Source organism: Phodopus roborovskii, unplaced genomic scaffold (assembly GCF_943737965.1).
Source record: "Phodopus roborovskii unplaced genomic scaffold, PHOROB, whole genome shotgun sequence".
NCBI classification, from domain to species: Eukaryota; Metazoa; Chordata; class Mammalia; order Rodentia; family Cricetidae; genus Phodopus; species Phodopus roborovskii.
This window is the reverse complement of record NW_026125074.1, coordinates 27,943-100,031: the sequence shown is the minus strand read 5'-3', so window position 1 is coordinate 100,031 and position 72,089 is coordinate 27,943. Positions and strand designations below refer to the sequence as shown.

The window sequence follows — 72,089 nt, the reverse complement described above, 5'->3', positions numbered from 1 at the left end:
CTGCAAGAACGACGCTCAACAACAGGGATTCTTCTGTAGTGTAGCTTTATTGTGTGGCTCTACCGCGAGATGAGGAAGGACCCCGAGGAGGAAAAAGGGCTCTGCTTATATATGCTCAGAGGAGTCGTGTCTGATTGGTGTAGCCCACGATACTCGTGACAAACACCCCATGACGTGTGTTACGCATGCGCATTGCTATCCTTCGGGTGGAAAACAACCGCGCCTTGCTGGCTCATGGACAGGAAACCAGCCCATCTTCGGAGTGGCACCGGTGGCTCTCTACAGGGATTGGTAAAGCCAGACATGGTGGCACACACCTTTAATAAGTCAGCACTCTGGAGCAGAGGCAGTCAGATCTGTGTGAGTTCATTGCCTACACCAGCCTGTTCTCTCTAGTGAGGATTAGATTAATGGGAGGAGCAGGGGAAGAAAGAAAGAAATAGAGGTAACATTATGGGAAGAAAACTGGGGGTTTAGATTAATGGGAGGAGCAGGGGAAGAAAGGAAGAAATAGAAGTAACACTATTGGGAAGAAAACTGATTTCTTTGAACTGTCCCACATAGCCCCATTCTGCAAGTTTAGTACTTCACAGAAGGGCTGTGTGCTTTTCTCTGCAAAGTATAACATGGACTGCTTTGAACCTTGTTTTCCTTTTGTGTATAAACTATACATCTTTGACTATCTTGAAGACATTTGGATAGCTATACAAAAAACTATCTGGCTTCTCTCCTCCCGTCTTCTCCTCTTCTATGCTTTTCTTTCAGTACTGGGGATTGAACCCAGGGCCTTGTTCACCCCAAGTATACATTCTACCACTAGGCAATACTCCCTTTTTTCTACTTTATTATGAGTCAGGATCTCTCTTGGGTCTCAGGTTGGCCTTGAACTCACTCTGTAGCATAGGCAATCCTTAAACTTATGATCCCTTTGCCTCTGAAGGGGTGGAATGCCACATCAACTTTTCCATGTAGAAGAATGGTCCCTTGTGGGCATTTGACAATGGCTACCTAAGAAGCAAACAATGGACCTTCCTAGGGCTTGCCTGTTTTGATGGGTGCATAAGCTCTCTTCTGGAACTGATTCTTCCCATAACTGGCCCAAGCCTCCTAGTTTCTGGGTCCTTTCTTCTATGGTTGGCTTTCCTCTACCTTGTTTTCTGAATCAGGATGGGTTTGGCACTTGCTGCCCTCTGATCCAGCTGTCTGCCTCAGTGCTGCTTTGTGAGGAATCTTTTCTGACTCTCATATGTTGTACTTACTTGAGAAATACTTCTGCTTTAGAAGATACCTGTTGAGGTCCACAAAAAATGGCTTCATCTAAAGGTCTAAAGTGTGGCTACTGTAGGATGTTTGGTCTTAGGCATAGATGTCTTATCTAAATAACATGAGATTTGGTCTAAGGTGGGGAGTTACTTTTAAGCCTCAAGACCAAATAATAAGAGATTTAGTCTAAGGCATTGTTATTAAATGTTTGGAGAATTAAGGAAGAAACTCTGTTCCTTGTATCATGCTAAAGAAGTCTTTCACCATTTTTCCTTTTGGTTTGGGTATATTAGAATGTTGAAGAATAAACTTGGTGCATTCAGTATTCACTGGATTGCCATCCTTACTCTATTCTGTATCTCCATTCATCTCCATTCTTTCCTTTGGCTCCCACAGATGGCTCCTCAATGTGAGGCACAAACAAACAGATTGGCGCAACAACATGGGTCTACTATAGACAGCAACTACAGGTACCCTCTATCCTTCCATTATGACTCAAGGAAGACCACCTTCCTCTTCTCCAAATACACTGTGTGTGTGTGTGTGTGTGTGTGTGTGTGTGTGTGTGTGTGTGTGTGTTAGGAGTAGTTTTTCCTGCCAGCCTGGACCCACTGCGGCGCCAGCCCCAAATAACACACAGAGACTCTGTATTAGATGTAATGTTGTTGGCCAGATACTTGTTTCTTATCAGCTAGCTCTGTCTTAAGTATTAACCCATTTCTATTAATCTAAGTATTTCCATGTGGTCTCACGTGGTCTTACTGGAGAGTAGGGCCAGCGCTGTTCTCTCCAATCTCTACATGCTGACTCCTCCCTACTACTTCCTCTTTCCTCCTTGTCTCCTAGTCCTTCCCCATCTTCCTTTCCTATTGGCCAATAGTGCTTTATTCATTAACCAATAAGAGAAACATATTTACAGAATGACATCTCCCATCATCTCCTCTTTTCTGTCTAAATGAAAAAGGGTTTTAACCTTAACATAGCAAAATATGTAACAAAATAATTATCAAATAAGAACCACAGTTAACAATATTTAGTCCTTTAACATTTAGCAAGATTTAAAGAAAATATTTCATCATCTATCCTATCTTTGTGAGTCTAAAGTCCTGTATGTAACTTATCTTTAATCCTAACAGGAAAACTATAACTATAACTATTTATCTTCAACTCCCTCAAAGACCACAGAAGGATAGTATATAAACTCTAGAAATGACAGAGACAACTCACTGCTTGGTCAGTCACTCTAAGTTCTTCTGTAATGTTCCATCTTCAGCCCATAGGCCAGAGTGTGTCTGGCAGACTCCTCAGCAAAGCAGGAAACTTTAAACTGTCCACCTGTATTTGCAGTTTGTCAGTCACTTTTCTCTGTATCCTGTAGACTGTCTGGCAGATTCTTCCATGAAGTAGGAACCCTGTAGCAATGTCCATCTTGTATCAGCAGTCACTTTCCTGTGGGTCCTACATGTCCAGTATATACAGCATAAAGTTGACCAGTCCAGACAAGAGCAGTTTCTTGTCCAAATGGCTAGTCTTACTATATTGCAAGCAAACTCCATATGTGTTTCTTTGATGTCCATCTTCCTTTCTGACACAGGTGGTGTTTCCAGGAGCAGTTGTGCCTCACTGTTAAGAAAAATCCTAAATCATTTTAAATGCTTTATTCTGTAGGTCTTTGAAAGGTTTGAAGAATGCCTATCCATCTCAAATACATCTCTATATATCTAGAAAACCTAATTACCGTAACTATAAGTTTTGATTATTATAGGTAAAACCTAACTTAAGTTTTAACTATTATAGGTAACTATAATCTGTACTAAATTATACATTATATTTCTAAATGAGCTATATAAACACAATACCTAAACAAGAAGAGAAATATACACATCACAAAATTGACCTTAAATTGTATCAATAAATTAAAATCTGTTCCAAAACAAAGTATCTATTTCTATACCACAATCCCCTTTTTACCTTTAAAGATATTGATTGTAATCATTAACCATTTATAACCAACCCCATTTAAATGAAAACAAACATTTATAAATGATCTTTGGGAATTTGGGTGTCATTCCTTCCAAACTGCTTCCTGCTGGTAGGGGGCGCTGTCATGTGGATCCTAAGAAGATGCAGAAATCCTGGCTGTAGTGGTCTGCAAGGCTGTATTGTCCCATGAACATTGCTTCAGGGGGTCTTACTTGATCAAGCCATGTTAGTCTGGAAGGAATCCACAGCTTTTCATTTTCTGTGGAAACAAAAATAGAAATCCTTTTCCCCAGTAATGTGTTCTTGAACTTAAATTTTGAAGTCAAAGCATTTTTAAAATATATAAATTGGATTGATCCAGCAGCATTTGTTTTAACAGTTATTATTTCCTCAGCAGTCAAAAGATACAAAGACAATATAATAACATACAGTATCCAGATTCTCTGCATCTTTATGTGGCTTTTTTATTACTCTGTTTCTTTTACTTCTATTTTTTCATTTTTTGAGACAGGGTTTCTCTCTGTAACTTTTATCTGTCCTGGAATTCACTCTGCATACCAGGTTTACTTTGCAATCACAGAGATCTGCTTGCCTCTGTCTCCGGAGTGCTGGGATTAAAGTTGTGTACCACCACACCCAGCTCCTCTCTGTCTTTTTAAAACCATTTTATTCTTTTTCTCCCCAAGCCTACGTATATTTTAAAACATACTGTAAACCTTTAGAGGTTTTTCTTAATCTGAATCTGTCTTTGTTGTAAATCTTTATCTTTTTCTGGCCACAAGTCTTTTATCTGGTAAACAGTAACATTGCTAAAATGAAAGTCATAGCTGTGTTAGCCATAGTCTATCCAAGATGGTGATGGGTACTTTTACCACCAGAACTGGGGGCTGTGCTTGGTGCCTTGGTTTATGCTGCCATCCAGTAGCATGTTGCCAGCTTTGAGATGTGGTCACTGTCACTGCCAGCTCTGATACACACCAATAAATTGTTAGCAGAGTTTCTTAAAAGCCGTGCGGTTTTTTGCCGCTTATGCTGAGTCAGGAAACCTCCCTTAAAGGAGCTGCACAAATTTCTGCTTGAATCTAGCAAAACAGACTTCAACTGAGAAAAATGCTGCTACCAAGAAGCCTTGTTTGTTTCTGTTTTTTTTTGTTGTTGTTGTTGTTTTTGTTTGTTTCTAAAACCCTTTTATAAGCTTCTGTTAAGTTTCAAATGGAAGTTCTTATTAGCCACGTTGCGGCGCCTTATGTTACGAGTAGGTTTTTCCTACCGGCCTGGGCCTGGACCCACCGTGGTGCCAGCCCCAAATAACACACAGAGACTCTGTATTAGATATAATGCTGTTGACCAGTTACTTGTTCCTTATCGACTAGTTTTGTTTTAAGTATTAATCCATTTCTATTAATCTAAGTATTTCCACGTGGTCTCATCTTACTGGAGATTAGGGCCAGTGTCTGCTCTCGCCAATCTCTACATGCTGACTTCTCCCTACTACTTCCTCTTTCCTCCTTGTCTCCTAGTCCCTCCTATCTTCCTTTCCTATTGGCCAACAGTGCTTTATTCATTAACTAATAAGAGAAACATATTTACAGAATGACATCTCCCATCGTGTGTGTGTGTGTGTGTGTGTGTGTGTGTGTGTGTGTGTGTGTGTGTGTGTGTAAAGGGTGGTGCTATCCAGAGCAGCACCCACAAGTCCTGAGGAACTATGCTGCCAGCATGTTCTTCAGACTGGCAAAGTCAGTGACCACAGGTGCTGGGAGCAGAGAAAGCCTGAGTGAATGTATGTGTTGACATGAGCCAGCCATGTCAAAGACCCCAGACTCTCATCAGACTCATGGAAGAACACAGCAAAGCCTTCCCTGGGGACAAGGCTCAGGGAGAAAGGGCAAAGCCTTTCCTTCTGGTCCATGTACAAATGTTGACAGTGTGTGAAGTAAAAGTCCACCATAACTCTCTCCTCTCTGAATGTTTCCAGAATCAAAACTGCACCTACCAGAGACTGCACCTACCAGACTAGCTAACCCTGCCTCCTCAATCAGCTGTGCGTAATAGCCCCGCACAGCTTGGTCAGCTGTATACTTTCTGTTCAATTCTATATAATAAACATTCTGAGCTTTTGCAATGCTGTGGTTTCTACAGCTAAGAGTCCAGACCACCCTACCCCAACTTTCTGTGTACCTGTGTTTGTCTGTTCTTCATTCCCTTGATGCCCCAATCAGGTCTGTCCCAGTTGAGTCCCTTGATATCCTATTTGGATTTCAGATTGGGCTTCTCTCTTATCTGCCTTAGTGGCACTTGAGCTGTGTGTGTGTGTGTGTGTGTGTGTGTGTGTGTGTGTGTGTGTGTGTGGTGTGTTAGAACTGACATCCATACTCTTTAGGAATCATCTCCTTTCTCTTGTATTGCTTTTTTGCACCCACCTCTAGTTATTTTAAAAGTTATTTTCTAAGTCAGAAAGTCTCTCAGGCTTACTAAGTGAACTGTACATCTATAAATGATTTACTATTAACATGTATTTTTTAATTCTAGAATTTCCATTTCAATTGCTTTTTAAAAATAATTTAATTTTATGTGCATTGATGTGCCAGATCCCTGGAATTGGAGTTACAAATAGTTGTAGGTTCTGGGAATTGAACCTGGGTCCTCTGGATCAACTGATTTTATTGTTCATAAACCTTTCCTGAAAGGCTCAGTCTTGCTTTTGAACACAGTGAATATAGGCTTTAAAGTCTGCTCATTATAATGCCAGCATTTGGAGCTGCAGTGGGGCTAGTTCTATTGAAAGTTTTTGCTGTGTTTTGTGTATGTTGTTTATCTCTTCAGGAGTGAAATATCACATTCACAAAACACCAAGATTTCCATGAGGAAAAAAAAAAAAAGCAAAAATTGTAGCAATAATTTGAGATCTCTGGTGTCTTTCTCCATAAAGGTGTCTTTTTCCAGACCTTTGGAATGATGAGTGTAACCAGAAAGTTTACTCTGACTTCAAGGACTGAGCTAGGTGATGTGGCTTAGAGCTGTGATGCCAAGACTTTAGGAGGCCAAGGCAAGCAGATCCTGGAAGAGGAGAAATGAGTCTAGGCTACATACCAAGGTGCTTCTCAAACCAAACCAAAGCCAAAACAAATCCATTTCAGAGACTGAGGTGATTTGGAGCTGATCCTTGACAGGGCTGTTTACCTTTCATTCACAGAGGACAAAGCTGCCACCCTTCTAAGTTTTCTCTCTCTCTCTCTCTCTCTCTCTCTCTCTCTCTCTCTCCCTCTCTCTCTCTCTCTCTCTGTCTCTGACACAGGAGTCTTGAGGTAGATTAAAAGTCAGAGAAAAATAAAGAAACATGGGGAAATGAAGAGCCCCCTCCCTCTGAGTCTGGTTGAAGTCTGTCAGCCCTGAGAATCAGGCATTGCAACTCCATTAGTAGATAGATCCCTCCTCTGCAGGATGGGGCACCAGAAGGCTGTAGAGAGGCTGCCTGATCCACTGGGGTGACTTAGGTAGCAGGCTCCAGGGAGAGACAGATAAAGCAAGGCTACCTAGCAAGCCGACCAGAGGCAGAGACAGAGCAGGCCACTCCAAGAGGACGCTACCGACTTGGGCGAGGAGAGTTCAGTGGGTAGAGTACCTGGAGGAGAGAAACGGACGGATATTGTGAGTGGACAGAGCCAGAAGCAGCAAATGATCCACACCATGAGTGACAAGGCTTTTGGGGGGATGGAGGGAGGTGATGTTTATTCTGGGTTTTGACACTGAGTGTGAGCGGGAGGGAAGCACGGTGAGACTACTGAACTGGACCTCTTGGGGTAGAAGGAAAGGTTTACTGGGGATCCAACTGCCAGGGCTCTTTCTCAGGAGTGATAGAGAGAAGCAATATGGCAGAAAAGCAAGTGAGTTTTATATGACAGTCCAGGGCTTTGAGCCCATGCAGGCTGTTTGGATGGGCTGGGAACTAGATGCCCTTGCCTGCAGTAGTCCATCTTTGGAGGAGGATTAAGGGACGTTCTGGGTGAACAGAAACCTCCTTCCAAGAGATCTGCTTTTCTGTTAAACTTAGCAGCTGTGCGTTTAACTTCTGTTTACTCGGCTAGTATCTGTCTGTTTAGGACTGTCACCAGTAGCACTGCCAATTTGGGGTGCTTCTTTTGAACCTAACAACCACTCTCCTGTTTTCATTTACCTTCTAAAAGTTCAGCCTTGTAGTATCTCAGCCAAAGAAAGATTTGTCAGCATTGGTTAGCAGAGATCCATCAGGGAGAAAGGAATCATAACATCCACACACTTCTATGGGCATAGAAGATATATCATATTGTCCAGTTGTCTTCGTTGAGCCAAACAGTAAGGAATTAATCTTCCAAACCTGGCTTTTCTGAAGGCAGAATTCATCTGCTTATTGGTTTTGGTAGCATGGAAGTCATCAGTGACCTTGATATGGCAAGGCTCTGGAACATGATGAAAGTCCTATTGGGACAGGGTAGAGGAGTGATTAGGGGGTGAAGTAGAAGAAAATCGTACTTCGAGAAACTCTGAACATTTGGCTATGAAAGAAAGCCAAGAAACAGGGCTGAGAATAAGAGTGGGGAGCAAAGAGTTCCTAGGGGGAAAGATTCCAGTGCATGTCTATACATTGTTGACTTTTTTTCTTTTCTTTATGAGACAGGGTTTCTCTATGTAGTCCTGGCTGTCCTGGAACTCACAATGTAGACCAGGCTGGCCTTGAACTTGAGATGCAGCTGCCTCTGCCTCCTTCAGCAAATCTTACTGGAGAATGCCACCATAGCCGGCTTGTTGAACATTTTTAGTCTCCATCATAGCTATGTTTCTCCTTAACTTCTTTTTTTCCTTTAACTTCTTAAATCTGCCTCACAGTTAGTATAAGTAGGAACCCATGAACTCACACAGCAGTCAGCCTCTTATCAAATCCCTAGATAAGTCCCTTTTTTCTCTTTTCACTCCTGTAGGATATCGGCCATAGAACAAGCCCCTACCTCTTACCTGGCCAGATGTTCCTGTTTGAATTTCCTATCCCCAGGGCTACTAGTGTCCAGCCCCTTCCACATCAAGCTGCCATATTTATTGTGTGCTAGGTACTGTTCTACAAGTTGGGAGTTCTAAAATGGAAATGTAAACATGTCCCCCTCCCTCTTAGCGATACCTACCCCATCACCATTTTCCTTTGACTGAAAGCTTAATTTTTTAAAAATTGTATTATTTTTATCTTTTGTGTATGAGTGTTTTGTCTAATGTATTTGTGCATCACAAGCATATCTGATGCTCACAAAGTCCAAAAGAGGACATCTGACCCTCTGCAACTGGAGTTACAGACCGTTAGGAGCCACTATGTGGGTGCTAGGAACTGAATCCCTGGTCTTCTGCAAGATCAGTAAGTGTTCTTAACCCTGGAGTCCTCTCCAGCCCCTAAATGTTTAATTAACCTTTACTCCTGCCTCACTCTTCATGCCCTTGAGCCTCCTTCCTGGCAGGCTGCTTTGTGAGCTAAGACTGGCTTGTTGGGTTAAAAAATAACTGGGTTGGGGAAGGTGGAGGCTCCGGTTGTCTAAGATTGCTCAGTCCAGGACAGCTGTCCTGATGTTAAAGTATCTTGAGCTAAGGGAAGGCTGTTTCCTGTTACTGAGAGGCCCTGGGGCATCATTTGACCTGGAATATCAGTTCTGGGAAGATAAAAGTGGTAGCAGACGTCTTGCCCTGGTAAGCCAGGGCTGGGCTGTGCCAAGTCCATTATTTCTGAGTTGGGAGAGGCTTCAGGTTTCTGCCTTTTTTTTCCCCTAAGAACAGTGAATGTGCCACATGGGCACCACAGTAGTCAGAGTCAACCTGAAAAACAACACAGGGGGCAGGGTGGGCGGTCTAACTCAACTAAGTCACAGGACTGTGGTGAGTGACTCAAAGTGTATGTGTCATATGACTATGCTTGTCTCTCCATAATCCATCCATCCATCTGTGGGTGAATGCCTGTCCCTGTTTGTGCCTCTTTGTTGTATGCTGGCAGAGAAAGGAGGGTACAGTCTGTACTTCATCCTGTATCTGTGTATTTATGAATGTCATCCTGTGCTGTGTGGCTTGGATGCATCTGCATGTCTCTGAATTCTGTCTGGGAATATCCCATGTGGGATTTCTGTACTTCTGTGTGTGTGTAATTGCCTCCTCATTTCCATGATTTCTTCCAGTCAAATGCATACCCTTCACTTTAGACACTTCCTGCACATCTCAACCTCATGTCATGAATAAGAATGGTTCCACCTTGGTCTCAGGATCATGTTTTAGGCTGAAATACATTTTAATTCTTTCATACTCTGGCTCAATTAACCTGTCTTCTGCCAGGTGTTGGTGGCACAAGCCTTTAATCCCAGGGCTCAGGAGGCAGAGGCAGGCAGATCTCAGTGAGTTTGAGGCCAGCCTGATCTACAGTGAGTTCCAGGACAGGCTCCAAAGCTACACAGGGAACCCCTTTCTCGAAAAAACAAAAACAAAAAAACCTGTCTTCCACCTCACTGAGACCTCGACCCACTTGTGGCCCAATAGGTCCCTCCTGCTCCCTTAATGTCCCAACCTGCTTCTCCTACTGTACCCCAAATGCGGGTAAGCCTCAAATGGATCACCTATAGCCATGGCTGGGGGAGTCCTTGACCTGATGCAAGCTGCTTTTCTTCCTTTATTTACAGCAATTCCTTTTTCCAGCCATAGCGCCCTTCCTCACCCCCAAAATCTTGCCTTGTACTAACTCACAGATAAAGCCTTGAGGTTAAAAGGTGTGAACTTCCTCTATTTCCTGTCCCTCCCACTTCCAAATCCATCTGTAGCTGCTGCACCTTTGTTTAGTGTTGTTTTTCTTTATATCCAAGGTAGATTCTACAGAAACAGTCCTCCCTATTCAGGAGGAGGTGGGCCATGGGGAATGGTGCCTGTAGCTCAATGGTAGAACTCTTCCCTACACTCAAGAGGCCTTGAGTTCAGTACCCAGCATTTACCCCAGAACACACGCGCACGTGTGCGGGTGCACACACACACACACACACACACACACACACACAAACACACACACAATGGACCTCAGCCAGCCCTCTCTTAATAAAGAGAATCTCATTCCAAAGCAGTTATTATAGTCAGAGGTGGAGAGGAAGAACAGGGATTGAACCCAGGCTCTGTGCAAAGCTAGACTAGCAGTCTGTCTTCTACTCTGCACATCATCAGCTCCGCAAACTAGTCATACAGCCAGGGTGCCCAAAGCTAGGGTCATCAGATGCCACTAGGCACTCCTTCATTTCTGTCTCTTTCCATATCCATGACATAGGATATGAATATTCCAGACTTTGTGTTTAGGAGGAAGAAAAGCAGTTGGAAATGTAGATAGCATCTTGGGGGCTCTGACATCTCTGTTGTTCTTTAGAGCAGGTCTCACTCTTCAGCTTCCTAGTCATGTTACAGAACGTGAAAGCCCACCTCTCATCCTGGCAGGCCACTTAGAAACAGAATGTTCTGCTGTTACTTTTAAAAAAATTCTATTTTATGTTTATGAATGTGTACTACCTACCTATATACCTACTGTCTTCAGAGGCCAAAAGAGGGTATTGGATGCTCTGGAACAGGAGTTAGATATTTTGGGAGCCACCATGTGGATGCTGAGAATTGAACCCTGGTTTTGAGCAAGAGCAGTAAGTGCTCTAAACTGCTGAGCCATCTCTCCAGCCTCTGCTATCACTCCTTAGAAACCACTACAGAAAATCCAGTCAGGTAACCTTGAGTCAGTGTCTGTCCCTGGGCCATTTAAATACCATGGGAAAAGAAATACCTGATAAAATGTGGTTTCCATGACCACTCCTGAATGTGGTTGGATGGGAACGGGAATAAAGGGTAATTGCAATGATGCAGGTCAAAAAGTAGGGACATTTAAGGAGGACACTAGCAAGGAAAAGGAGTTCTTTACCCTATGACCTTGTTTGTACTTTTTGGTGGAGAGTCAAAAACTTCAGAACAAGAGGTAGTTATGAAAGCTTCAAGGATACAGAGCTCACTTTCCTGACATATATAACAGTTTAAGAACGACACATGAACTGCTTGCTTAGGGCCAGGTGTATGGGGCCTGTGAGTTTACAGACAGCATTCCTCTCTTATCCCGAAATCCCAAACAGTGCAAAAGTCCCCTTACAATTTCATCCATAAAAGGAAATTCTCCAAGTTAAAAAAAAAAAAAAAAAGAACTCTTCTTTTCTTTTTTATTTGATATTTTTTTTAAAAAAAAGATTTATTTATGCTGGGCATAAATAATAGTGCATGCCTTTAATCCCAGCACTTGGGAGGCAGAAGCAGGTGGCAGCCTGACCTATAGAGTGAATTCCAGGACAGCCACAGCTACATAGTGAGACCAGCCCTGTCTCAAAACCCAAACAAAAAGATCTTTTATCTTTCTTTTTGTGTGTGTGTGTGTGTGAGTTTTTTGATTGCATGTGTGTGTGAACACCATGTGCGTGCTGTGTGCTGGATGTCCATGGAGGCTGGAGGAGAATTTTGGATTCTCTGGAGCTATATAGTTCCAGCTGGTTGTGAGCATGTAGATTCTGGGAATCTAACTCCTGAAAACACAGTTCGTGCTTTTAAAGGCTGAGCCTTACCTCCAGCTCTGTTGAGTTTGTTTTGTTTTTGTTGTTATTTTGTTTTTAGAGAGAGGATATTAGCATGTAGCACAGGCTAGCCTTGAACTTGCTGTAATTCTTCCATTTCAGCTTCCCAAATTCTGGCATTATAATTATGAACTACCTCACTCCATTAAACTCATACTTTTTTATTTTTATGTGTCCATTAAGCTTTTGGAATCATGGTAAGGCTGGATGTCATACAAGAGTCACACTCACCAGTCATCCAAAGAATATGCCAGATGTCTCTTTAAATGTCTACTAGTGGCTCCGGCGACCCAGCAGGTGCTCACCCAGCCAAATCTGTAGTAGATGATGGCTCTCTATGCACAGCAGGCAACAGCCCCCATGAAGATTCTAGTTTGTCTTACAGATGAGAGATCTGCATGGGCTGCAGATGTCACACCTAAACTCATGAATGGAGTCACCTCTCACCTCTCTCCTTTTAGCACATTTCTTAAAAACTTAATTAGCCAGTCACTCTAAAGGCAGAAGTAGGCGGATCTACGAGTTCGAGGCCAGATGGTCTGTAGAACGAGTTCCAGAACAGACAGGGCTACACAGAGAAACCCTGTCTAGGAAAAATAACAAAAACAAAACAAACACCTGAACAAACCAAGAAACAAGACAAAACAAACCAAAAAACATATTAAACATTTTCTTAAAACTGTATTTATTTATGTGTATGCATGGATGTACTCGCAGAATTCAGAGAACATCACACTGGACTCCACTTGAGTCCAAAGGATGATTTTGTCAGGATTATTGGCACTGCCTTAAATAAAGAAAAACCCACAAAACACAGATATATCTATTTTTGAGCTTTAGCACCCCCCCCCCCCCCCGCCATCTCTCTTTTTTGATTTTGTTTTTCCAGACAAGGTTCTCTGTGGCTTTGGAGCCTGTCCTGGAACTAGCTCTTGTAGACCAGGCTGGCGTCGGAATCACAGAGATCTGCCTGCCTCTGCCTTCCGAGTGCTAGGATTAAAGACGTGTGCTACCAACAACTCCCCCCCCCATTTCTTTTTGTACCTACACTTCAGATTTAAGTATACAATTTCTTAAGTTTTTTCTTTTTAATAAATCCAATTTTGCTTCATACTGACTCATGCTCAAAAAAAAAAAATCTCTAGCTAAAAAAACAGAAAAATAAAACCCAAAACAAAAACTAACAAACCCAAACTAAAACAAACAAAAACAATCCAACAAAATAGAGCACCACCAACAAAAACAACACAGTTTTTTACCTGAGTGGAGATAGCAATAGGGCGCAGTAGGCTACAGCTGTGTGCCCCCACCCCATCGCTGCTGACAGTGAGCTTTCCCGGCAGCTCCCCGCCACCACCAATAAACTTAACATTGCAGTCAGGGAGACAGAAACAGCATGCTGTTCTGTGGGCAAGGCAGTGTGAGAATGAGGGTAGAGCCGAAGGAGAGTGGGGGATTCTGGGTGTGTGAGTTTAGAACTAATTTTGTGCCTGAGTACCTTGAGGCTGTAGGATGATAATTTGGGGAAGAGGGTCAAAGGTGCCATTTAAAAGACAACCCCCCCCCCCGGAATCCCTGAGTGAAAGTACAGGAAGCTGCTGGGGCTCCTGGTGACTGACTTGGCTGTGTGGATTCTGTTTGCTCAGATCGCAGATCAAAGGAGTGCATAGGGAAGCTCAGAACCGCAAGTGCCAACAAGTAAGCCACCCTGGGCTAACTAGCCTCACAATCCAGCCCCAGCCTGGGCAGAACCTTGTCTGTGGAAATAAAGGAGGCGCTGGCCATCCTCCAAGTGGCTGAATCAGCCAGTGGGACACGTAGTGATTCTGGGGGCCAAGACAAAGTAAAGGCCAACAGGATGACCAGCCTACCACCTGCTTACACAGGAACAGGATGCAAGCTGTATACAAAGCCGCTTCTTATTAAAAGAGGAGTGTTCCCTCACCCAGAGCCAACCACTTCTAGACCTTTTAAAATGTACACTACTCATTTTCTCATTATGTTAAGAAATATAGCCAGTCGTCAGTGGTGGTGCTTGCCTTTAATCCTAGCACTCAGGAAGCAGAGGCAGGCAGATCTCTGAGTTAAAGGCCAGCCTAGAACTTCAGGAGAGGTCTAGGGCAGCCAGGGAGGGCTACACAGAGAAACCCTGTCTCAAGAAGCAAAAAATGAAAGAAAGGAAGGAAGGAAGGTTTGACTTTTAAAAAATCATATTTTTAAATTATGTATAGGTATGTGTGGTAGTTTGAATGAAAATGGCTACCATAGGCTCACAGGGAGTGGCATTATTTGAAAGAATTAGGCTATGTGGCCTTGTTGGAGGAAGTGTGTCCCCGGGGGTAGCCTTCAGGGTTTCAGAAGCTCAGGTAGGCCCCGTGGCTCTCTGTCTCTTCCTGGTGCCTGCCGGTCTAGATGTCTAACTCTCAGCTACCTGTCCAGCAGCCAATTCTGCCTGCATGCAGCATGCCATCATGCTTCTCAACGTGAAGATAATGGACTAAGCCTCTGAAACTGAAAGTCAGGCCTAATTAAACATTTTCCTTTATAAGTGTTGCCATGGTCATGATGTCTCTTCACAGCAACAAAACCCAAGACTGTGACGAGTATCTGTGCATATGTGTGCAGATGTATGTGAGTGTGGGTATGTGCGTATGAACGTCAGAGGCATCAAATCCTGTGTGTGTGTATGTGTGGTTTTTTTTTCCTTTTTTTTTTTTTTTTTTTTTTTTTGGTGACAGGGTTTCTCTATATTGCTTTGGAGCTGTTGTCCTGGAACTCTCTCGCTGTAGATCAGGCTGGCCTCGAACTCACAGAGATCCACCTGAGCACTGGGATTAAAGGTGTGCCTACTTTCAGAGGAGCTCTTAGAGGCCTGAAAAGTGAAACTCTCTAGAGTTCAGTGTGTTCCAGCATTCTTGGCAGCAAGAAGGAACCCATGCTCCCCTCCCTCCCATGTGTCTCTGTCAGCATACAATATCATGTGTCATCTCCTCCCCTTCTGTGTACTCACAGGCCTTACCCCCTGCCTTCGGCCTCAGGGCCTGTTCCCAAGTTCCTTGGTATCCCTACCCCCTCCGACTGCTCAACTTACAGAGTCTGAAAAACAGAAGAGCTCAGTTTACAATTGTGAACCGGTGCAGGACGTGAGATTCTGGCCAGTTTATGGTTCATCTGCTCTTGGGTCTGGTGTCCATGTCACTTGGCCAACAGGTCAAGGCCAACTTATAGTTTGAAATCACAAGGTATAAAGCATGGTTGTCAGAGATGAGGAGACACAGCCACACCTTCTAAGACACTCAATCAGCCATGGCACCACCTGGTAGACTTGCATAGTTCCTGTCCAGCCATTGTGTCCTCAGCTTCCCTACCAATCCCATTCCTTGTCTTCTGAAAAAGGCTTCTTGCTATCCTGTTTTCCTCCCAAGGGTCTCACTACTAAGACAGTGAAAACAGAATCTCCAGGCACTGCTTTGGATATTCTGGAAGAAGGAAGAGTGTGGATTGGTGCTATAGATCAATGATAGAGCCCATGCCAAGCTTGGGCTCTGCATTCAGCATCCTTAGCAGTGAGATGCCCAAGGCTTCAACTCCAGTGTGCCCCTGTCAACACATTCACATATGTCACATGTCCACCACCAAAGAACAACAGAAAGTCCCAACTAGATCTTACAACTGAACTGGTTTTTTGTAAGCTCAGAGTTCTTCACTGTGAGACTTGGATAGGGCTTTCCAATTTTTCCTCTCTCCTTCCTAGTCCATAAGGTGGGGCCTGAGTACTCCCTACCAATTTATAGACCAGGCAGACATTCCACAGGCTTTGTCTCTTTCTTGCCAGATGAGCTGCAGCTGTGTACAGATGCTTAGTGGTCTTCCACTGCCCAAAGGGGGCGTAGCCATGTAGCCTAGTCAACCACAGTCATTCCATTCCTATTGCCAGTGATGGCCTTGGCTCAACAAAGAGCATGTGAGTTTGCCTTGAGCTGTGGATCAGCAGAAATGTGTGTGTGTGTGTGTGTGTGTGTGTGTGTGTCTTCTGGAATGAGTTTTGCCTTGATAAAGACTGATCTGGGAGGAGAAACTCCCCGCTTTTACTCTGGGATCAGAGACACAGTACAACCTCTAAAGAGAGCAGGCTTGTCCTTTGAGAGTTACAGGAAAGCATATTTTGTTCCAAGTTAAAACAGATGGCTTTTATCCATGAACATTTCAAAAAAGATGAGGGTCCTTTGTCAGGGATCACAGCCCTGGGCTGGGAAAAGAACATTAAAAAGGAGGAGAAAGTTGTGTTCTGCCATGAGCCAGTAGAATCATGTGATGGCTTTTCTCTAGACTTGGCCCCATGTTGGGAGAAGCTGGTCTAGATCACAGTGAGAGCAGCCAACTTTGTGTCCTTTTCCCTTACTGTTGAGACAATCTGGGGGTTCACAGCAGTGGCTTTAGTGTGGCTGCCCTGCCCTCTGCTGGCTGGAGAAGAATGTTAGTTCCATCTCATTTGTGTCATGCAAATCAGGTGGAGGAGGGGTTCTGAATTAGTAGCCCAGGTCAGCCTCAAGTTCGGAGGCTTCCTGCCTCAGCTTTTCCAGTACTGTGCTTCCAAGTGCGTGCAGTTTCCATCCTGCTCGTTTGAGTATGTGTTAGTGTTGTGCCAGGTTCACAGAGCCCCAGGCCAACCCAAGGAGCCGGACAATTCCGATGCAAATGCAAAGGTTTCTCTTTATTGTTCAAGCTGGCCACTCCATGGCTGGGGGAATGAGATGCCAACCAGCCATAAAGGGAAGCTTTTAAAGGGGAAGACCATAAGGTTGAAGGCCACAAATTCCAGAGTTTCCATGGTGACTTAAGGTCATACAAAGTACAGAGTAAAATAGTAACTATATATTTTAAGCAAGATACATTTGAGAAAGATAAGATAGGGCAGCATGGGGATGCAGAGTTACCGGGTCACAGGGTCTGTCACTTATCCCCTGGGCTGAGGGAATCTTTATAGCCATCAGGGGACCTTTATGACCAGCAATTAGCAGACATAGGAATGTTGACACAATGGTGGCCAGTCACCTCCCCTTCTCTGAGAGGGGGCTCAGGTGCCAGCCATGGCAGTCCTGATTTAAGGAGTTAAATTTTCCTTTACCAGTGGAGTTTCCTTTCTCTGTATAGATTTAGGGCCCAAGTTTTTAAACTTTTATTAATTTTAATTTTTGGTCCATCATTAGCACTCTCTCTCTCTCTCTCTCTCTCTCTCTCTCTCTCTCTCTCTCTCTCTCTCTCTCTTTCTCTGGTCTTTGAGGGCATTTCCAGAAAGGATTTGCTGAAGGGCAGCAAAGATTCTCCCTGAGTGTATCTGCCATTAGAAGGCCCAGATAGCAAGAGGATATCTGAAGGAAAATATTGTTTACCTTCACTTCCTGCTTTGTATGAAGCTGCCACTGTCCAACTGTGTCATAACAGTCCTGGAAAGGCTTCAGGCCAGTGGTGAACACGTCTCTTCTCTTTGATGCTCATTGGTCCTAGGTTACCTATTTTAGAGATGTCTGCAACATTTCTGGAAGTGCCCTGGGGAGATCCTTTACCACAACCTCTTGGTGGGATTCAGGGTCCCCTTTCAGGGACCTAGAGGACTGTGAGACCCATGGTCATACATAGCCTATGATAGAAAAAGACTAGGCTGGATGCCCAGACCAGGTAAGAACCCTGGGGAGATAGGCAGGAGAGGCTTGACCATCCACAGAAGATTGCAGATAGACTCTTGATGGGATAGCTGGATGTAGAATGCTCCCAGAGATGTAGACAAGGAATTTAAAATGGGAATGTATAACTTCTGAATGGATGGTGAGTGAGTGTGTAAATGCTTTTCATGGTCTCATAGCCTTGTGGCTAAGCTATCTGACTGGGTCCTAGCCTGTGGATCTGGAGAGCCAGTCTGACTCCATCTTAGGCCTAAAAGCCAAAGTAAAGACAAACTAGGCTCTGTGTTGGTCAGGGTTCTCTAGAGTCACAGAACTTAAAGAATCTCTCTCTCTCTCTCTCTCTCTCTCTCTCTCTGTCTCTCTCTCTCTCTCTCTCTCTCTCAGTAATGTGTATATGGAAATTTATTGGAATGGCTTACAGGCTGCAGTTCATCAATGGCTAGTTCTGAGTGGAAAGTCCAAGGATTTAGTAGCTGCTCAGTCCATTGAGAGCTGGTCTGCTGGGATCTTGAAGAAGGAATGGATGTACTGAAGGAGGTGAGGACAAGCAGGCAAACACCCCCTTCCTTCTTTCATTGTCCTTATATAGGCTTCCAGCAAAAGGTGTGGCTCAGATTAAAGGTATGTGCCTTCCAGCCTCAAGGTCTGGATCTCAAATGTGCCCTCCATTTCTAGATTATACTTCATCCCAGATATAGTTAAGTTGACAACCAAGAACAGCCATCACAGGTTCATTCCTGTTTATCAAGAATTGGGCTGTGCCCATCTGCAGCCTTAACTACAAATGGTTCTGTACCTCATGTTCCAGGAAATGGCAACCATGCCTTTGTTTCAGGTTGTTATGACCAACTCATCAAGCTTTTGTTCTACTTCTGTGCTCCACCCCATTTTCCTGCCAACCTCTCTGTCTTAGTTAGGGTTTCTATTGCTGTGAAGAGACACCATGATCACAGTAACTCATAAATAAAAACATTTAATTGAAGAGGCTTATCGTTTCAGAGGTTTAGTGCATTATCATCATGGTGGGAGGCACACAGGCAGACATGGTGCTGGAGAAGGAGCTGAGAGCTCTATATCTTGATCTGTAGGCAGCAGGAAGTAAAATGTTCACTGAGCTTGCCTTGAGCAAAAGAAACCTCAAAGGCTTCCCCCACAGTGACAAATTTCCTCCAATAAGGCCACACCTCTTAATACTGCTATTCCCTTTGGGGGCCATTTTATCTCCCTTTCTTCCTTCCTCCCTCCCTTCCTCCATCCCTGCCTTCCTCTCTTCCTTCCTTCTTTTATTTATGTGAGATGGGGGTATCTCTGTGAATCAGCTCTGCCTGTCCTGGAACTCGCTTTGTAGACAAGGCTGGCCTCAAACCCAGAGATTCACCTGCCTTTATGTCTTCCTCCCAAGTGCTAGGATTAAAGGCGTATACCATCACCACCAGGCAAATAGTGTGTGTGTGTGTGTGTGTGTGTGTGTGTGTGTGTGTGTGTTTTCTAGACAGGATTTCTTTGTGTAGCCCTGGTTGTTCTTGAACTCACAGAGATCCACCTGCCTCTGCTTCCCGAGTGCTGGGATTAAGGGTGTGTGCCACTACTGCCAGGCTGCCGTTTTCTTTGAAACCACTGCCACAATCCACTCCCTGGCATCCAAAGGCTTGTAGCCATAATCATAATGCAAAATTGCATCCAGTTCTACTTCAAAAGTCCCCATAGTCTGTAACAGCATCAAACTTATTTAAGAGTCTAAAGTTCAAAGTCTCTTCTGAGAGTCATGCAGTCCCTTAAAAGTAAAAACAAAACAAAACAAAAACAGATCATATACTTCCAAAATATAATGGCACAGAATATATATTACCATTCCAAACATAGGGAAGGGAGTAGAGTGAGGAAATAGTGGGCGAAAGCAAGACTGAAAACCAGCTGGGCAAACTCTAAACACTGTATCATTATGTCTGATGTCAGAACGTTCTTCACAGCTCCAACTCTGTTCAGCTTTGTTAACTGCAACATACTTCTCTCTCTTATCATCATGAGCTCCAACTCTGTTCAGCTTTGTTAACTGCAACATACTTCTCTCTCTTATCATCATGGTGGGTGGAATGCCAGCAGAAATGTTCCTGGAGAAACTGCTGGGAGTTCTAAATCTTGATCTGTAGGTGACAGAAAGTGAACTGTGTCACTGGATGTGGCTTGAGCATATATGAGACCTCAAAGCCCTCCTCCACAGTGACACACTTCCTCCAACAAGGCCACATCTCTTATTGGTGCCACTCCCTTTGGGAGGCATTTTCTTTCAGACTGCCACACTTCCACACCTACTCCTGGACTATAATAGATTTATCTTCCCCGGGTCCAATGCAGACCCCTTGAACTCCACCTTAGGAAGAGGCAGCCCATGTACACCGTTAATTCATTTGATGATGATGATTTTCTCCTCCCATCTTTGGAATTAACAGTTCTGCTGAGGTTGTTTCTCCTGAACCAGCACTTACCTTCTATAATAGGAGGTAACCAAACACAGAGTGGTGGTGATAGTGTACTTGGGGCCCTACAGCAAGAACTCATAATGGCGAGAGGCAGTGGGCCAGGTAGGTACTTGCTTGTGGAAGAAGCTGATTTTGTCCCCATCACCCTACACACTGCACAGAGTCCTTCACCATCCTACACACTGCACAGGGTCCTCCAGCCCCACTTCTTATCACTTGGTTTGCACAGTCCTGATGTGAGACCTCAAGAGTTCTGCAAAGACTATTAAGTCTCATGACACCAAGGAAGCACCATATTAGCTTCTCCAGAGGATGATATCTTGCCCATGATGCTCTTGGATTCCTGCAAGCTGCCATTGCCAGTGCCATACAGGGTATTTTTTGCAAGATCCTATCCCTCCAAAGATGTCTGCCCTACTCAATGCTCTTCAACCCCTCGCCAGTAAGACTCTGGTCTGTTATGTAATATTTTGATCTCATTCTGACAATAAAGTTTGCTTTGATTTGAGCAGAGGGCAGAGCTAGCCATCAGCTGACCAAAATTAACCATGGAGGTCTTGAAGGACTGAGGGCAGATATGAGACAGGAAGTAGTAAGGCAGGGCTGAGAGAGGGTCTCAACCCTCTGGACTGAGGAATTGAAGAGAGAGGAGGTCACTGGTGGCTTCTCCATCACTTCTCTGATCATTCAGACTCTTACTCTGATATCTGGCTCCTGATTTTTTTATTGGTAAAGAATAATTAGATAAATACTTCACTGGTCAGCTTCATTTCATGGAGGAGCCCATCCTAAAATGTCCATTAAAGGAAATGTCAGGCTTCCCTCATCCATGAAGATGGCAGCTATGTTATCTGATTATATATTAGCCTGAAGAGAGAAATCCTCTCCATGATTTCAGAAAAATTGTGAAATACTGTCTCCTCACGGCCAGAATTAAAGGTTGAGCTTCTCCCTAATTCAGATATATATAACACAATAAATAAATGACCCAGAGACAGATATTGGAGTTCAAACTTCAAGCTGAATATCAGAAAAGCAAAGTAGCAGGCCACTAGCTCTCACCACTACCTCAGGTTGGATGGGCAGATCCTGCTGCTTCTTCTCAATGTGGCTGGAGAATCCTGAGACTGAATGTCTTCCTATCCTCCATGGGCCGGAGAATGAATGCCTGATAGACTACTGGAGACCCTGCTCTGTCTTTTATATCCCTCTAGTGCTAGGATTAAAGATGTGTGATCCCAAGTGCTGAGATCATCTTTGTATGAGCTGTTTCTCTTTAGGTATGGATCAATTTTGTATAGATCTTGGTGGCCTTGGACTCAGAGAGATCATTCTACCTCTCAATCATGTGTGCTAGGGATTAAAGTTGTGTACCACCTCCTCTTCTTTTCTGGTTGCTGGGATTAAAGGTGTGTGCCTGGCTTCTAAGGTTTGTGGCTGACTTTGCTTTTTGAATCCTCAGGCAAGTTTTAATAAATCATAAAGAGTGTATCACCACAAATATGGAACTTTTTACTCATGGTAGCTGAGCCTACATCAGGGGAAATGACCTCATACATCTAGAGAGACTTAATGCAGCAATACACAGAAAAAGAAACTGCCTTGGTGGTGCACACCTTTAATTTTAGCACTTGAGAGGCAGAGGCTGGTGGATCTTGGAGTTTGAGGTCAGCCTGGTCTACAGAGGGAGTTCCAGGACAGCCAGGGCTACACAGAGAAACCAACAAACTCAGCAGTGGCTCCTAATGGTGCATACTTTGCCTACTTCAAAGGCATTTACATCTCCCCAGGAGACAGTTGCATACTGGTATTCTTGGCCCCTTGTTTAGATGTTCTCCCAGGAAGTGATATCCAGCAACACTTATATCACTTAGATTCAAGAAATAAGAGAACTCCTATACTTTTACCAGCCCTTCTAGGAGTGGTCTTGGCAGGGTCCATGTCTACCTGTGCCTCTGCAATAGGCATCCAACAAGTTCAAGACAGCTAGCTCCCTACCATACTAATCAGTCAAAACCAGCATAAGAGAATGCCAAAGACTTATTTAGAAGGATCAAGGCTAGACGTACAAAGGAATGCCAACAGAGCACAGTTGGACAACATGGGGCCCTGTCTGGCTCCATTTATGGGAACCCATGATAACTTTAAGACTTCTATCAGGGCCATGCATCTTGAACACCCTGCTAGCATTCATCAAACTAGACAGAAAACAATAAACCCACAGATGATATTCCAGGAGTACCAACTCTTTTTTTTTTTTTTTCAAGAGAGATGTGTAAGAGGAGGGAATGAAGTAGAATAAGATAGAAAACACCGGTTATTAGATACTGATTTGTTGAGACATTAGGAAACCACTTAAAGCATGGCTTGTACACCTTTTTCCAAGCATGACTTCATTTTCTCCCTGGAGCAGAATGACCTAGAAAAATAGTTCATTGCCCTTAGCAACTGGAAAGCAAAGCTTATACCAGTTAACTGTGACAGGCCTTTGAAAAACCAAAAGCTGTCATTGGTGGTGGTGCATGCCGTTAGTCCCAGTGCTCTGGAGGCAGAGGCAGGTGGATCTCTCTGAGTTCGAGGCCAGCTTGATCTACAGAGTGAATTCCAGTATAGCCTGGAGAAACCTGTCTTGAAAAACAAACAAACAAACAAAAAACAAAACAAAACAAAAACTCCAAAACCCTCAAAAAACCAAAACCCAAAAACCAACCAACCAACCAACCAACCAACCAACCAAACCAGAAAAACAAAACCCTCAAACCAACCTACCAACCAACCAAAACCCAAAAGCCCCCAAGCTAACTCCTCTTGCTTGATTGCTTCCCTGCTCACTTGCCCCACCTTGTGGCTTTACAGTATAAAATAAAAATGAAAACTGGGTTTGGTCCACTGTTGAGCGCATTCATTTCTTGTCTTCCACTCTCACTGGTGTCAGAGCATTTATTCCAGAGAGACTCCTGAAATGTTATCACAGAGATTTTCTTTTCTTCTTTTTTTAAAACATAATTTCTTTATTGATTCTTTGGGAATTTCACATCATACACCCTAAATCTGCTCACTTTACAGTCCCCCCATGTCCCCCCTCACTCCTGCAGCATCCCAAAAATAAAATTTGATAAAACCAAAACAAAACAAAGCAAACAAAGAAAAACAATAACAAACAAACAAAAAACCCAACTCAAAAAAAAAAAAAACAACAAAAAAAAAAAAAAAACTCTTCCCTTCTCTCTTTCTCATCTCTCCAACACCTCTTCGTTCATCCTGGTGGAACTGGGAGTGGCGTGGCATTTGGTATACCTTTTGTCCAATCACCTTTACTTGCAAATGTTTATTGCAATGAGTCATTGGTCTGGTTCAAGGCCTCTTGTTTCTGGTATACTATCATCACTGGATTCTCACTGAAACTCCTCTGGGATATCCTGGACAGCCCCAGTAATGAAGATCTTGCAGGTATCGTTCCAAGGACCAGTCCATTCATGAGCGCCAGCAGGTCCTAGGTGGGGTAGATGCTAGGGTGGTCCAACCCAAATCCTGGCTGAGGGCCTAGGTGGTACCTGAGCTGGTAAGTCTGGGTTACTGGGGCTGCCTGCTTCAGGCGAGGGGGCAGAGCTAGCTCCCCTATGCTAATGCCATCAGGGTCAGTTCTCACAGGCCTCTTAGAGGGGTGTGGCCATTTCTTCCAAGTCCACTCCATGCAGAGTGAAGAAGCAGGGCCAGCTTTCCCAGTGCCAGCATGGGGCGGGGCCGGCTCAGCATGACCATCTGATTTCATCATGCATGGTTGCTATACCCCCAAACCTCCCCAGGTGACACAGGCCACAGACATCAACACAGAAACCAGCTGCACCTGGACCATAGACCCAGACATGGCCCTCAGCAGCAGCTCAACCCCACACGACATCCTGTATCCAGGTAGAAGCCCTAATCACTCAGATTGGGATGAGTCTTGCAGCGGCTTGGCACCCCGGACACCAAGCCCACAGCTTGTGGCCTCAACCCTGGGCTTCTGTGTACCCTTTGGTGGCAACATGCATCTTGGACTTCAACACAGACCCCCAGCCTGGGTACGACCACTGACCCAAACATGGTCCTCGGCAGCAGCCAGGGTAGACGCCACCCTGCCTCAGATTGGTACTGCCCTAACAGCAGTATGGCCCTCCCACACCAACATGGCCTCAGACCTTGAACATCCACATGGCCTTTGATGGTAACAAGAGCCTGGGACACCAACTCGGCCCCACGTGGTGGCCCAGACTCCTGGAATCAGCATAGCCCTTGGTGGCAACAAGAGCAATGGACATAAACACAGATCCTGGTTGCTGGAGGGTCACAGATCCAGAGATGGCCCCCCAACCGCGGCCCTGACCTGGACGTCGTGGCCCCCAGCTGGCAAGCAGGCCCACCACATCAGCCTGTTCCTCATGACCTTCATTTTTTTCCGTTCTGTTTCTTTCTTCAGCGCACCTTCTCTTTGTCACCCATTTACCACTGAAAGACCCCCAGAGACCCCAAGAGTTTGGAGCCTGTCAGGGGGAAGGCCCTTGCCCCCAAGAGACGAGACCAGACCACTGGATGCAAGTGCAAGAGGTTGTTTATTGTTTACACAGGTACCTGTGGACGCTTCAGTCTTTTGGGGGGACTGAGCGTGCTGAGGTTAAAACTCAGGCAGTTTATATAGGGTTGGGGTGGCAAGAAGCAGGCTTACAGAAGCAGAAGCATGGTTACAGGGATTTCATTGTTTCATCTAAATGTAGCAGTTGTAGTTAACCAAGGACAGTTGGTTATTCGGGTTGGGCACAAAGAATACAAAGAATTCAGTTATGACTATCTCAGCATACTGGACACTGTCCTGCTGACCTTGCTTTGGTCCAAGCTGCAGACCACAGATATCTGGTTGGCGTTGGATGAGAGCAGCACCTGGTTCCCTCCTGTACTTTTCTCATAGTTTGACCTTGGCAAATTAGCAAGAGCAATTTAAACAGGCAATAAGCATAGTGGGGGTCTTTCATTCCCCCCTTTTTCTATAAAATGAATAAAACCCTTTATTCATGGTTTTTCAGTTTTCATTTGTTTTAATTGCTGGTACTGCTGGGTCAAAACTAGGGCCTGAACAACTGACAAGTGTGTGTGTATTTTTGAACAGCACCAGTCTATTTAAAATGCATCCAGGCAGCAATCCTGTCTACTTTCAGGGCGGTGGGAGTTGTCAGGAGCACAGTGTAGGGGCCCTTCCAGTGGGGCTCTAAGTTCTTAGTCTGATGTCTCCGAACCCAGACGGAATCGCCAATCTGGAAAGAGTGGAGCTGACAAGAGGTTCTTTGTTCCTCCCGGGATGCGGCCGCCAGAGGTTTCCAGACCTCTTCTTGGACTATCTGTAAGGCTCATAGATGCACCTGTATGGAAGGGGTGTTTGCAGAATCAGAAATGTCAGCATCAAAGAATGATACAGCTGGCGGTGGACTGTCATATAGGATTTCAAAGGGAGTTAGGCCATGAGGGCCTGGAGTGTTTCTGGCCCAATAGAGGGCCAGAAGTAGGAGTTGTACCCAGTCCTTAAAGCCAGTTTCAAGCGTTAATTTGGATAAAGCCTCCTTAATGGTTTTATTTATTTTTTTCTACCTGTCCTGAACTCTGGGGTCTGTAAGCACAATGTAGTATCCAATTTATCCCCAGCAACCTGGCCACCAACTGACTTACCTGGGAGATGAAGGCAGGCCCATTGTCTGATCCTATTACCTGTGGCATCCCATATCTGGGAAAGATTTCTTCCAATAGTTTCTTGGTGACCATTTTTGCAGTCTCATGTTTGGTAGGAAACGCTTTTATCCATCCTGAAAAGGTGTCTATAAAAACCAGTAAATATTTATAACCATATATTCTAGGTTTGACTTCAGTAAAGTCTATTTCTCAATGGACATCAGGCCTATGGCCACAAAGCCGGGTCCCAGAATTCAGTTTGGTTTTTCCTTGGTTTATCTGGGCACAGGCCAGACAGTTAGCAGTTACTTGTTCCAGTAATAAATTCCGATTGGGAAGGTAAGTTCCAATTTCTTGTCTATCTAGCAAAGTTTTCATATTTTTGGCGCTTAGATGAGTCAGTTTATGGAGGTGGTCTATTAACATTTTTGCCATTTTTATAGGCAGTATAGTCTTTCCTTGGTAGACCCAGCATTGCCGATTGGGGTCATAATCTGCACCTAGTTTCTGAACAATGTCCAAATCCGTTTCATCATAGTCCCAATCTGGAGTCTTAGCTGTTTCCTTTTCAGTCAATATGCTAATAGTCAATAGTTGGGGGCTTAAGGCTGCTTGTTTGGCTGCTTCATCAGCCAGGCGATTTCCTTTTGCCTCCAGGCTTTCCCCCTTTTGATGTCCAGGGCAATGCATTATGCTCAATTTTTTAGGAAGGAACAGGGCCTTTAATAATGTCAAGATTTTATTTTTATTTCTTTGCCTTCTGATGTTAAAAGGCCCCTTCTCCGATAAATTTCTCCATGGACATGGGCAGTGGCAAAGGCATACCGGCTATCAGTGTACACATTAAGCTTCTTACCTGCTGCTATCTGGAGAGCCTGAGTCAGAGCAAAGGGTTCAGCTCGCTGAGCAGAGGTGCCTCCGGGGAGTGCAGTGGCCCATATGACCTCTGAGGCATTCGTCACTGCAGCCCCTGCCCGTCTCTCACCATTTAGCAAGTAGCTGCTGCTGTCTGTGAACCAGGTGTAGTCTGCATCTTTCAAGGGCTGATTGGTCAGATCAGGCCACATTTCATGCATCTCTGCAAGGATCTGCTGACAGTCATGGGAGGCTGGTTCCTCCAGCAGTGGTAACAAGGTGGCTGGGTTCAGGGTTATTATTAGGGGTGGCTGTTGTATGGCCAGCCCATGCCCCCTGTTTCTGCCCAGGCCAGGGGGTGTTGTTTTAACCATAAGTTCATTCCTTCCTGCTGTTCAGGAGGCTTTTTAAAAAGTCTATATTTATTTTCCAATTGTAAAGTTAATATTTGAAGTGGAGCCCCCTTGTGGGCCAGAGACTTTAGCTCCTGATCCTTCAAAATGGATCTGGGCTTTTAATTTAGTCAGTAGATCTCGACCCAGTAATGGATATGAACAGTCCGGTACATGCAAAAAGGAATGTGAGATTTTACCTGATGCGAGATGAACTTTTTTTCTCCGTGGTCCATTGGTATTGTTTTTCTCCGGTGGCTCCTTGTACCCAAGCTGTTTTGGTACTCAATGGCCCGTTCGTTTCAGTGAGAACTGAATGTTGGGCTCCAGTGTCCACCAAGAAGGTGACTGGCTGACCCCGACTCTTAAGGTTAGCCTGGGCTCAGGGGGGGCTCCTGGCCCCGACTGCCCTAGTCTTCATCTAGGGCTAGAAGCTGAGTTGGTCTTGGGAGTCCGTCTCCACGCCTGAGTTTTAGGTCTCTTAGGGCAATCTTTGACCCAATGGCCTTTTTCTTTGCAGTAGGCACACTGGTCTCAATCTACCCTGGGCCTTCTTCCTTTTTTCTTTCTTTCCTGACTTCCTGCACTATGATTATTCTGAGCTACAGTGGCCAGGATTTTGCTTAATTCTCTCCGGTTCCTATGATTCCTCTCTCTCTCTCTTTTTTTTTTTTTTTTTTTTATCTCAGGTGTTTCTCTTTTTTAAAGATCTTTTTTGCTTCCTTTACGAGATCCTGCAGGCTATAATCTTATAAATTATCTAGTCTCTGCAACTTAGTCCTAATATCTGAGCCGACTGCCAAATGAAAGCCATAGAAACATTGCCCCTTTGCTCGTTACTATCAGAATCAAAGGGTGTATACATACGGTAGGCTTCCTTAGCCTCTCCAAAATGCAGTCGGAGTTTCCTCCAGTCCCTGGGTTATCTGTCTTACCTGAGCCAAATTCCTGGGACAGCGTCCCAGGCCCGCGGAGACCCGCTGTGAGTAACTGGCGATAAAGACGTAGGTGTTAAAGTCCCAGCAGGGGACGATTTAGGGGAAAAAATTTCTCAATTTTATTTGGCAACTGAGTTGCCAAATAAGACGTTTTTCCCAGGAAGATGCGTTGTTCCCCCCCCCCCCCCCCAAGGTTAGGAGGACCTGCAAAAGCCATATTCAAGTAGGTTAGAGAGCTACAGGGTTTTTGGAGAAGGAGGGGTTGTTAGATTTTTCAATTATAAAGGTTGGACGCCAAGAAAGACCAGTATTGAAATTGAAATTGGCCTCCTAATCCAGCAGCCTGGTGCAGGGGAAAGGCTCAGCAGGTTCCTTCGGTGGCTGGCTCCCTTTGATCTCGGAGTCAGCTGGCTACCAGGGAGTCCGACACAGTTTTTTTTTTCCTTTAACCAACTGATTGTGAGCTCGACTCTGTACATCATCAATGATCTAAAATAAACTTAAGGGGGTGGTTAAAGATTGTTTCATATTTTCTTTGAAATAAAGAATCAGACAGATAAACAGAACAGACAAAACACATAGACAGCCGGCATAAAGACACGCTGCGCGTTTTCGGCCGTAAAACCGAAACCAGATACTGAGTTGGAGGCACAGAGGGTCTTAAGCCCCCTGGCCCCCCAAAACCACGAATCCCTGGGACTCGTTGTGGGCCCCGAAAAATCGGGCACCCCAGATCCCTGAGACGTCTCCCCAGGGTGGCGGGTGGGAAGTCCGAGCTCGTCAGCTCCTTCTCAAGCCGCCTACAGACTCGACTAGCCTAGCCGGACACCGATCGCTGCGCAACAAGCAACAAGTAAAAGACATGAACAAGACAACAAAGAACAGAAATTAAGCACTGGCCAGCTTACCTCCCGGTGGGTGTCAGTGTCAGTCTCTAGGGGGAAGGGTCTCCAATCTCGGTGGGACCTCCAATGAAAGACCCCCAGAGACTTTCATTGTTTCATCTAAATGTAGCAGTTGTAGTTAACCAAGGACAGTTGGTTATTCGGGTTGGGCACAAAGAATACAAAGAATTCAGTTATGACTATCTCAGCATACTGGACACTGTCCTGCTGACCTTGCTTTGGTCCAAGCTGCAGACCACAGATATCTGGTTGGCGTTGGATGAGAGCAGCACCTGGTTCCCTCCTGTACTTTTCTCATAGTTTGACCTTGGCAAATTAGCAAGAGCAATTTAAACAGGCAATAAGCATAGTGGGGGTCTTTCACCACCACATAATGGAATTTATCTGCCCGGTGCCATAAGGCTGGTGGATGTCTTCAGCCAGCCTGGGCCTGCCAGGGTGGCCTGTGATTGTCTAGCACTCACCTGAGCAGAACTGCATGTGTGTGTATGGGGATTTTATTTTCCAAAAGATCTTTCTAAGGTTAAATAAATCAAAACTTAAGAAAATATGCTTATTTACTTAGAATTACTTCTTTTACATAGTACCGGGAATTGAACCCAGGTCTAGTGGGAAATTCAGAAGAGTCGTTGTATCCGTGTTGTATCCGGCGTTTACTCCAGAGTGATGGCGCACCTAGACTTTGAAGCCATCTTTTGTAAACAAACAGTGATCAATATCTGAGATTTATGAAGTTGGGTTTTTTTTTTTTTTTTTTTTCTGTAAGAATTTCAGAGCCTTTGCATGATTTAACTCACAAGACATTTCCTGGCAAATTTGGAAGTCTTCTAAAGGCTGAGAATTCCTTAGGTAATGAGTTCCTTCCGATAGCCCCTAGATCAGTTTTTGGTATTCAAAACTGACTTGCTGAAAATGAATTTTGTGTAACAATCAATAAAATCACTTCCACAAGGCTGCTTGGGGTTCATTCCACAGTCTGTTCCTTAATGCTACAAAGCCTGATTACATCACGGAGTGTCTCTCTTCGATCTTCCCATGAGAAACAGTCTACCAACACCTAGGACCTATCACAAGCAGGCAAGCCCTACCTCTCAGCTACATCCGCTGCCCTCTTTGCACCCTTTATTCTTTAGATGGGTTTTCACTGAGTTATCCTTGAATTCCTGCAGCCTGAAAAGGCCTTGAGTTTGTGATCTTCCGACCTCATTTCCAGAGCAGCTGGCTTAAAGGCCTGCTCCACCAGTAACTAACTATTGGGACTATTTCTCATAGGGATTTCTGCAGTATGTTCTCAGTACTTGGTTCAAGAAGCTCCAAATATTTCATAACCTTCCCGTCAATATTCTAAAACTCATAGATAATACACAGATAGTGGGAAAATTAGTATAATGCCTAATGTTACATCAGAAAAATAAAAGGATCCAAAGACAGATATTGAGGGTCAAGCTGAAGATCAGGGAAGCAAAGTAGGGGGCAACTAGGTCTTACCACAAGCTCAGACTGAATGGGCGGATCCTGCTGCCTATGCTCAGTGTGGCTGGAGAATGAATGCCTGATACTGACTCCTTCCTCCTGTCTTACATACGTCTCAAGAGTCCTGGGATTACAGGTGTGAGCTATAATTCTCTTTTAGAATGATTCAATCTTGTGTAGATCTGGGTGGCTTTGGACTCACAGAGATCTGTCTACCTCTTAATCCTGAGTCCTAGGATTAAAGATGTGTGCCTGGCTTCTATGGCTTGTGGCTGACTTTGCTTTTTGAATCCTCAGGCAAGCTTTAATAAATCATAAATAATACATCACTATATAATGTATAGGAAACATTTACAAATATTTTTTTATGGAACACAGTGATTTTTTTAGATTGGGTCTCACTGTACAGCCCTGTCTAGCTTGAAAAGTCAGACCTTGAACTCATAGAGATCCACCTGCCTTTTTACACTATGCCACACACCCAAGGTACAGTGATACTCATTTCCATCTTAAAACCCTTGGTAAACCAGGTAGTGGTACAAGACTTTCATCCCAGCACTCCTGAGGCCAAGTGGATCTTCCAGTTTCAGGCCAGTCTGGTTTACAGAGTGAGTTCCAGGACAGCCAAGGCTGTCCCTAAAATAAAACCCTAAAATAAACCCTAAAATAAAAACTAAAAATAAATAAATGAGTAGCCCAAACTAAAGAAATAAAATACTTGATGTCAGAAAGCTAGAAAGGGGCCCTAAGGAACAAAACTCGAGGCTTTTAAGAAATAGGGATGGGAGGGTAATAAAACACATACGATATGGAAGTAAAAGGGAATACTGGGGGTGGGGAAGGGTTTGAGATGTGATGAGGGGGCTGGGAGATGGGGGGTGGGGGGTTGAGAATGTCATAAGGAAAGTATGGAAATGTCTTAAGGAAACTTGCCACTTTGCAGGACAATTAAAAAGCAGTAGGGGTTGGGGATTTAGCTAAGTGGTAGAGTGTTTACCTAGCAAGTAAAAGGCCCTGGTTTGTTCCTTAGCTTCAGAAAAAAAAAAAAAAAAAAAAAAAAAAAGACCAAAACAGAACTCATTCATTACTATAAAGATATAATGAATGCAGGAGTTGTTTACATCTATATGAATAAGCCTGAATTTATAAAAAGAATTATAATTGCAATTATAAAAACTGATTCCATTAAAAATAAAATAAAAATTATGGAAGACAATAAATAAAATATTTATTTTCATAGGTAAAACAAAGAAGTAATTCTAACTGAAGTAAAATAGTATGACAGAGCCGGTTAGATGGCTCAGCAGGTAAAGGCATTTGCCACAAGTTTAAAAATGTTCGATTTTCGATACACATAGCAGGAGAAAATCAACTCCTCTAAAGTTATCCTCTGTCCTTCACATGTATACACACAGACATACACAGTGCATATGCTCACACAATAGATAAAATGTAGTGAAAATAATTTTAAGCTTTTGGGTCTGTTTTGTTTTGTTTTTTGTTTTTTTGTTTTTTGTTTTTTTTTTTGTTTTTCGAGATAGGGTTTCTCTATGCAGCCCCTGGCTGTTCTGGAACCCACTATGTAGCTCAAGCAGCACCGATAGGGTGGGACCGGAGGGCGGAGTTCCGAGTTCCGGGATAGCCAACCTATATAAACAGACACCGTGCTTGCGTTAGTGTGCAATAGGAAGCCCTGAGGACACCCGGCGCGAGCCAGTCAGTTCTCCGCCTCCACCTTGTGGGTCCCGAGATCGAACTCAGTTGGCCTGGATCGGCGGCAGTCGCCTTTACTTTCTGAGCCGTCTTGTCACCTCCAGACGGACTTTTGACAAGTGCACTAGTCTCGATCCCTCACGCACTGCGTAACCTTTGCGCTTCACTCGCTGCCCTTAGACCTTCGCCGGGCGGAAGTGACGCAAGGCGGCCGCCGGAGGTGTCGCGAAGCGGTGTGCGACCCGGTCTGTACTGAGAGGGGCCTGGACCCGGAGCGACACCGCTATGTCGATCGAAATCGAGTCTTCCGAGTGAGTACTGCTGTGGCTTGACCCGGCGTGGCGTGGCGTAGGGTGGAGGGGGCTCGGGAGGACGTCCGAGGAGGCTGCGGCCTCGGTTGGCTTGTCTCCTCGGTGTGCCCGCGGGGGAGCAGCCCTGGGGCGGGCGGCCCGGAGCCCCGCGGCCCGCTTGTGGGGCTGGAGAGGCACTCGGAGCCGACCTGACTGCTCTGCCCTAACCCACCCCTCACTCAGTGCAGTCGGCGTGTAACCAGTCCCCCAGCCTGCCCGGAAGGCAGCTTCTCGTCTTAGTCCGCAAAGGCTCGGCTGCTTCCATTTGCTCAGTCCCAATGTGGCGCCGAGTTCTGGTTTGCAGCTTGTAGATGGAGAGCGGCTGTGTGGACAGAGAGACAGAGTTTGAGGTTTGGGTCAGAAGAGTGATGCTTAGTAACACGGGGACGGCGAGGAGCCAGGCAGGCGTGGAGTTACTGATTGCATGCTGAGTCTTTCGTGAACTTGGCCAGGACTCCATCCTTTGCCTCTTCTTGCTAACAAGTAAAATGTAAATTAGCAGACGTTTGCGTTCGGAGTGCAAGGGAGGTAGATCTGTCCTTAGATCTGCAGAACGGGGAGGTTTTTATTAAATTTCCCGAAACTGAGACCTGCTGTGTATTGTTTAAGACTGGAAACCTGGCATGAAGTGTGCTCATCTATAATCGTAGCACTAAAGAGGAAGGTAGGAAGGTCTTGTCATTTTTTTTTTAAAGGAACCAAGATTTTATATAGCAATTTAAATGATCCTTTTCTTCCTCCCTTCCTTCCTTTCTTTCCATCTGCCTATCTATGTTTTTATTTATTTGGCTTATTTGTCATTTTTTAATGGGTCAGGATTTTCTACAGCAATGTAGATCTTATTTACGTATTTATTTGGCTTGTCATTTTTTAAATGGACCAAGATTTTCTATAGCAATGTAGATGATTCAATCTATTTATTTAACAATTGAATTTATTAATGATTAAATTTACTTAATGACTATTTATTTACTTATTTATTTGACTTGTCATTGTTTTAAATTGACCAAGATTTACCGGAGCAATGTAGATAATCTTATTTATTTAATAATGCAATCAATTTATTTAATGATTCAATCTATTTAATGATTTATTTATTTGGCTTTTCATTTTTTTTTAAAAAAGGATCAAGATTTCCTACAGCAATGTAGATGATTTTTATCTATGTCTGTTTGTTTATCTATCTGGCTTGTAAATTTTTTTATTTGGATTAAAGCTGTATGCCCCCACCATCTGGCCAGATGCTTTAAAAAAATATCATTGACTATTGTAGGTTTAAAGTTTCTCACACAAATGTCCAGTAATCCAGTGATCCGAGTAGTAATGACTACCAACTTTCTGAGTAGGAGACATTGGGCAAATGATTTCTCCTCTCTGATCCATGGTTTTCCTATCTTTGGATGGAAGTCCTTTGGAACCTTGATTCTGTGACTTTTGCAAAGTTTTACTTTCATAATTAAATGGAAAGTGGGCAGTCGAAGGATTGAGTTGCCTAGTTAACCCAAAAGGTTTACTTTGGCCTCTGGTGACTGGAGATCTCTAAACTGATGTCTTTCTTTATTTCTTTCAGTGTGATTCGTCTTATCATGCAGTACTTGAAGGAGAACAGTTTACATCGGGCATTGGCCACCTTACAGGAGGAGACTACTGTTTCTCTCAATACTGTGGACAGCATTGAAAGTTTCGTGGCTGATATTAATAGTGGCCATTGGGATACTGTGTTACAGGCTATACAGTCTCTGAAATTGCCAGACAAAACCCTTATTGATCTCTATGAACAGGTAATGTTCCTGAGGTTTTATGGTTTGGTCCCTTAACTGGGAAGTATCAGTGAGCTTTCCTTCAAATGCTCAAGGGACATATAAATGACTGTAAAACGGAAAAAATACACATCTTCAAGACTCAACCGTGTATTTTTTTTTCTTCCATCTTGGAAGAGTCAGTATTTTTTCAAATTTAAATTATTTCTTGGTATGGTTTTGAGGCTGGAACCCAGGGAAACTGAATTACTTTTTAGGTGGTCATAAAATAAGTATTCTAAAGTTCTAAAGTTGAGTGTGGTGGTTTGAGACCAGGTGGTCAACATAGTAAATTCCAGGCCAGCCTAGGATATTTAGTAAGACCAGAGAGAGAAAAGTATTTCCAATATCAAATAATACAATGGGATTCAGTTAGGGCATTGACCACTTGGAATTAGCACACACCTGAATTAGCACACACCACTAACTTTGACAGATTTCCCTCCCTTTAGATACTAGCTGCACTGTGTTGGGGTTGCTGGTGGCAGGGTGAGGGTGAGTGGGGAAGGGGTGTGTGTGACATTTTTAGACCACTTAGGCTTTTCTTCTCTTTCTTTTTTGTTTTGCTTTGTTTTTTCAAGACAGGATTTTTCTGTGTAGCCCTGGCTCTCCTAGAACTGGTTTTGTAGACAAGATTGACCTCAAACTCAGATCCACCTGCCTCTGCTTCTAGAGCACTGGGATTACAGGTGTGCCCCATTACCACCTGACTTTAGGTCAATTAACTTTTTGGCCAACTGATTAAATTCGGGGACTCATGTGACATACTCAAATTTAATAATTTATTAGAATGATCCATAGAACTTAGAAAAGCTCTGTATTTATGTGACTAAAGTCTTATTATTAAGGACACAGATCAGAACTAGCCAAAGGAAAAGACAGAAAGAACAAAGTCTGAGAGACCTGCATGTAGAACTTTGGTTTTTGTCTTAGTGGAATTGGGTTGTGTCACCCACCAGCCAGAGGGTTCTGTTGTGGCTTTATTATATAACCCTGCTGAACATTACAATTTCCTGTCTTCATTTTCTACCTCCCCATTGACTCTTTGCCCCAGAGGTGGGGCTGGCTAAAAACCTTAATCTGTTAATATTGGCTTTTATGGTAACCATTCTCTGTCCCAAGGCATCATTTTAGCACAAACTTGGGTGTTATTCAGAGGGCTCTGGAGCAACAGATGGCTTTGTCTTTGTCACTAGTAGAATTCTAAGGGTGGTTTTTTTTTTGGTTTTTTTTCTTTTTTTTGTTTTTTTTTTTTACTTTGAGACAAGGTTTCTCTGTATTGCTTTGGAGCCTGCCCTGGAACTCACTCTGTAGATCAGGCTGGCCTTGAACTCACAGAGATCTGCCTGCTTCTGCTTCCTGAATTCTGCGATTAAAGGAATTCTCAGGGTTTTATAAACTATGAAACAAGACCCCAGGACAAATAGCAAACTATTTATTATAAAACAACACATTGAAAAACAAACCAGGTCATTTACTTTCAAGCAGAGGCAGCCAGATCTCTGAGTTCAAGGCCAACCTGGTCTGAAGAGTGAATTCTCCGGACAGCCAGGGCTACACAGAGAACCCTGTCTCAAAAAAAAAAAAAAAAAAAAAAAAACCCAAAACAAAACATCAGAAAAGCCAGGTGTGATGTTTCAAACCTTTAATCTTGAGGGGGAGGCAAGGGTGGCCTGGTCTACATGAGTACTAGGCTAGCCAGGGCTACATAGTAGTGAGACACTGTCTCAAAACAAACTAAGCAATATCAAAGAAGAGGAAAGAAAGGTGGAATTTGAAGGATTGAAGTTATTACTTATAGTTTTTTGAGACAGATGGGCTGTGTACTATGCTATTGTGACACCTATTTATAATTTAGTTATCCACTTGAAATTGCTAGTGAAGAAGATAAATGGTGTTTCCTAGTATAGGAAATACTTTTGACAGGCCTTGTCTGTATCAAACTTTTCTTTCTGAAAAATACTTATAAGAAAGTAGGCATGATAGCACCCAGCTTTAATTCCAATACTTAGGAAGTAAGAGGCAGTTGGGTCTCTGTGAGTTCTAGGGAAACCTGGTGTATATAGTGAGTTCCAGGACAGCCAGGGCTATATAGAGAAACCCTGTCTGGGGGGAAAAAAGAAAGGAAATTACTGATAGAGGATGTGCTGAAAAATGTATATTCTTTCCATTGTCCAGGTTGTTTTGGAATTGATAGAACTTCGTGAATTGGGTGCTGCCAGGTCACTTCTGAGACAGACAGACCCCATGATTATGTTGAAGCAAACACAACCAGAGCGTTATATTCATCTGGAAAACCTCTTAGCCAGGTCCTACTTTGATCCTCGTGAGGTAAGGATATCTTAGTGAAAAGACATCTATGTTAATTGTGAAGATTAATTAATGAGCCCTTGTAAAATTTTAAAATTTTTGTTTGTGTATATGTGTTTGGGCAGGTGTACATGTGTGGAGGTCAGAGGACCACTTATAGGAGTTGGTTCTTGTCTTCTCCCATGGTATTCAAATTTATTTCATGATGCTTGGTGTCAAATACCTTTTCCCCACATAGTGATCTTATCCACTGATGCGATTATACATATACTCACACAAACACAGTTTCTTTCCCACATGAACTTTCACTAGAGGCTGTCAAAAAGCAAGGAAAGAACTCGGTAATAGAAAGTTAGATTTCTGAAGAATGAGTCTTTGGCCCTGCAAATACGTCAGGAACTAGACTCCTTCCTCTGTCTTTGTGGCTTACCTGTCCTCTTCAGATTGACTGATAGCAACCAGCTTTCACCCATACTTCAGAAGTGCAGTATGTAGAATTGGAAAGTTATTTTAAAATACTAAATTGTCTTAATTCATCACCTGTTATTTAGATATTTTATTTTCATGTTTTCCTCTTTGAATGTTTGTATCCTTTGCTTTTGAAAAAAAATTTTATTATATTTAGGTGTGTGTGTGTGTGTCTGTGTGTACATGTGTACTGTGTACAGTGTGCATGTGTGCTTGTTTGCAGGAGCCTGAGCAAGCCAGAGGCATTGAATATTATGGGAGCCCACAAATGACTCAGTTCCATCTGAGTCTATTCTGACTCAGAGTTCAAGCCTGCTTGTTTCAGTCTCCTTGAAAGCTGTGAGAAAGTTCTGCTGGAGCCCATGGGAAAGAGCATATTATCTAGCAAGCTTCTGATGGCAGCCAAAAGGCACATGGAGATAGGGAGCTGGTTAATTGACTATGCTGCTCTTTGTTTTGCTTTGCCTCCAGTCTGTATATAAGCAGGGTCTATATTAAACTCTGGGCTGTCTGGTCAATGCTGAAAGGCATTGACCGGGCAGTCCTGAATCTATCCTGTGTTTCTGTCTGTTTCTTTTATCTGCCTTTTCTCAACCACCTCTACTCAGGTAACCCAGCTGGCTTGTTAGAACAGACTCTGCTAGACTATTCTCCTGAAGCTGGAATTATAGGCAGTTGTGAACTGCCCAGTGTCAGTATTGGTAATCAACCTGGTTTTCTGGAAGAGTAGTACATGCTCTTAGCTGCTGAGCTTTAAATATATATACATTAATGCTTTGCTTCTCCTTGGAGATGATGACACCTCTTTTTTCTTTTTCTTTTTTGTTTGTTTTCCCTAGGCATACCCCGATGGAAGTAGCAAAGAGAAAAGGAGAGCAGCAATTGCCCAGGCATTAGCTGGGGAGGTCAGTGTGGTGCCTCCATCTCGCCTCATGGCATTGCTGGGACAGGTAAGTGAACTCCTATAGGACTGAAATCACCCTGAGTTCCTGCTACTGGATCCTGTGTTAAGGCATATTTCTGAGTTAAGGAAATTACACAGACTGGGAATAGAGCTTTCCTACAAGGCTAATCGCTCAGCAGCTGTGCAGAACCACCTTTCCTCTTTTCCTGGAGCAGCAATGTAGGCTAGCCATCCAGGAATGTGGGATGTGCTGCTGGGGAACTTGGATTTTAATGTTCATGCTTCATAGAATCCATATTCTTACCAGTTCTATGGTCATGTCTGTGAGTTCAAGGCCTGCCTGATCTACAGAGTTCCAGGACAGGCTCCAAAGCTACACAGAGAAACTTAAAAAAACAAAAGATAGCTTTGTAATTCTTAATACATACAAGCATGTGTATGTATGGTATGTCATAGTATGATGTGATATTAGATGAAAACTAGAAATATAGTATAATTACTAATAGAACAAGTAAGCACATCATGTGAGAGGAAAATGATTTGAAGAGATTATTGTAAAACTTTATTAATGGCTGGTTTTGAGTTTTAGAACTCTGGGAAATTCCTGCTTTCCAAATTTTTGTTTTTAACAAAGAAAAATAGATGTGAGATAGTTTTTGCCTGTTTAAGTCTCCCATGAAAAGTCCATGTTCTTGGACACTGAACCATAGCTTGTGTGACTGGGAAGTGTAGTTTCCTCTGGAACTCATTCTCTCAGGCATGGTTTTGCCTGAGCAGCAGTTATTGGCTCTTCACTTACTCAATGGATTGCCATGCTCTCTTTTTTCACAGGCATTGAAGTGGCAGCAGCACCAAGGATTGCTTCCTCCTGGTATGACCATAGATTTGTTTCGAGGCAAAGCAGCTGTCAAAGATGTGGAGGAAGAAAAGTTTCCTACTCAGCTGAGCAGGCATATTAAGGTAGGGGCTGACAGCTTTTTAACAGTTGTGATTAGTTGAATGCTCATCATGCAGAGCCAGGCCCCATGGGCAGAAGCTGGGTACCAGGGAGGAGAGCTCTGGGCAGTACTCAGGGTTCTCTTGGTGTCCACTGAGTACTGCTGTAGCCCGGCAGTGGCACAGGTCAGTTGTATACACAAGTAGATACATATTTGACAACCAGCACATAATCTTATATTTGGAAAAATGTTCGCTCTTTGGTTAAATCTGAGACTATATGAACTTTATATATGCATGTCCTGTTAAACATTTGTGCTTAGTCTGCTGTTGGTCAGGCAAAGGGCCAGTCATGGATTGTAAAGTTGACTTGTAATGATTAGACCTAGAACCTCAGCAGACCACTGAGTTACATCTCTGGACTTTGATTATATTTGGAGACTGTTTTAGGAAAAGGCACAATCAAATAGTTCAGTTCCCAGAATTAGGGGTATGTTTAGTATATTAGCTTCTCTGTAACTTTGTGCTCTGAATTAATGGATTTTAAAATGCTGCATATTCACAGGCTTAAATAAAGAGATGGCTCAGTGGATAAAATGTTTGCTGTGCAAAGATGAGGACCTGAACTTGGGTTCCCAGAGCCCACATAAAATTGAGCATGTCAGCATGTATGTGTAAGCCCAGTGCTGGGGCAGCAGGGGACAGATATTAGGGGGCTTACTAGCAAGCCATTGTAGCAGAATATGGGGAGCTTCATGTCTAGTGAGAGGCTCTGTCTTGAAGAATAAGGTAGAGAGAGGTAGAATCTGATACCTTGACCTCTAACCTCCATATGAGCATGCACCTGCATGAACATGCTTATACATTTGTATACTATATTGCAAATATGCACACATACAAACATTGCATATTCCTTAACTTGGACTTTGGTTCAGTATTTTGTATGTCTTTACTGCACTGTTTGTTTTAACTTCCACGTGATAATATTTTTGAGTCATACCATTGGGCTACAATTTTTCTGAATGAACATTTTTTTTTTTTTTTTTGCGTTGAAAATAGACCCAGACAGCAGGGTAATGGTTGTGCACACCTTTAATCCCAGCAATTGGGAGCAGACACAGTCAGGATCTCTGAGTTTGAGGCCAGCTTGGGCTACAGAATGAGTACCAGGATAGCCACAGCTACACAGAGAAACCCTGTCTTGAAACACCAAAACCAAATAAAAAAATTTTCCAGCAGTGTGTGGTGATGTATGCTTGTAGTTCCAGCACTTAGGGTTATTGAAGTAGGATGGTCTCAACTGTGTGTGCTACATTGAGTTTTTGGTGAACTTAGGCCACATGATGAAATCATCTTTGAAAGGACAAAAATTTTTTGGTTCCCCCCTACCCCCCCTTTTTGTTTTTTGCAAATAATTTCATTGAAAAGGCAACAACATTTTGATATAAAATTGGTTAGAGAAAGTATACACCAGGGTCCAGGTGTAGAAATGCCTTCCAATACTCCACAGTATTGGCCATCTCTGCCAGGGCAGGGTTTCTCAAAAGGCTAAAATGGGCTGGGCGTTGGTGGAACACGCCTTTAATCCCAGCACTCAGGAGGCGGAGGCAGGTGGATCTCTGTGGGTTTGAGGCCAGCCTGATCTACAGAGCTAGTTCCAGGACAGGATCCAAAACAATACAGAGTAACAAATCCTGTCTCAAAAAAAATCAAAAAGGAGGGGGAGGCTAAAATGGGAATTGTTTGTAGGCCATTAGGTAACAATGTATGTGTCCTTTGTTTCACTTGATACAGTTTGGTCAGAAATCCCATGTGGAGTGTGCTCGGTTCTCTCCAGATGGTCAGTATCTGGTCACTGGATCTGTTGATGGATTTATTGAAGTGTGGAACTTCACTACGGGAAAAATCAGGAAGGTAAAGTATTTCAAATGCATTAACTTACTAAGGAAGAATTGCTAATTTTCAGTTAATTATGTCTTATTTCTGAGTTAGATGATTGAAGAAGGACCTTTATGAAAGATGTATTTTTATAGTTTAAAAGCTCATTTAAATTACTGAATTTTCATTAAATGTGGGAAAACCTTTATTATCTATACTTTTCATGAATTTTTATAAAAATTAAACACTTTTTGAGTAACATGTCTGTCTAATATTTAGAAGGTGTCATGAGGTCTTCAAGTGTAGTATTCTTAGTCTCATCCTTGAGCCAGTCTCTTCCTTGGTTGAGCCTGGGTTACCCATTTTTGAGTGTTCTAGCAGTTACTTATGTGTTCTTTTAATAATGTTACACAGATGGCAGCATACATGTCATATACTTTATTATGCCCCTCGATTTTGCTGAATTACATTGCATGCAATGAATCATGTGACTGATGTAATGAATCCCTTTTAGATGGTTGCCAGTCTCACCTAATTGTAATACTAATTGTATTTCTAAAGTTCTGTGAAGTTTATGACCACACTCCCCACATGTGTATGCACATGTGAATTTGCAGGTACTAATGTACGTTTGTATGGTGACCAGAGGGAACCTTGGGTGTTGTCAGTCAGGTGTTGTCCACCTTGTTCTGTGACTTAGGATCTTTTACTGGAGTGAAACTCCTCAAATAGGCTAGCTTGGATGGTCAGTGAGATCCAGACTTACCTCTGTTTTCCTCGCTCTAGGATTACAAAAGTACACCATGCATTTTTTTTTTTTTTTTTTTTTTTTTTATTTTGTGTGTTTTGGGGATCGTGCTTGTAAGACAATAACTTCCCAGCTTTTTTTTTTTTTTTTTTTTTTTTTATTTAAGAAGCTTTCTCTTTTAAGGAAATCAAAATATGCTTTGCAGGGGCTGGAGAAATGGATCAGTGGTTAAAATACTTGCTGTGCAAATAGGAGAACTGGAGTTCAGGGCCCTAGAACTCCTGCTTTTAGTCAGTTTCTAGGGCTCTGGGTAGGGCCACTGGGACAGTGGTTTGGTTTTGTGTTAATTTAGTAACTGTTAATCATCACTTACTTTAGGATCTAAAGTACCAGGCCCAGGATAACTTCATGATGATGGATGATGCTGTCCTCTGCATGTGTTTCAGCAGAGATACAGAAATGTTAGCAACTGGTGCCCAAGATGGAAAGATTAAGGTATGGATCAGTGCCGAGAATGTGTACATTTAGACATTTTTAATTTTAATTTTTTTTTTTAACATATTGATCCCAGTTACCTCTCTCCCTTCCTCTTTTCCACCCTCACATGCACTCCAACCACCCTCCCTTCCCATCCCCCTCCCAACTCCACATGTAGGGTGATGCCCTCCAGGAGGGGTCATATAAATCTGTCAAGTCATTTGGAGTAGGGACTAGGACTTCTCTCCTGTCTCTAGGTTAAGGGAGTATTCCTCCATGGGGGATGTGCCCGCAAAGTCCTTTTGTGCACCAGGAATACATCCTGGTTCCACTGTATGAAGTCCCTTAGACTGCCCAGGCCTTCTAGCTGAGACCTATGTTCAGGGGATTTTCAAATTTTTTAATGGTATGGTACACTGACACTCACTATCAAAATACTCCTATATATTTAACATTAGTTTGCTGCTAATTCCTTTTTCTTTTTCAATTTTACTAATGATTCTGTCTGGGATTATTAACATGTTTATAGTCTATTAACATGTTTAGGGTCACATAGTTGGTAAATTAGATACAGCACTTATATTCAAATCTGTTCATGTCTGTTTTGGTTGTAGCTTACTGTAATGTATTATAGGTTATCTATTCCTCCCTCCCTCCCTATCTATCTATTCTTATATATACACTTAAATGTATATTTAAAGGTGCTGGTATACAGCCCCATTATCTGTGGTTTCTTTTTAGTTGCTGATAATGCCCCTGGGACTAGATAAAATGTGGAAAATAGTCACTGCTTAGACTTGGATACTGGTTTTTTGTTTTGGTCTTGGGGATTGAACTCAGGGCCTAGACAAACACTCTTACCACTGTGTTGTGTTTTGTTTGAAAGATTTATTTATCTTGGTTTATTTTAAGATTTCTTTATCTTACATGTATGAGTGTTTTTCCTGCATATACACATCAGAAGAGGTCATCAGATTCCTTCCACTGGGACTGGACTAACAGGGAGTTCAGAGTTGCCATGTGGGTTTTGGGAATTGCACCTGAGTCTTCTATAAAAGCAAGTGCTCTTAACTACTAAGCAGTTCAGCACTGAGTCTTGAATCTTTATTTTAATAGCTTCTAAGAGAAGAGTTTTAAGTTTCAAAGGGCTCCATATCATTGTACTACTGCAGTAGACATGCCAGACTAAACTGTTAGCATGCACCTTGGTGTTGTCTTGCTATATTAGTACTGTGTTGTGGACTGTACCTGCTAACACCTTATTCACATTTTTATTTCCTTAATACAGGTGTGGAAGATTCAGAGTGGACAGTGTTTAAGAAGATTTGAAAGGGCACATAGTAAAGGTGTCACCTGTCTAAGCTTTTCTAAGGATAGCAGTCAGATCCTTAGTGCGTCTTTTGACCAAACAATAAGGTAATGGGAATCCCGAACTGTCCTCATGACGATTTGATAAATAAGACCAGGCTGGAGAGATGGCTCAGCCATTAAAGGCTAGGCTCACAACCAAAAATAAAAAATAGGCCCCAGAGGGAGAAGTTTCTAGTGAGTCTTTATGCTATTTCAGGATGGGGTGATAGGGAGAACAAGAATATGTGAGGCCTCATTTCCTCAGGTTCAGCTGGCACAGCACTGTTCTATGCATCCACTCTTTATCCAGAAGAGATTTGGAAGGGTGAAATAACAGGGTTTTGTGTTTCTCAATGTGTGGTCTGTGAAGCTGGGTGTGGAGGTGGAAACTTGGACTCACAGCCCTTGGAAGGCAGAGACAGATACACTGTGAATTCTAGGCCAGCTTGCACTCCCTAGTAAAACTCTTGCCTTAAAGAACAAAAAATGTGGTCTGGAGCCACTTGTGTCATAATTACTTTAAGAGGACGACCTTTTTACAGAGTCCTGGGATGTAGCTGAGACCCATTAGTTAATCCCCTAGTTACTAGTCTGGGTAGAAGCCTGTGGTTACTGATATTTCTTGCAGTCTCTTGCTGAGTAGTTTGTATTTATCCTGTTTCTTTATGTATATTTCTTCATTTAATTTTGTAATACTTTGGCAATTCATGTAAAATGCATTCAATGATTTGCTTCCAAAGTAACATTGAGTATTCTTTTCATTTTATTTGATAGAATTCATGGTTTAAAATCTGGAAAAACACTGAAAGAATTTCGAGGTCATTCCTCCTTTGTTAATGAGGCAACATTTACACAAGATGGACATTACATTATCAGTGCATCTTCTGATGGCACTGTGAAGGTAAAGTATCACCATTGACTCATTCTGGGATGTCTGTTTCATAGTTGCTTTTTAAGAAGGCAGCATTGGTGAGGATGGTGATGGTACAGCTTGGGAACCAGAGACAAAAGTATGCTGTGTGTGTTCCCTGTTTGTTTGTCTATATGACACACTCATATAACCTCAGACTCATACAACCCAAGCTTTGTCATGTATAGAAAGAGTTCTTCTAAATGTAGTGACCCTGAGCCACATCTTTGGTCCCTGGGTAATTTTCCTCCCTTCTTTCCTAGACTGTCTTAGAATATTATACTTTCTCAAACTAGGGGTCCTTTTATCTCAGCCTCCTGATGGTTGAAATGATAGGTATGTACCATCATGCCTGGTATTTTTTGTTTGGCTTGAGACAGGATCTTGCTATACAGTAACCCAGGCTGACCTTGAACTCTCCACTCCTTGAGGCTGTGATTAGAGATATGTGCCACTGTGCTGGCTTCTAGTTGTTTATGAAGATAGCATGATCCTGCATCATAAATGGTTTTTATTTTATTATGCCAGTGAAATGATGAAGAGTGAGTACATGTGGCAGTGTTGGTCATTTCATTTTCTTAAAACCTAATTGTTAATTTTTAATCTTTAACACTTTAGAGATTCTCATAATCTAAATGTTATGCTTCACATTTTTGTATGGTAGATCTGGAATATGAAGACCACGGAATGTTCAAATACCTTTAAGTCCTTGGGCAGTACTGCAGGAACAGATATTACTGTCAATAGCGTGATTCTGCTTCCTAAAAACCCAGAGCACTTTGTTGTGTGCAACCGATCAAACACAGTGGTCATCATGAACATGCAGGGGCAGGTGAGTACTCAGAAGGTGCTTCTGGCCTATACTGTGACCAAACAAAGGTTTACTGGGTCTAAACTGTACACTGTGTGTATTTATCGACACACATACAGAAAGAAGTGTTTGATGCGTCTTCATCCTTCATCTAATCTGTCTTTTGTTCTTTTGAGACAGGATCTTCTTATGTAGCCTGAGTTACCCTCAAACTCAATGATCCTCCTGTCTCAGACTCCCGAGTGTTGGGGTTGTAGGTGTATACCACAATGCCCAGCTCTGGTCTGTCTTTTAGCCTCCTTTAGAACTGACCTGAAGATTTTCAGATAGCAACATTCATTCCCATTTAGGGAGATCCAGTGTGGTGTGGATTATTCTCTTATAACATCTACCACACAAGCTAATGTGGGATATTATTAAGAAGAAAACAGCAATGTCTCACTATGTAGCCTAGGCTGGCCTTTAATTCTGAATTCTCCTTCCTCAGTCTCCCAAGGGCTGGACTGCAGGCAAGCACTCCCAAGATGAATTTGATGTTGTATATCATAAAGTAAAATTTAGTGTTCCCTCCCTGGATGGAACATACACATTGCATCTGTTAAGAGTGGACTGTCGAATTAAGTTCAGGTAGCACTGAAAACTAAAGCTATCTTGATTTAGAGAAAAGGATTATATGTGAGGTAGTAAAATTTGCCTCATTAGAACATGGTCAATAAAGTAACTGAAGGACAGGGTTAGTGACTTGGATGCAAAATTCAAAATTTCTCTCTGCTACTTTTGTTAGCTTATTAGGATGAATGGAACTACAGTAGTCACCAAAGTACAAAATAACAGTGTAAAATGTCAGTTTTTAAAATTCGTTTGTTTTCTGGGTGTGTGACATATGCCTTTAATCCCAGCACATGGGAGGGTAGAGGCAGAAGCATCAGGAATTCAGAGTCAACCTTGGCTGCATAGCAAGCTTGAAAACCATCCTGGCTACATGAGACCCTGTCTCCAGACGCCCCTATTAAATGTTAGGTTAGTGGCCTTGGTAGTTTAGCTGCCCACAGTTGACCTACTGCCAACCTGGTGTTTTTTTTTGTTTTTTTTTTTTTGGATATGTGTAGATTGTGAGAAGCTTCAGCTCTGGTAAAAGAGAAGGTGGTGACTTCGTGTGCTGTGCACTCTCCCCCGGGGTGAGTGGATCTACTGTGTCGGGGAGGACTTCGTGCTCTACTGCTTCAGTACAGTCACTGGCAAGCTGGAGAGAACGCTGACTGTGAGTAGTCAGGACCACATAGGGATGGGGGTAATGCACATTCTTTCTCTGAACGCTTCTGGAAACCTGCAGTGGAGGCCTTTACAATATCTATTAGAATCAGCTGTATGTAGTACAGCTTGGCTTCAGAGAAGGGACAGCTAGCTAGCTAGGCCACAATTTCTGGGGCAGAGGGGTTGGAGGGACAGGGTTTTCCCATTCTTTTTGAAGGTTAACTGCTTGCATATTTGTGTATTATCCTTCCAGTTTGATTACTTTTGACACTTTCAGTTTTAGGCTATTAAAATTTCAACTAAATTGAAGATACTATGAAGAGTAATTTTTTTTTTCTTTTTTTTTTTCCAAGATGGGTTTCTCTGTGTAGTCCTAGTCCTGGCTGTCCCAGAACTCAGGGGTCCACCTGCCTCTGCCTCATGAGTGCAGGGATTTTAAAGTCGTGTGCCATCACCTGGCTTATGAGAAATTCATGCCAGTTGCTATAATAATAAATGGTCTCCAAATTTTAGTGGTTTAACAAAATACTTTGTAATTATGTCTTCTCAGCCAACTCTAACGGCCTCTTGGGAGTGTTTTTACAAGTAAGACCCATGCACCCTGTTTTCCACCTTCTAGGTACATGAGAAGGATGTGATTGGAATTGCACACCACCCGCATCAGAACCTGATAGCTACCTACAGTGAAGATGGACTCCTGAAGCTCTGGAAACCCTAAGTCATCATTTACAGTGTAGCATGTACTTATGAGGAAGCAGAAGAGTGTTCATGTGTTACTTTTGCTTTTTCATGTCTGCCTTTGTGAGCAAAGATACTGTCTGAGTCACAAGAATAACTTTTCCAAATTTTGTTTAACAGTAGTTATCATTCAAAGCTGCTTTTTCTTTTCTTTCTTTCTTTCTTTCTTTTTTTTTTTTTTTTTTTTTTTTTTTTTGAGACAGGGTTTCTCTGTAATCCTGGCTGTCCTAGAACTCACTCTGTAGAGCAGGGTTGCCTTGAACTCAGAGATCTGCCTGCTTCTCAAGCGCTGGGATTAGAGGTGTGCGCAACCACACCTGGCATCCATTTAAAGAACTTTTTTTTTTTTTTTTTTTTTTTTTTTTGTTTTTGGCATTTGGTTGAAATAGATTTCTTTCTTTTTAATTTAAATTTGAAACAAGCTTGTTTTTCATGTCAGTCCCAGTTCCTTCTTCCTCCCCTCCTTCCCACCATTTAAAGCATTTTAAAGGCTTTAGTTTATCTGCTTCTAACTGGGGCATTCATTTAATGTTTTCATTAATCTTCTGCCAAAAGACTTATTTCTAAAAGAAAAACTTATTTCAAATGCTAATTAAAACCCATGTCCTAGCATAAAATGTGTAAATAAGTCACTATGCCATATTCAGTAGTGGTGGTTTTTTAAAAAAAAAAAAAAAAAAAAAGATTTTAATAAACTTAAAGCTTTTCTGAAGACTTTGCCATAAGTGCTCATATGGGGAGAGGGAATATGACCCTTGCTGGTATTCATTTCCTGGGACAGTGTAGGATAGACTAACATGAAAAAGCCCTGGTGACACAAAATCATGTTGTCAGCCTTTTCTTTCTGAGCTCTGCCTTTCATGTTCAGGCCTGCTTCAGGGAATGTAGTTTTCATATTTGGGTGAACTAGTTACATGGTGGTTTATGGGATTTGGAAGTTTGGGCTCATTTGTTTCTATGGAGGATGAGTTGGCACTGAAAATGTACTGTTCTGGAAAAAAAAAATAGGAAAAGGACCTGAGATTTAAGTCTCTTGTAACAATACCTATCAATTAGCTAAAGAAAACATTTCAGTCAACAAAACTTAAATGTGGAGGTACAGGATAGGACCTGCTCAAAAGACTGACATCTGGTGTTTCCACTATTTTTAACTTTGCAACACACCTAGCCAGAGGTTTAGGGCCCTATAGTGGTGGGACTATAGTGGTGGAAGCTCAATGTCTGGGACTTATGAAAATTAAGTCAGGTACCAGGGAGGCAGTTTTTGGTGTGGTCTACCAGACAATCCTGGTGTTAAATTCCATCAGTGGTTTAGAAAAAAATGTTCTGTTTCCTACTTAATTGGCAGTCATCTGAGCCACATTTCAGGGTGATTTTTTTTTTTTTTTTAAAGACATGCCAACAGTGTAATTTTTAGGTGTAGTTTTCTTCACTGCTGGTTTCTGAATCTTAAACATTTACCTTGTGTGACTGACCGTGGTAATGAATAGAAAGCACAAGCAGTTAGACTCCAGACTGCTTTCACGTTTTATTCACCCAATAGGTTGTTTGAAAAACATTCTCATCAGGTCCCATTCCAGTCCTACACAAACTGGCACTTAGATGCATCCAGCATGTGTATTCATACAGCATTTTCAAGTAGGTGTTTTCACTTTTACTCTTTCCAGAGGTCCCATCTTAAAAAGCATGACAGATACCACAGCTCTTCTGTAAACGTTGTTAGCATCCCCACATCTGAAAAGCTTCAAGTATAGTATGTTCAAGGGGGCATGCTTTCCTGGTTTTTGTTTAAAATGTTCAATAGTAAGCAGGATATAGTGATGCATGCCTTTAATCCATCCCTTGGGAGGGAGATCACTTGATAGTTCAAGGCCAGCCTGGTTCCAGAAAAGCTAGGACTACACACAAAGGAACCCTGTTTCAAAAACAAAGCTCAATAGCAAAGCCTGACATTGAACTTGCCAAGTTTTTTTTTTAATTTCAGACAGGGTTTCTGTGTAGCTCTGGTAGTCATGAACTTGCTTGTAGACTAGTAGCTGGCCTTGAACTGTTGTCTCAGTGCTTGTCAAGTCCACATGCACGTCAGTTTATGCTTTCACAGGTTCACTCACCTCCCTGAACTATAATTCCTAACCATGGAGAACTTCTAAAACCAGATCACCACCAGTGAGTATACGGCTTGATAGCAGACTGGCTTTGAACCCAATGCAAATCCCAGGCTGTACTCTACCCTCAGCCTCCTAAATGTTGGAACATGTGCCATGACACCTGGCTCTATTCCCATTGAGTCTTCAACCTCTGCTGCACAATCTTCATGTTTAGGCTGCTACACACAACCCAGCTGTACCCAAATCTCAACAGGGTTCTTTCCTAGGCAGTTCTATTCACAGCCAACATTGAAAACCAAAGAAACACTTGGGAGCCTTTTTCTATGCCAAGCTTTTAGGTTTGAGACAGGGTTTCCCTGAGTAGCCCTGGCTGTAGAACAAGCTGGCTTTGAACTCAGATGCACATGCCTTTTACTCCTCAGTGCTGGAATTAAAGCTTGTGTTACCATACTTGGCCAAATTGTTTTTATTTTGGAGATAGGGTTTCTCTGTATGGTCTTGGCTGTCCTGGAACTCACTCTGTAGACCAGGCCTTGAACTCAGACTGTCTGCTTCTGCCCTGCCAAAATTGAGTTTTGTTTCAATGTATGTCTGTGACCTAGTGCTTGAAGTGGGTGTCTGAACCAGAGACTTTTGAGTTGCAGACCAATGAGCTGCTATGTGGGTGCTGAGAACTGATTGGGTCAGTGCTAACCATTGAGACTTTTTTCTTCTCACCCCTGGTATTTTACTTTTAATTCAAATGTTCACATCCCCCCTCCCATGAAGAAAACTTCCAGATTGGAGTATTTTAAAATTCTGATTACAAAAGATGAGGCAAACCCAGGTACAGATTGTGCTGGTATGAAGTTCACATACTCTCTCACCCAGGTGGTTACGGTTCCTGTTTTCTGACTTGGGCTCACACCTATACTTTTATTCCCTATCATATATATTAATCATTTGTACAAAGTAATAATCAAATTACACCCTAAAAACCACAGCTTTGAACTGAGGGAAAAAAAGGTCTGCAGTGACACATTGGAAACACTTTGGAATCAGTATATTAGGAGACAGTCATACATTTTCAGTAACTGCTTAAATTCTGATACCCAGATTTAAGCATGTGAACATGTGACTTTAAAACATACAACAAAGCTATTCAAAATTTGCTATACTACCAACATTAAATTGCAGTTACGTTGGAGCCTAAGTCAAATAGCAAGCCTGTAACAGACCTAAGAAATGCCCTTCTTGGATTACACATGCAAATCACTTCTCCACATACAAGGTCTCTTCATTTTAATTTGTAAATGCCTTGGGCTTTGGAAGTCACTACCCAAGGGCTTATCATGGTTTGAAAAGGGGACCATGTTTTCTATGTGTATGTGCGTGTATATGTATGTATGTATATACATACACTTTTTAAAGATGGCACAGCAGAAGGGAATGCGATCTAGAAGAGCAAGCCCTTAAGCAATAGCTTATGATAAACTTCTTTAGGAATGTATCATTTCTATCACTAATAACAGGCAAAATTATGTATTATGCCACCTTCTAGTAATGGCTGAGGCAATACAATGCAGAGGCATTACAATTAGTCCACTTCATACAACTAGACAGACCAACAAGTCACTACTAATTGTTTTTTCCGATTACCATTAAATACAGAATTTTAATTCCATAGCTTAACAATTAAGGGTCACAACACATACCTAGCATGTCAATCTAATGTACACAGCTATTATCAGATACACAAGATATGGCCTACCAGATGCCAGGGAACTTTTTAAAGTAGTTTTTTACAAGTATTATTAAACTTCATCTTGCACATTGAAGTCATCATACATACAGGGCAAAGTCAGATCTTTTATATTTGTTTATTCTTCATTTAACTTTTAAAACACTACTATAGTTGAATATTAAAACAAAACAATAGCCAAGTAGTGAGCATATTATGGTTACAGTCCTTCCCACATTCACTACTGCATACAGAATGACAGAGGAACTGGCCCATTAAGAGGTCTGACACTGAACACCACCTCTGGGGTGATGTTCGTCATCCTCATATGCTTCTCCATTATAATGACGCCGTCTTTCCTGATTTGGGTCAAAGTCCACCAGTTCTACCTGATCCATTTCATCAGTCTCCTCCACTTCCTTCCTTTCAGGAAGGAGTTTTTCCAGCAAGGAGAGCTTATCAGGAGACAGAAAGCCATTTTCAGGAAAGTTTACCTGCAAAAAATAAAATGCAGTTAAGTTTGAACTATTTTCCCCAGAAAAACATGTAATTACTCTTTTTTTTTTTTTTTTTTTTTTTTTTTTTAAGGTGCACATTGCAACTCTGGCTTAGAACCATTATTATTTTTCTTAAAAAAACTTTTTTTTTCCCAGACAGTTTTCTCTGTGTAGCCCTGGATGTCCTAGAATTTGCCTTGTAGACTAGGCTGACCTTGAGCGCTGGAATTAAAGGTTTGCACCATCACCGTCTGGACAGATGATTTACTCTTTACCCACCTCTCTCAAGTGCTAGATTATAGGGGCATACCACCCAGGCCAGGTGCTAACAGAAGTTGACTGTTATAGTACCAAGAAGAAAGACTGAGCCAGCCAGCAAACCCCACCAAGTCACCTGGTTTTCCAATTCTTCCTGGACAAAGAGAGTAAGCGCATTTGCTAGGTCTATATTAGATTTTACTAAGCTAACTAGTCTCAAATATTCTTGAACATTATAGCTTACCTTAAATTCAATGATTAGACGTCCTTTTTCATATGGCCGACGATATATTGGCATACCTTCATTTAGCACACATTTTATATCTCCATGCTTAACAATCTGACCTAAAGACATTGAAGTCAAATTTGTTCTTAAGTATGATCAACATTTGCATAAGGCAAAACAACCTCCTCCCCACCCCACCCCCAAGAGAAAACCAATAACCCTGTTGCCTTCATTTATGGCTTTTCCAAGAAGTAACCAGCATTCATCCATGCTAACCAGCATTCATCCATGCCTTCCCTGTAACTTCATTTCAGTCCTAGGAAGGACATAACCAAGGAAAGGACACTTTTCCCTTAGAAGTACAACATGAAAATAGGCTCCTCTAGGTATACCTGGATGAGAAGTGATGACTATGGTTCGGTTGTCAAGAGTGGATATTGGCTTTTGGAAGCTGCACAATGCTTCAACCAGCTGTATGTCCATACACATGAAAAGGTCTTCTCCTCGTCTATATAGCAATACAAATATAAGGCACAGTTACATATTTCAAAGCACCAAATGATCATACACACCACAGTGAGCAACTTTTCCATTTGGAAACAAAACAACTTGAAAGTTGAGATTAGAAAATTATTTGGAATTGCCTAGCTAGTTGCTGAATAAGCTATAAAATCCAACCACAGAGCTGGGCATAGTGGTGTAGGCCTGCCTGCCTATATTTCAAGCATGTGAGAGGTAGAAGGCAAATGGCAGGAAGATTAGATCGGCTTTCATCTTAAAACAATTTTAAATCAATCTCCCTACCCCTGGTTTTTTGAGTCAGGGTTTTTTCTGTGTAAAAATAAAGCTCTGACTGTCCTGAACTCAGAGATCTGGGATTAAAGGTGTGCACCACCATTGCTGGCTAAATCTGGTTTCTTAAGATGGGGAGAGAAAGACAAAACCATTGAGACTAAAGGAAGCCAACACATGTTTGGAACACAGGAATCAGTGTAAATCGAAACAGACCAGGGCTGGACCCTTGATTATTTAGGCCAATTATGATTATTTTCAAGGGACATGTATTAAGTACATCTCTTTTCCAACACAGAATATGCACCTGTGAAATATCTTTTCCTAAACAAGTTGCTACCACACAGTGTCCCAAACTCAACTTGGAGGTGGGTTAGAGTTGAGTTTGGAAATCTTATGCTTCAAGATACAAATTCAGTACAGCAGACTTGAACATGTACGTATACTTAACAGAATCAATCTGTAGTTTCTTAGGGAGTGTGTTTGGACATTTACACATAAACTCAGCATGAACCAAGGACAGGAAATTGGTGTAAGTTATTTGAATTTTCTCCAGCCACATAAAACATCTAGTCAACAACTTACTTGTAAAACAAAAAGCTAAAATCTTGATTCTATTTTCCAGCCATTTACAACTGCAACAGAGCTAATGAGCTTTTATTGAATGAATATATTACAGCATATCATACACACCTAGGTTACTTAAATTAGAACTCAAACAAACATGCAAGAAGTCAGTTTTGAGATTAAGTCTTTACCGTGTAAAAACAGCATGGTCCTTCTGGTCTAACACAATGATAATATCTCCTGGCTCCAGTCCTGGTTCTTGGTCTCCTTCACCATGGAATGTTATCTTCTGACCATCTTTCATGCCTACATAAAGATTGATTTTGTACTTTTACTGATACTGGACATGAAGATCAAGATCATAATATCTACTAAAATACAGATGTGGGCTGAGAATGTAATTCAGTGGTGTGCCATATGCTGAGGCCTTGGGTTCAATCCTCAGTACAACTCCTGCAAGATGTCCTTCTGACCTCTATATGCAGACCAGCATCTGCATGCACAAATACAGATTTTTTTTTTTAGCATCATGTCTCTGTGGATGGCAAATACCACAGAAATGACTTAAAAGGACTACTTAATTACTTAATCCAGTCTCTTTTGGCACTGAAGCAAGCAGGCTATCAAACAGTAGATGATACAACTCTCTACAAGAATCAGGCCTGCTAATCTCAAATACTATCTGCTTAGCTGCATATCCATCCTAAGCCTCAACTTTCCCAAAGAAACATTTCATTCAAGCTAGCGAGGATTAAAAATGCCCATGCTGGAACCAAACTGGCACCGGCAAACACTATAATCACTAACAGTTAATTGTTTCTATTGTGTAACAATCTGTAAGTACTACCATTAAATTAAGCAGCAGTGTCAACTGCCTTTTTGCTGTACCAGCAGTATTTCTCAAAAGAAAACTATGTTTACTTAAAAATCCTTAATTCCACTCTAAGTTCTCATCTTCTGTCTATCTATGTTCACTGTGCTCAAAAATTAAAGTAAAAAGGCATCTTTTGCAATAGGTAGTTCTGTAGTAAGTTACTACCCAGTACATGCAAAGACCCTGGGTTTGGTTGCTACTAGCCTAGACTTGCTTTAAAAAAAAAAAAAAAAGGTATTAGCCAAGTGGTGATGGCTTTTAATCCCAGTACATGGGAGTCAGACAGATCTGAGTTCAAGGCCAGCCTGGTCTACAGAATATGTTCCAAGACAGCTAGTCTTAAAGCTTCCCCAAAAGGTGGTTTACTATTGGATACTATTTTAGTGGTCTATATACAAAATACTGAGTATTTTCCAATACAGCAAGTATTTTTTAAAGGGTGTGCAATTACTGAGATTCCTACCTGCTTCTAATTCTGCCCCACATAGTTTAATAAAGTTTTAACTGTTTCTTTTCTTTTGGTGTGCTGTACCCATGTATACATGTTTATGGAGGCCAGCATCCTTCTATCTCACTGAACCTGGAGTTAGCCAGACCACAAGCCCCAGTGATGCTGTATTCATCCCCTAGACCTCCACGGCAGGAGTGTACAGACTAGTATATGACCACACCTAGCATGGAAACTCTTTGGTGCTGGGAATTTAACTTAGGTCCTCATGCTTATTATATTATCAGTGAGCCCAGGGACCATGTTTGGGGGAAGGAGGCAGGCATTACCCCAGCACTAGGGAGGCAGAAGCAGCCTGGGCTACGTACTGAAACCTTATTGAAAGAGGTTAAAAACTGGGACTGAAGAGATGGCTCAGTGGTTAAGAATGGTTCAATTTCCAGCATCCATGTGGCATCTCAACTGTCTGTAACTCCAGTTCCTAGGGATCCAACATCTTATATAGGTAAAATGCTAATACACATGAAATAAAAATTAGAAAAAGAACAAAAATGTTAAAAAAACAAACATAAAAACAGTGGCCCATCTTGCTACTGAAGGCTGGGCTACAACCTGAAGCTATGTTAATGTACATGATCCCAGCTGCATCAGAGGGCCTTGTCTGGGTCCTCAGGCCTACTGTAACCAGAAGCTCCATTAATAGTCTGTGCTAACACCACAAACCACGTGGAAGCCCATGTCCCCAAAGAGCAAATAAGCTACATTGGCAGTGAAAGGCACGGTTAAGAAAGGAATGTGGAAAACTCCTGTGACAACCTCTACCCCCTACCCCAATAGTAAGAACCTAAATAAGAAGTATTGAAAAGAAATCTTAAAACCATGATAAGATGAAGAGTCACTCTATATAAAAGATGGCCTCCAGCAGGGGTGCAGAAGGGGAAGAACTAGGGAAGGCCATGGAGAGTTTGAATCCATATTGAACTTACTTTTGCTTGGAGGGAACAGACAGGAAAGGACTGGGAAGTGAATGTGATAGGGGTATGTAATTCGAAATCTCCAAAGAATCCATAAAAATATCAGGAAAAACTAATTTTTTTGTTTGTTTTTGAAACAGAGTTTCTCTGTATTGCTTTGGAGGCTGTCCTGGAAGTAGCTCTGTAGACCAGGCTGGCCTCGAACTCACAGAGATCCATCTGTCTCTGCCTCCTGATTAAAAGGCATGAACCACCCAACACCCATCAAGTAAAAACTATTTTGTTTTCTTTGAAGATAGGGTTTCTCTTATAACCCTGGCTGCCCATGAGCTCAGACAGATCTGTCTGCCTCTGCTTCCTGAGTGCTGAAATTAAGGCATGTGCCACCACTGCCCAGGCCCAAAACCCATTTTAATTGTACTCTTTTCTTAATTCGAATGTAGATTAACTGTACTACCCAGATGTAGTCCCAATACTTGGGAGATGGAAGCAGGAGGACCAAGAGTTAATGGTGCCCATACATACAGAAGTCTCTATCTCAAAATAAACAAGAAACAAGTTACCTGGTCAAAAGATTTGAGGCCAGCCTCAGCAACACAGAAAAATGCCCATCTCAATAAAGAAAAATTTTAAAGCTGAAGAATCAGTTAAAAAAAGGACCGGAGATATGCACAATATTCTTTAAAGATGTGTTAAACTAGGTTTCACAGGAATGTTAACCCCGAACATGTAAAAAGCCAGCAATCTATGTTTTAACCAGCCTAGCCTATTCCTCACCTCACACACACATCCATTTATGTTATTCCTTAATTCCTAAGAATGTGCACAGTATAAACTTTTAAAGGCAGGATAATTACATTTCAGAAAACTGATTTTGGGTAAAATGTTCTTTAACAACCCTACCACCACATGATAAGGGGAATTGCTACAGAAGACAATGAGGGATGGAGGGAAAATTACCAAAGTACATTATACAATATGAATAAAACTATCAGAATAAGGAACTCACCTTTATCAATATGAACTTCTAAAATCTTCTTCTCTCGAACTATCTTTCTCCCATTGCAGCTTTTACATCTGTCTTTAGGACTGATGCGTTCTCCATGACCCTGGCATTCCATGCACACTGACTGAATTTGCTGAACCATTCCTGGTCCAATCTGATGAATCCTTATTTGCATGCCGGTCCCCCCGACAGTTGGGACAGCACTCCACTGCTCCTTTCTTACCACCTCGGCCTAAAGAGTTTCAAAAAAAGTTGTGTATGAAGTTTGCAATAGACAGAATCTAAAACGCCTTAGGATTTTCAAGGGCTGCTGCCTTAAATTATACAATTCAGACTCTCTTTAGAGCCATTTCAAAATCATGAGTTTTTAAACAAAAAGCAAAATAAGAAAATACAAGGCAAGCAAGCTATAAATCTCAGCAGTGTCAAAGAGGGTGGGAAATCTTGCCCTTTGAGTTAGTTTAGAAATGGTTCAACAGTGGAAGTCAGCAAGCAATTGTTTTAGTAAGGGTGTGAAGAAATGACATCTTTTAGACATGAGAATGCCAAAGAGTATATATTCCTAGGATTCTGGTAGAAACAAAGGAGTGGGAAGGGAAGGCAGGGCCTAGTGAGATGACTCATTAAGAGCACTGGCTGCTCTTCCAGGTGACCTGGATTTGATCCCAAACACCCACATGGTGGCTTACATCCCTCTCTAACTCTAGTTCCAGGAGATACAATGCCTTTTGGCTTCCATAGGTACTGCATGAAGCAGTACAAGAGAGATAGGCATTCAGGCATTCAGGCAGGCAAACACCCGTGGGGTGGGGACAGGTGGGGAGTAGTGTGCTGCCTTTGCAGTTAGAGCTCCAAGTAGGCAGTCCTAACACTGAAGATCTCTACAAGCAGATATCTCTGCAGTTATTTCACTTTCTTGAGAGAACACTTAAAGGGAGCAGTGAGTGAGGCAGGCAGTAACGCCAAGACTGCCTGCACTACAATCTTCATGTGCCCTCAGCACATTTCTACCTTGAGACAAGGTTGTGCTGGTCTCACTAAGCCTAACCAACCACACAGACAAAACGCAGCAACACGTACATGCAAACACAATGTATTCAAAAAAAAAAAAAAAAAAGTCTACTTAGGATCTATACAGATTTGGCCCATCAAAACCTTGTCAAGCTAATGTCAAGGCCTCAACCCTAGAGAGACATTTTCTTCTGTGATATAGCAACTGAGTAAGGTTAAGGTGCCCATCCTTTTGTAAACAATTCCTCACCCACATTCCTGTAAGCAACTCTAAGGGGACTCACTGGGCCATCAAAACAGAGACATACAGAGGAGCATCAAGGAACAGGAGGGTTTAGTGGGAGCTGAACAGGAGAGCAACGATGAAAGCGTATTTATATACATGCATGAAAATGTAACAACAAAGCCATTATGAGCTTTTCTGGGAAGGTTTATTCAGCTCCTTTTAGTGTATGTAGCATCAATTTTATCTATCTATCTATCCAGAAAATTAGGCATGAGCGCCTGGTGTAATACCAGGTCGAGTGAAGCAGGGCACAAGTCCAAGGCCAGCCTAATCTATAAAGACCTTATCTCAAAAACCATGAACAAACAATCCAAACAGTAAGAACCCTTACCTTCACATTTGTCACAAATCACATTCTTTTGCAGAGCTAATTTTCTCGTTGCACCATTATACAAGTCTTCTAAGGTCACTGACAGCTGATGCACAACATTTTTACCTGGAACAAAATGCTGCTCATTAAAAACGTTTGTTGAAGGCATTATAAAAATGGAAAAGAATAATCAAAGACCAGTCTCATACTGTACATCTGTTGAGCTACACCCATATACAACATTCATTCCACCATTCAACTCTCAAACTGATCTAATCATTGATAAAGCAATCTACATCAGGAGTTCATCTACCTAAGGACCCAGAAGTGGCCCTCTCAGAAATGCAAAGGCTAATACTATCCTTAAAATTCACTCAATGTTTAGGCACATTTCACAATAATATAAAGCATGTATCCTTTTAAAGGTTTCACTTACTAGGTATTAAGCAACATGTTACTTCACCCAAACAGTACATTCTTTCTAATCAAGATTGGCTGGAGAAGCCAATATTGAGACACTACTGAAATAGCAATTCCTACTTCTGTTTAGATAGTTTTTTACTGCTAGGCTAGCACTGGTTGTTTTAAATGGTAAATTTCTTATGCCTTTTGTAAGAGAACAGAACTTTAACAATGGACATATTTTATGTGTTCAATATAGCAACTACTAGTCACAATTTTAAGTGTGTGGCTACCACAGCTGGAGAGAATCCCCTGAACACACCTTAAGTTAATCTTAATTTAAAGACCCACATCTGGTTAGTGACTACAAAGGAATGCCATGTATAATTAATTTATCTATGGCAACAAGAAGGAGGTGGTTGAGATCACATAAGGACAACCAGGCTATGGAAATAAAATCACTTCTCTATGGTTAATAAGTTCCTAGCTAGTGATCCTTCCACTAGGACTTTATCCACCAACAGCACTGCCTGATGGCTAGCAATAGTTTCAATCCTTTCTGGCTACCATATCTAAAGGAACATTTACTCTTTTAAGTAAGATGTTAAGTGTCATATCCTTTTGTTTCTAACTTCTTCTTTGGGTTTCTAGTATCATAAAGAGAACATGTAAGCAGGTTCTCCTAAGTTGAAAGTTGCACATTTCTTAACTTTGTATAGAGGAGGGGGGAAGGAGAAAAAAAAAAAAAGCTTCTGGAAACTGACCAAGTATACTTTACAAAGCAGCAGCAACACAAACCCTCAAATTAAACTAAGCCAAAAGAATTAGTAGCTCACACCATCCTTATTGTTCACAACACAAGGTAATTGTTACAGATTTTTTTTTAATTTTAATTTTTGTGTACACGTTTATGTGAAAGTCCAGAGGTTGGAAGAAGTTATCAGATGCCCTTCAGCTGGAGTTACAGGCAGTAATGAGCCATACAATGTGCGTGCGGGGAATGAAATCTGGATCTTCTGCAAATAGTGCAGTATTCTTAACCACCGAGCCCACAGCATTCACTTCCAGTAAATTCTTATAAAAACACAGTAAACAATTTCTCAAGTCTTCCTAACCTTTAAGGGCAAAGTGAAATTTAATGGCCTGCCCATCTGTTCTAGAACTGTGCCTACCCATCTGTTTGTATAAAAAAACTATTTTGAGAATGAAGTACTACTTTGACCTCCAATGCTTTCTTCCAAAGAAGTCTGCCTAGCCCACAGACAACTTTTTTGTTAAAATGTTAAATGCCTATAGAGATAGCAAGCTAAAGATTAAATAGGCAGTAGGTTATCTGGAGGCAACTAGTTGGTTTTCAGTCTTGGTTTGCTACACAAGCTTGCTAAGTTTCAGTTTTTCTCAATCCAACTCATCTTTAACTGAAAAAGGACACTGCACTTGCCACTGTGTTCTAGAGACAAGGAATATCACCCAAGATGTGTAAGGGCTTGAAAGGCCAGGTTGCCATGCTGTTACCTTACTGCCTGGCAAGCTGTGGATGGGAGACACCCACTAGATTGGCTTAGCTATTTTGATTACACAAAAATCTCCATTATAAATGACACCAGTAATCAGAGGCAGTCATGGACAGTTTAACATCATCCCACCACATAAACAAGCACTGAATGTAAGTAAATTCAGTCTTTCAGTAGCAGCTACTTTATTCTGCTGCAGATAAGCTGAACTTTTTCTTACCTCTCCGTTCTCTTTGCATCCTTCCTCCTCCTCCAAAGAACATGTCAAAGATATCCATGGGTGAGCCAAAACCACCACCTGCTCCACCCTCTTTAATGGCCTGTTCTCCTCCTTTATCATATAATTCCCTTTTTTTGGAATCAGCAAGAACTTCATAAGCTTGAGAAATCTGTTTAAACTGTTTCAGAAAAAGAAATCCCATTAGAAATAACTGTTACACAGCACTGTATTACAACCTTGACTTTCAGGCACCAGCAGAAATACACACAAATGGCAACACTGCTAAGCTGTTTGATGAGAATGTACTTGCCTTTTCTCCTTCATTTGGATTCTTATCAGGGTGGTACTTCAAGGCTAATTTTCTATATGCCTTCTTCAGTTCTTCCTGGGTGGCATTGGGTTTGACCCCCAAAACATCATAGTAAGTGGTTTCTTTCACCATTTTTTACAGCCTGAAATCAGAAAAATGAGGAAATTTTAAACCAGCTTTTGCTGTGTGCAGAAGCGCCACCTGCCTCCTGAGCGCGGGGGTTAGGTTAAAGGTGTGCACTACCATGACCGGCTTTTAACCGGTAGTTTTTAGCAAACTACCAGAACTAGAGCAATCTGTTATCTATTAAAGCTATCATCATATGATTCGGCTGCAAATCCTAACAGACTAAACATAATTGCAGGGAATTTGAAAGCCTCTCTAGCAGCTGGCTCTTACTCTCCCGCACTAACACATGTGTGATCAGGCTCCTTCCGGTTTCCTTTCCCCAGATGTTGTGCTAGTAACCCAAAGGAGCACTGGTAGGCTGTCCACTGGTCAGTATGTAACCACAGCCTTCGTACATCTGCTAAAGGCCCTACACTCGCCGGAAAGACACTGGACTCCCGGGAGTGGAGGAGTGGCTTACGAGACCAGATCCAGGGTGCAGGTGCCCCGGGCCCCGGCGCCATCCTGATCCTGCTCGCCGCTTACCCCTTTCGTCCCTCAGGGCCCACGAAGCAGAGTCGCCCTCTGGGTTTCCCCGGCACCTGGCGCCGACCGTTAAGGTTTCCTTCCTTTCTCCCTCCCACCCGGATCGAAAAGGCGGAGGGGGGAAGGCCGGACCTCAACAAAGAGAGGGAGGAGAGCCAGGAGAAGCACAAGCCGCAGCCTCCGCCCGGCTCCTCCCGCAGCCCCTCACCCCTGCCTCGGTCCGCGCGTGCGCAGCGCTGCCCACCCGGCGCGGGCGGCAGGGCGAAAGGGGTGCGCACCGACACGAGTGTGATGCGGACGCCGAGTCGGCTCGGGCCTCGGGCCTCCTCGTGGCGGGCGGGGAGGGCCCCGAGCATCCCGGCGGCCTTCCGAAGACCGAGTCCGGTTCAGGGAGCCCGCAGCCCCCGCCCACGCGAGGCCAACGGCCTCCGGCTGCGGCTCCCTTCGGCCATCTGGAGCCAAGGCCGCACGTCGCGACCGAGGAAGGCCCGAGGGCCGAGACTCACCGGTGAGCGGGCCGGTGCCGGAGAGCGGAAAGAGGAGCGTAGCACAACGCAGTTGGGGCAGACGCTGCTCCTCCACCTCCCACCGAGCGTTCTGGAAAGTTCCGCCCGGCCCGCCGCAGCCGACCTCTTTTGTAGCCGAGCCGGGGCGCGTCACTTGCCGGAAGTCCCGCCTCACGCCGCTGCCGCCGCCCCTCGGTTACCCGGGCAACGGCGCGGGGGCGCGGGGGCCCTAGGGCGGGGAGTGGCTGAGCCCAAAGGCCTTGTGGGGGTGGGACTCAAGCCCCGGTTCCCAAGGCTCGTGGAATCTACTAGAGGCTTTTTCTTTACTGCGACGCCGCAGAGTGCGGAAGTCTTGAAGTGCAGAGGTCATGTCCTGGAGCCCAGCTGCTCTGGCTCCCTACACTCGGAACTATGCCGCAGGCCCTTTGCCGAAGGGGATCTGCGGGAACCCAAGCCGAACCCCACCCGGAGCCTATTTTCTGCAGCCCCTTAGCTCTGAGCCCTGCGGGCAAGAAATGCTGAGCAAGGCGGGCCTAGTCGCCAGACCAACCTTGCAGGCTTTGGATCTGGTGGTTTCACCCAAGTGCACTTACTTCTGTGAGAGCTTTCTGGCGAGCCCAGGCTTCATTTCCTTCTGGCTTCAAAGCCTGAGGCCCAGGGAACCTGGGACTGAAGCAAACAGGGAATGCTTTATGCAAACTGAAGGCAGTGGATTCTTTTCTAGTCAATCTTCCATTACGTTTGGATGCAGAGTAGCAACAAAAAAATTAATTTCGTTAGCTAATTGTTTTAATTTTCTGACCAACGAATCAAAGTCTGTAGTTGGCTTTCAAAGGACAGAATGAGAAATGGAGTGTGTTTTTTTTTTTTTCTTATTCAGTAACCCAATAGACATATCAAAGCAGCTGAAAGTGCAAGCTTGGAAAAGTACAGTATACATATTTTATAAAGTTTGTACAGTTTACATATTTTATAAAGATTTTTCAGTCGTGTGTATGTGTCTGTGTAGGTGCCCAAGGAAGTCAGGAAGCATGGAGTCTATGACTGTTCAGATAACTTTTATACATAGACTCATATATTTTGTTTGGCTTTTTAATTTTTATATTTGCTGTATGTGAATGAATGTTTTGTTTATATGCGTATTATGCACCGCATGCATGCCTAGAGCCTGGAGGTCAGGCAAGATAGGGAGTTGGATCCAGGCAGTTGTGAATCACCCAGTAGGTGCTAGAAACTAAACCTGGGGCCTTTGCAAGAGCAACAAGTGCTTTTAACTGATAAGTCATCTCTCTACCATCGTTGACTTTGTTTTTGAGAAAGGGTCTTGCCCAGTCTAGCCTAGTAAGTACTCTTTGTAGCCAAAGCTGGTCTCAAACTGAACTTCCCAGCCTCCAGGCAGTAATACGTGCTCTTAACCACTGAGCCTCCTGCTTACACTTTTGCTGGAAGTTGAACAAAACAAATTACAAGAGAAATGACAAAATATAGCTCAGCACTTGTACAAGGAGCAGTTTAGCACATTTCTTAACAGACAAAGAAAGCACTGGAAGCCTAGGTGTGGAATGTGATGCTTTAAATATTCACCTGTGTGTGTGTGTGTGTGTGTGTGACATGGAGCATTGAAGTTCTCTCCTACTACCTTTCCATAGGTACCTCAGGTCTTCAGTGCTAAACTGTCACTTCAGTGTCTTAAGAAAATCATAGGTAATTGGATATAGCCAGAGCTAAGGGAGCTGTAAGGGCTGTTTTCAAACCTATCTGGAGACTTCTTTACCTCTTGGTGTGTCTTAATGAGCTAAGGTTTTGGAGTGTCAACCTTGTGCTGTTTGCCTCTTCAGTCTTAATGCTTTCATTGAACTATTTCAGTCACTAAAGCTACACTGCTTCCCTTACAAACTTTTACTACGTGTTTTGTTTTGGCTGAAAAACATGATTTTTCTCCTCTTATGTGTTACCCTCTCAAGTATCACATCAAGTAATAAGTTATATCTTCAGAGCAGTAATCCTGTCAGCCTGAAAAAAGAGCTGGAATTATAGGCCCATGTGTGTGCCATCACATTTGGTTGCAAATATTTCTTTAGGACAGGCACCTACAGCTGAAACTGCTGAGTCAGTGCAAGAGCAAAATGAGAGTTATAATAACTTTATGTTGGCTTGTACTGCTTCCACCATCGTGTGCATGGGTCTGGAAAATACAAGTGATTCTGTTTTGCTCTCTTGTTGTTGTTCTATTAAACTTTACCAGCTTTACAAGTGAAAATTTACAACCAAATGGCTTGGTTTCTACCTGTAAGCCCAGAATTTTGGAGGCTTAAGGGGAAAGATCAGGAGCTCAAGACCAACTGAGGCTATATAGAAAGCTGGAGGCTACTTGGGATATTTGAGACTGTGTCTGGGGTGTATGTGAGAAATTAATATCTTATTTGAAGTTGTCTTAATTTGAAGTTTTTTTTTCTTTTGCCCAGACACAGCACACATACATATAAAATTAAGAAAACAAAAACAAAACATAATGCCACACTTCTGTCTTACTCTGGGGCTCAGGCTGGCCTAGAATTTAGGGCACTGCTCCTGCTTCAACCTCCCAAATGCTAAGGTTGTAGGTGTGAGCCACTATACCTGGCCCTGTGTTCAGTCTCCTCCCATTGCAGCGCTATTTTTTTTTTCCCCCCTTTGAGACAGGTTTTCTCTGTAGCTTTGGAGCCTGTCCTGAACGTGCTCTGTAGGCCAGGCTGGCCTTGAACTCAGAGATCTGATGGCCTCTGCCTCCTGAGTCCTGGGATTAAAGGCATGCACCACCACCACCCTGCACAGCTGTATTCTTAATTCATTCTGCTTTACAGAATATCCTCAGCCTTCAAGTCTGGCTTGGTAGGTAGTGTAACTGCCTGTTTGCCAATGGGGTGAGAGAGAATATTTGCTGAAACATTTGTCTATAGTGTTTTCAAGCAGCATGGACTTTGAATGTGTTACTCCTACCCTGTCTTCTTGTTTTTTCTCTTTTACTTTTTTGGGACAGAGCCTTGTGTGTTCCAGGTTAACCTCAGTCTTGAATCTGGTGTGTAGCTCAGGATGGCTTTGAACTCCCAATGTTTCTCCTACCTATTTTGGAATCATGTCTTCCTTCCTTCCTTCCCTTCCTTCCTTCCTTCCTTCCTTCCTTCCTTCCTTCCTTCCTTCCTTCCTTTCTTTCTTTCTGGGGAGGGCTCTGGAACTAGAGAGAAAGAGAGCCTTCTTCAGGCAGTGTTCACAGGTTCCTTAGCCACTCCAAGCTGGGGTTCAGCATTCCTGAGAGCAGATGAGCATATGGGGTATGTCCCCATAATCTCAGATGAGCACTGGGTAGTTGTAGAGTGTGATTTGGGTAGAAATGTCGTAAGGCCTTGGATATGCCCAGTTCCAGCTCTTTGGCACAGGCATAGTTTAGGAAGGTGGTCTGTCTTGTGGCCTTCTTGGTCTTCCTCCTTAAGAAAGGATCTTAGTAAGTAAAAATTATTTCACATAGAGGATTTCAAGAACAGGTTAAAGCCTCACAGATAGAAGTACTTTACCATTTAGAAAAAGCGATAAGCACGCTCACTTCCCATCCTTTCACTTTCTCACACCTTCGGGTGTTAGCTTTGGTTGTTTAAAGGCTGTCAGATGTGGTAGCAGAATGTGTACCTAAAGTCCTAACTACTCTGAAGGTTATGACAGGATTATTACTGGAGCCCAACAATTTGAAGACTCTCACAAGTTGTCCTCTGACCTCTATATGAAAGCCACAGTCCACACAGACGCACAAGCACAAATGTAAAAGAGAGAAAAAAAACCTTAAGTTCTGAATGAATGTGGTGGTGGCATTAGGGAAAGTAGGCCAAGACAGAAGAATCATGAGTTCATGGCTAGCCTGGGTTACATAACAATAGCATATCTCAGACATAAAACAACAGGGTAGAGAGATGGTTCACTGCGGGAGAGAACTTGCTCTGTATACATGAGGATCTGTAGCTCCTGCCTTTAATCTCAGAACTGGGCAGGGAGGGGCAGGGATTGTTGGGCAGAGGCAGGCAGATCTCTCTGAGTTCCAGGTTAACTAGGGATACATAGTGAGACCCTGTCCCAAAAATGAAAAGGAAAAATCGGGTATGGTAGTTTGTGTCTGAAATGGCAGCATTGCAGAGTAGGGGCAGAGACTGGGATCCAGGAGCTCCCTGACCAGCCAGCTCAGGCAAATCAGGATGCTCCATGAGAGGTCCTATTTAAAAACTGAAGTGCAAGCCAGGTGTTGGTGGTGCATGCCTTTAATCCCAGCATTTGGGAGGCATATCTCTGTGAGTTCAAGACCAGCCTGGTCTATAGAGCTAGTTCCAGAACAGCCAGGGCTACACAGAGAAACCCTGTCTGGAAAAACAAACAAACAAAACAAAAACCGAAGTGCAAAGCCACAGAAGAGGACACACACATTGCCTTTGCTGTCTTCAGAGCACCCACTCATTTGCACATTCCTGGTGAGTTTGTGGTCAACTTGACACACCTGGGAAAAGGGAACCTCAAGTGAAGAATTGCGTCGATCACATTGGCCTGAGGGCATGTCTGTGGGATATTTTTCTTAATTGCTAATTGATTCAGGAGGGCCCAGATAACTGGGAAATACCATATCTGGCCCAGTGGGCCTGGGCTATATAAGAAAGCTAGGTATGCTGGCTGGTTTTTGTCAATGTGACACAAACCCAGATGTATCTAGGAATGAAGAGGGCATCTTCTGAGTGCTTCCATAAGATTGGCCTGTATGCAAGTCTGGGAAACCTAGATTGATGAATGATTAATTTGGGAGGGGTCCCCTCACTGTGGCTGGTCCCACCCCTGGGTTTATCCTGATGGTCCTGGATGATATATATATATATATATATATATATATATATATATATATATATATATATATATATATATATATATATATATAACAGACTGTGTAAGTTATGAAGAGCAAATGAGCAAGCCACATCTCCTCACAGCCTCTGTGTCAGTTCCTGCCCTGACTACTTCCCTTCAGGATGGACTAACCTGTTAAACCTTTCCTCCCCAAGTTGCTTTGTTCAGTGTTTTATCATATAGAAACAGAAGCAAAATAAGACACATGTTCACTAGAAGAGGATGGTGGATCCCCTGGAACTAGAGTTAAAGATGACTGTGATAGGAATTGAGCCTGCTCCACTGGAAAACAGCCAGTGTTTGTAACCACTGAGCAATTTCACCAGCCCCAAGATATAGGGCATTGTATGTGTCTGGCAAGCACAAAGCTCTGAGTTTAGTCTTTTGCATCCCATCCTGCAAAGAAGAAAAGGAACAAAAAAAAAAAATTTTTTTTTTTAAATATCGTCTCATCTGGATAATCTAAACTCATAAATTCCATTTGTCATTTTTCCCCCTTGGGGTTGAACAGAGCTTTGTATGTACCAGACAAGCATTCTATCACTGAGCTACATTCCTAGCACTTTATAGTTTTGATTTTACCTTTATATTAGATATTTAAGATTTATTTATTTAATGTGTACAAATGTTTTGCCTGCCTGCATGTCTATGTACCACATGCTTGCCTGCTTCCCGAGGAGGCCAGAATAGCTGTCTGCTCCAGCCACACTATAGTTTTTGAGGAATGTCTTTCTATTGGCTACATTGGCCTCAAGATCAAAATCATCTTTTCCCGAGAACTGGGATTACAGGCATATGCTATTATGCCAGCCAGCATTGCCTCTTTTTTTTTTTTTTTTGTTTTGTTTTGTTTTATTTGTTTGTATTGCTTTGGAGACTGTTCTGGAATTAGCTCTGTAGACAGGCTGTCCTCGAACTCACAGAGATCCTCCTGCCTCTGCCTCCAGAGTGCTGGGATTAAAGGTGTGTGCCACCAATGCCTGACTTCAGCATCACCTCTTTAAATCACTTGGGATAGTATTTTATTTACATGCACATTTATGTAGTTATTTAATTCTCTACCTCACTTTGCTACTAGATGTCTTTTAATTTTTTCCATCTAGGTTCTTTTTGTGCACACAAACTCTGATGCAGATATGAACTGTTTTGCCTCAAACCTCACCACCCCTCTTTTTGAAGCAGTGTTGGAACAGGATTTTGCTATATGTCATAGCTTCAGCTGTCAACTTGACACAAACCTACAGTCACTTGGGAAGAGGGAAACTCAACTGAGGAGTTCCCTAGATCAAACTGGCCTGTGTCTGTATCTTTGAGGCATTTCCTTGATTGCTGATTGGTGTAGGAAGGTCCCATTCCACTGTGTGTGATACCATTTTTAGGTGGATAGGCCTGGGCTACATAGGAAAGATAGCAAAAACCAGTACACAGCATTCCTCTGTGGTCTCTGGTTCAGTTCTGACTTGAGGTTTCTGTCTTAAGTTCTGACTTTCTTCAATGATGGACTGTAACTTGTAAGCCAAATAAACTCTTTCCTTCCCCAAGTTGCTTTTGGTCACTGTCCTGTTCATTGAAACATGGTTTTAGCTCTGGCTGGGCTGGAAGTCACAAAGATATGCCTGCCTCTGTTTCCCGAGCTCTGGGGTTAAGAATGTGCAGCATGGAGCCCAGCATCCATCAATATTTGTTTTTAATCATAGCAACAGAGAAACTGTACTAGAATACTACGTATTCTTAGTTGGCTATGCACTAGAATACAGTGTATCCTTAGTTGGCCAGCCTGGAACTTGCTATGTAGCCCAGGCTGGCCTCACAGTTGTGGCAATCCTCCTGTATCTGCTTCTCTAGTGCTGGGATTATAGATATATGCTACAAAGTTCATCTTATTCTAATATTTAATACTTATTTTCTCTATCTTCTTTAAATGGAGAACTGAAAACAAGAGAGTTTGTGTATACATTTGCTTGTGGTGAGAGTGATGAAAAGTATCGTACTTATCCAACTGAGACATCAGTTCATGATGACCCTGTGTGGCTGGCCCCTGCATCCAAGCAGTCTCTCAGCACAGAGGAAGGAAGGGTAGCAGTACCAAGTTGGCCTTTGTTACCGATTTCTGTGCTGACCATCAGGAAGTACTGCCATTGGCCATTGCATAGAAAGAGCTCAGGAGGCCAGCTGTTACAGACTCAGAGTATTTTATGGACCTTCCTGGAGAGTGGGCATGGCTAACGCTCCAGGCTGGAGTTACACCATTAATTCAGCCACTACAGTTAGAGGTTGAGGGATAGGGCCCATGTAACTCTTTCTTCCTGGTGACTGTCACCCATTCTTGTCCCAACTCTCGTCTTCCTTTAGTCACCGAGTTTTCAACCTCTCTTAACATGATGATGCCATAATGTCACTGTCATAATGAAAAAGATTCTGCTGTCCCTTCCTATTTCTATTACCTTTTTCTTCCTCAGCAGCAAGGGCACTGCCAGATCCAGTACAAGAGAATAGGAAAGGCAGAGCAGTGGTTAAGGAGATATGGATTCTTAGAGGAGTATGCATGTGTTCTAGAGGTCTGGTATAGTGGTACACGCCTCTAATCCCAGTATTTGGGAGACCAAGGAAAAAGAATTGCAAGTTTGAAGCCAGCCTGGTTTATATAGATTCTGGGAGCTGATTCCCTGTGCTTGCATCTGAGATCTGCCAGAAGCAAGTTCCTTATACTTTCTGTGCCTTATACTCATCTGCAGCAGGGAACACTAATAACGCCAAGCTAACTGGATTATTATGAGGACTAAATGAATTAAGGAAGCCATTTATTATATAATGATGTTTTAGTTAAGGGCAGTGCTTCCATAGATCACATTGTTGTGGTCATTTTAGTTTATCCAAGTATACCTTATAATTTTTCACAATGACAAAATCACCTACTGATGTATCTGCTAGGGCATATGCCTGTTGTTAAGAGACCCATGACTACATGTATAAAGTCCTTAGAAAAATGTCTCTATATTGTAAACATTACATCTGATAATAATGATAACAGTTGCAAAGATTATCATCTTGGAGGCTTAGAGATGGCTCAGCAGTTAAGAGCACTGGAACCTCTTCCTGAGGACCTGGGTTGGGTTCTCACACCCACGTGGTGGCTCTCAAGTCCATAATTCTAGTTCCAGAGGATCACACTCTTTCTTTTGGCCTTTTTGGGCATTGCATTCACATGGTGCACAGATATACATGCAGGCAAAACACCCACACACCTAAAATAGATAATTATCTCATTCAGGCAAAGGAAATGATAGAACTAGTAAATCAGTACTGATTTACTAACAGTTTTTCCCAAGCATGTACTCGTTCTATTCACCCCTACCATCAGCCAATGTATTAAAATGTTTTTCTAGGTCAGAAAACAATGATGACCACCACAGATTCAATTCTTTCCCTCATGAGTTTACAGATGTGGAGGCACAGACATAAATGGACTTTATTTATTTAATTATGGAAAGGCTCTCCCTGTAGCCTTGTCTGGCCTGGTACTAGTTACATAAGCCACTTTGGCCTTGAATTCTCTTATCTCTGCCTCCTACGTGTTGGGATTACAGGTGTGGGCCACTGTGGCTGGTTAAGCTGACATTTATACACGTATCTAAGGCAATTTTCATTTTCAGGAGGGTGAGTCTTGATTCAAACTTCAGACATTTCAGCTTTTAAGCCCAGAAAACAGTAGAAACACACAGCTTTTCTCTTTGTTTAATGCAGTTTTATGCTCTGATTATTTAATACCGTTTAACACATTGCCTCCCAAAATTGTGATATTAAGAGATGCTTAGTTGCTTGAAATTCTGCACTGAGGGCAGGGCTCAGCAGGGGCAGCCTACTGTAGTTCCTTGTGACTGCTAGGATGATGGCTCTGTCTGGGATAGGGCGTGTGTACAGGCTGTTAGCAGTAAGTTCAGCTGAGCCTTGGCTTCCTACAAGCCTGATTTGAGATCCTCATAGCATGGCAAGAGGGTCATGAACAGAAATGCCACCAGAGAATAGTCACACTAGCCACTAAATTTAAGTTCTTGTCAAAGCATAGCTCCACCATGCTTGCTAATACTCCATTGGTCAAAGCCAATCTCATCAATGTGGGAGGGGAAATATACAAGGGTGAGAATCAATAGACCTAAACAAGAAGGAAACTGACAGAGGGAGAAAGGCTAATCATTTCATAAGAAATGTATATCTCTCTCCAAACACGTATTGTAGCGCCCCCTTATCTTTAAACTATCCAAACTCTATGGCAAAGTGGTTGACTATTATTCACATGGCCCTGGGTTTGATCCTTAGCAAAAAGAAAAATGAAGATAAAATCCTGGCATTTATTTTTCTTTTGTTGTTCATGTGCAGGAATTCAGGAGTTTGAGGTCAACAGAGCTAGTGAAGGCAGATGGGTTGAGTCAAAAGAGAATTTCAGTGTCTTCTGCTTTCCTTATTTGTGTCTTTCTTAATGTTTATGAGAAATTCTGATACAAACAACAGCATCTATAATTTACACAAATAAACATTACTGAATTGAAATAAGTTCTAACAGGGCCAGCAAGATGGCTCAGCGTGCCTTGCATTGTGCTGTATAAGTGTTATAATTTTTTCTTTGTGCCTGACCACCTGAACTAAACTCCCAGAACCCACATGGCGAAGAGTAAGAACTGACTTCCAAAGGTGTCCTACGCACACACACACACTGGTAAAAAGTTTTAACAATGTCTGCCAGTGGAATGAATGTGGGCACTTGGGTTACAGTGACTTTGTTCCACTCTTTAGAAATTAGGTCCTTCAGAGCAGTAAGCCATGATATGAGCATATCAGGAGAAGTTCACCAGTTCTAGAAGCAGGAGTTGAAGACAAAGTATAAATGGTAGGTGGAGTATTTTAAGGGAAATTGTAGGGTACAAATTATGGGTACACCATGTTTATAGGGACAGAAATTCTCCTCTGGTGTGCCAAGTACAGATATGAAAATATTATCACTAAACTAGCCATAAATCCTGTCACTACTTCAGCAGGAAACCAAAGTCACAAAGAGCATCTGCTCCAAAATAAGTTTCTCATACAACTTAAATATTTTGCTATTTGACAAAGTTAATATTAGTTTGCTAGGTATCTATTTATTGGGGCAAGGGAAACATGGGGCCTTGTATGTGCTAGGGAAGATCTGTGCCACTGAAATATATCCAGCCTCTAAAGTATTATTTAAAAAGACAGTACCATTATAATGACATTTCACTGAAGTTCCTCAGAGGATTCCCCAAATCCCCTTAAACTTACTCCAGTTTTTTGTTTTGTTTTTTTTTCAAGGCAGGGTTTCTCTGTGTAGTCCTGGCTATCCTGGAGCTTGCTCTGTAGACCAGGCTGCCTTTGAAATCACCGAGATCCTCCTGCCTCTGCTGCCTCCCAAGTGCTGGGACTAATCACGTTCACCTCACCCCCTCTATTTTTAATCTTTAAGGCAGGATCTCATGTAGCCTATGCTGTTCTTGAGCTCTCAATCCTCCTGCCTCCAGTTTCCAAGT

The 72,089-nt window shown here is 42.6% G+C and overlaps 2 protein-coding genes across 2 annotated transcripts; one reads left to right on the top strand and one right to left on the bottom strand.

Moving 5' to 3' along the window:
• The first annotated feature begins 32,226 nt into the window (after positions 1-32,226).
• On the top strand, positions 32,227-47,071 carry LOC127225678 (WD40 repeat-containing protein SMU1-like). Its single transcript, XM_051189183.1, is given in 13 exon segments — positions 32,227-32,330; positions 33,940-34,150; positions 36,347-36,499; positions 37,786-37,896; positions 38,682-38,810; positions 40,581-40,700; positions 41,791-41,907; positions 43,178-43,305; positions 44,014-44,140; positions 44,814-44,981; positions 46,070-46,127; positions 46,130-46,221; positions 46,834-47,071. Coding segments are annotated over 13 exon segments (1,539 nt in total). The 5' UTR covers positions 32,227-32,304; the 3' UTR covers positions 46,933-47,071.
• Positions 47,072-50,903: 3,832 nt separating this feature from the next.
• On the bottom strand, positions 50,904-61,310 carry LOC127225676 (dnaJ homolog subfamily A member 1-like). The gene is given in 10 exon segments (XM_051189169.1): positions 50,904-51,274; positions 51,780-51,880; positions 52,154-52,269; positions 53,312-53,426; positions 56,426-56,606; positions 56,608-56,654; positions 58,051-58,155; positions 60,166-60,343; positions 60,476-60,617; positions 61,130-61,310. Coding segments are annotated over 9 exon segments (1,194 nt in total). The 5' UTR covers positions 60,608-60,617; positions 61,130-61,310; the 3' UTR covers positions 50,904-51,055.
• Between the last annotated feature and the right edge of the window lie 10,779 nt (positions 61,311-72,089).